The sequence below is a fragment of the Hyaena hyaena genome, unplaced genomic scaffold, assembly GCF_003009895.1.
Source record: "Hyaena hyaena isolate Hyena2069 unplaced genomic scaffold, ASM300989v1 scaffold_1301, whole genome shotgun sequence".
Classification (NCBI taxonomy): Eukaryota; Metazoa; Chordata; class Mammalia; order Carnivora; family Hyaenidae; genus Hyaena; species Hyaena hyaena.
Window position 1 is genome coordinate 284,081 of NW_024081936.1, and position 72,089 is coordinate 356,169.

General features: G+C 39.5%; 2 protein-coding genes and 1 non-coding gene across 4 annotated transcripts; all 3 read left to right on the forward strand.

The window, feature by feature from the left end:
- The first annotated feature begins 22,254 nt into the window (after positions 1-22,254).
- On the forward strand, positions 22,255-43,570 carry NT5C1B (5'-nucleotidase, cytosolic IB). 2 transcript variants are annotated; one of them, XM_039223230.1, is made up of 10 exons: positions 22,255-22,351; positions 24,135-24,224; positions 24,568-24,750; positions 25,348-25,485; positions 27,040-27,486; positions 27,789-27,956; positions 29,048-29,177; positions 32,487-32,609; positions 33,022-33,206; positions 41,858-43,570. In XM_039223230.1, the coding sequence occupies exons 1-10, from the start codon at positions 22,319-22,321 to the stop codon at positions 42,188-42,190; spliced, it is 1,830 nt and encodes a 609-aa protein (XP_039079161.1). In that variant the 5' UTR covers positions 22,255-22,318; the 3' UTR covers positions 42,191-43,570. The 2 variants fall into 2 exon arrangements, with proteins under 2 accessions (XP_039079161.1, XP_039079162.1); XM_039223231.1 differs by lacking the exon at positions 24,568-24,750.
- On the forward strand, positions 28,577-28,679 carry LOC120225004. Its single transcript, XR_005526719.1, has one exon. It is a non-coding gene; the product is annotated as a U6 spliceosomal RNA (small nuclear RNA).
- Positions 43,571-45,419: 1,849 nt separating the features above from the next.
- On the forward strand, positions 45,420-50,203 carry RDH14 (retinol dehydrogenase 14). The gene is made up of 2 exons (XM_039223232.1): positions 45,420-45,918; positions 49,140-50,203. The coding sequence occupies exons 1-2, from the start codon at positions 45,529-45,531 to the stop codon at positions 49,755-49,757; spliced, it is 1,008 nt and encodes a 335-aa protein (XP_039079163.1). The 5' UTR covers positions 45,420-45,528; the 3' UTR covers positions 49,758-50,203.
- Positions 50,204-72,089: the final 21,886 nt, after the last annotated feature.

Sequence of the window (72,089 nt, forward strand, 5' to 3'; positions counted from 1 at the left end):
TGTCAGATAAAATACAGTGTGCTCAATCATATCTGAATTCCAGATACATAACGTTTTTATTATGTTTTCTGCAATATTTGAGAGAGCCTGTGCAGTATTTGGAACATACTAAGAAATTATTCATTATTTATCTGAAATATCAATTCAATTGGCCACCCTGAATTTCTATTTGCTCAATCTGGCAATGTTGTTCATGAAGTCATTTCAAAAAGCCACATTCTCTCCCCTAAATATCCATTACTTGAGTTCCAGCAGGGGCCAGAACAATTGAATTAACCAGAAAGCAGTCATCAAATGAAAACTAGAGCTTTCTAATTCAGAGGGAAACACTCCTAGGAAGGACACTTGAATAGATTTCATGCTTGTAAAACTTGCTGTGTACACACTACAATTGCTTTTGCAGACCTCTCCCCGTCCCCATTCCTGTTGCATAGTCCCAGATAAAACAAGAGCAGCAGGGAATTGAAGTGCCCTCATTTCCCAACTAGTCCTAAATGGAATATATAGGAGCCAGCAATCTTTCCCCCACTCTGAGAGCCACCCAGCTGCACCACTGCACCGTGTGACAGCTGCAGGAAGGTGACCTGCACTAACAGTGGTTCCTCCATAAAGCACAGAAGGCAGAGAAGCCAGGATGGCCAGAGCAATACCTGTCACTGGAAGAAGAACAGAAGAAGTTGTCTGGCTTCCTTCTTATTCCAGAAATGGTTCTTATATATTGTGATCACAGCAAAATAGAGGCTGAACAAGGGCAGGAAGGGCACTTGGACAACTGATATTTTATTATCCTGTGGCTGTTATTCCAGCGTATGAAAAATAAACAGATATGTAGCAAAAGATGCAGTCTTTCAAACCCTCTCTATCTCACATATAGATAAGAATTCAATCTCCAAGAAGACTTTGGTAGCCAGGGGGATCTCTGTGTCCTTTTTAAAGTGATGATCCCAAACCTGAAAGATATCTACCCATTGTTTGGTGCATTACTTCCAGGAGAGTTGTTTTAGAGGAAGGTCAGCAACAAAACTGAACTCTGAGAACCACGTCCGCAGGAGTAGGAAGGAATCCAGCAGAGAGCCTCCAAAGAGGGCATGTTCCGCTGTCTGAGCTTTGAACCAGGTGACCCACCATGCCAAAAGAGACTCACAAGTGCAGCTGCAGTTTCCTCCCTGGGTGATCTGCCTTCTCCTCAATCCTCGGAGGCCTGTCCCATCCCAACGAGGAGGTTTTGTAGCCTAGTGGTGAAAGTGGCAGGCAGACAGGTGGACAGCAACAGGGTTATCTCCTGCTGTTCAATGACAAAATGGCCCTCAGACTCAAGCTGATAAATTACATGTTTATCACCTTGCAATTATACATTTATTCATCCTGCAACTGTCCTGTTCACATACAATTGTCCAGCACACACAAAGTGAGGATAAACACCGATGTCCAACAGTTTGAAATCTATATTAGCCCGATGTTGATCGGATGCAAACTAAGATATAAAAATCATGCTTTCTGTATTCTAATTTTTGTAACTTAAATATCGTTTGCTTTCAAAACTAATTGTGAATGTGAATTTCACATTTTGTTGCAAACAATGTTATGCTCATGTGTGCCTAGCAAATTTTCTTTTAGCTCCAACCTCAGCAATACTATATACTTTAGTTATATGTCATTTGCTTTAAGACCCTGTGAATGCCCTGTCTCCAGTCGTTTTCATCAAGTCTGGATTCTCAGCTGAATTTTTCTTACCTATCTAGGCTGATTGCCTCCAAATGTCCTATGGCTAGAAGCTTGCATTCAGCCAGGAGGTTGAATTCTTATCTATATGTGAGATAGAGAGGGTTTGAAAGACCACATCTTTTGCTCTAAGGAAGTAGAGAGCTGAAAGAAATCGCTCCTAGCCATTAAGAATAAGTTCTATTCCCATCTTTCCAATCTTTCTTCACTGATACTAGAAAAAGGAGGCATTTTCACATAAAGGACAACAACCAGCTGGATTTGAGAATCCTTAAGACCTTGAAAGGTACTGTCTACATCAATAGAACCCTTGTAATAACCATTTGTAAATCAAGCCTGCTCTTGGAGAACCTAAATGCCTGGGCTCTCCATTGACACAGGCACCCACCAGTTTGCTTCTTCTGCCCTGAATTTATGTGAGTGTGAGGTGGGAAAAATATTTGATTGATTTTGGCAATCACTCTGCAATGTGAATGGAGAGCATCTACAATAAGATGAATCTATTAGGCTGCTTTCCCTTCACAGAAATGAAAGTGGGGTTAATCTACAATGTATCTTTATCAGGAGGGTAAATATCAATGTATATCATGAAAGGACTACCTCCATTCTCAGTACTGTGTCAGGGCGGGAACCAGTCAAGAGACAGAAAGCCTGGTCAAATCCTGGGCTTCTACTTGGTAGAAGGACTGAAAGGGACTTTACATGAGGTTTAGTGTGAGTTAAGTTTCCTCATCTGTAACACAAAAGTGAAACCTTGCCTACCTTCTAGGTTATTCTAGGATATGAGTGGGATAATGTGAGCAAAAATATTCTACAAACTGTAATGACCCCAATAAAAAGCAAGTTAATAGCATTTGAGTTCTAGCTACAAAAAAGAGTCAGTCTCTAAGGAATCCCCTCAAATGAGGGCAGAAATGGTGAGTTAAAAATAATGCTTTTATTTTAATCTGTTTTAAACACTGTATATCTGCACCAAACAGATATGTTACTCTGGGGAAAAAAGAATAGCATGCTGGTATTTTCAATTTGTTTATTTTATGCTACTCCTACAGAATGACACAACCCTCTCTCCATAAAAGCCTTTCCTGATCAATAATGTGTTTAACCTCAACGTTAAAGAGGTATTTAAATTAGCACATGATTCTCAAGTTCCTTCTCCCAGAGAAGTTCCACTGAGTGACTTTCTAAATATTGCTTTTGTCTGGGCCAAATCAACTTGAGATGCCAGACATACATTACTACAAAACTGTATTATAAGACAGTGCCATCATAACAAAATGGTGAAAACCAGAGCTGTTTTTATTAATAACAGCAGAACCTAATTTCATGGGTTTTAATTTACCATTTTTACATTTTGCTATGACATTATCCAGATATAAACTGTTATGATGAGAAGCTATTCACTAGGGACAAAAAAAAATTACAACTCTGCTTTTAAAAAAAGACTCTGCATATATCAGTGAAGGACACACTAATAAAGATTGGTCTGGAACATTTCTCTTTATGACGATTGACTTATCAGCAATAGTTACTGCAGCAGAGTTGGAAATTACATAATTGCCAGAAACTGTAGATATTTGACTTGGCAAGGACCCTGGGTTTATCTGATTTATTTTTGTAAGAATTGGGCCCCGTGGATATTTAGAAATGTTTAATGAAAGAACAGTAGAATATAAATGAAACAAGCAAAAATCCTCTTTTCAAAGGCTTCATTTAACTCCATCGTCACTGTTGTGATAACACAAATAAACCAAAGACAAACCTTTGGTGATGGCATTGGGCAAATTAAAACATTATGAGCTACTAACATCTGGACAGTTTCTCCCTCTTCATAATCATTCTCGACTATTCTCTGCCTACTATTTACCAGGAGGTACTGCATTTCGCGACACTGAGCATTGGAACACATGCATGGTAATGAGCACAGCACACGAAGGGCCATATTCATGTGCAGGCATCCTCTGCCCTCTGCACTCAGGAAAGAGGCCATCCATTGGATAGAGAGACAGATACACAGAGAGACAGAGGCAAGTGTTTTTGTGAACCTCAGACTGTTCTCCTGCCTTTCGGTCTCCAGTGCCTGGTCAATGCTTGTTACAAAGCTAATTCTCACCAAGAGCTTTGTCGTACAATTGAAGCTAATGGGAAAGATGGATGGACTAGCTGGTCATGGTAAGAAGAGACAGAATACAAGGACCTGAGTTTTGGCTCTTTGATTGCATCATCACCACTCTGTGACTATAGACAAGCACTTTCTTCCTTCTAGGCATTGGTTTCCTCATCTGTAAAAGGAGTTCATTTGGATTGATGGTATCTGAAATATCTCAAATATCACCTGCTCTATTAACACCCGAATTTTTAAGGCCTAATGTCCCACCAGAAATGTCACACTTCCTCCCCCTTACAACAAGCTGTTTGTATTCACTGTATTTGCTCAGTAAGCTTACTTATGTTGGCAGTATCCCCCAACAGAACTCCATCATCAATAGCTAAATTTTCTGTTCAGTTCCTCTTGATTTTCCCACCTAGCATAGTTCTGACAGTATCCAAGCCATGGTGAGCAGAGTCACATAGCAAAAAGTATTCAAGTTTTGGAGTCAGACAACCAGAGTTTAGATTCTGGTTCCTTCATTTTCTAAGAAAGTTACTTAGCTCCCATGAGACTTCAACTACGAACAAAGTAAGATTCCTATTTCCTTCATCACAGAGCTGTTGGAAGGATAAATTAAGATAAATGCCTTAAGCAGTCATTTGACACCTAACCAGTTTCTGAATATTATGTTTTTGCTTATAATCCACCTGCTACCTGGTAGATTCACTTAAGAAACATAATGTATTACCTTCTTTCTCAACCTATAGCTTCACATTCTGAGACCAGGACTGGGAGTGAATGGGCTAAAAGACCTCAAAGGAAGGGAAAGATACCTATTTCAGAAGTTAGCCACTCATCCTTCATTCCTTTGGAAACATTTATTGAGGACTGTGATGAAACAAGATAATATCATCATGCATTAGAGTACAAAATATAATCAACGTGTTACAGGAGAGACGACATATAAATGACAGAGTGTCATGTAATATGTTTGATATTAGAGGGATGTACGCGTTGTCATAGGAGGATCAAGAAGCATCCGAATCTAAGACTTGCCACTGGCTTGGCAGTTTCAAAACTCTCATCTCCAGTAGTGACAGAGGAATATAGTGCTAGGGAAATATCCTCTCCCTTGAGGCTATTTTTTTAAAGCAGGGGAAAAATTTATAAAGAATTGACTTCCTCCATAGAAATATAAGTAATGGGATTTTAGTTGTTTATTTCACAGATACCTATGTGTTTAAAGGGATCGTTGTAATATCTATGCATTAAAACATATCAAGCTTGTAGTCTTCTCACCACTATAAAAGTGTTCATGCATACAAATACTTCAAACATCCACAAGATCTTTATATACTCAAAGTCATAAGGGTAGAAAGGTTTCTCACATTAGAAAATTATTCAGATTTAATAATGAATAACTATCATATAAAACAAGTCTTTTCAATGATCCAGTTGCTAACTGGGAAAATGAGCAGAATTCTAATCTAATACTTCTATTAACATAGTTAAGTGTTGACTCTGTTTTAAAATATTTTTTCTCAATAAAATGACCTGAGTTCTTTTTAGATACTTTGTAGTTTATCTTTTGTTAACTCTTGAGTAGTAAAATAATGGTTGTAGTATTGAGTATTATAGTATTATAGTATTGGAGTCAGACTAACCAAAGTTTAGATTTTGGTTCCCTTGTCTTCTAAGAAAGTTACTTAGCTCCCATGAGACTTGAACCTACAAAGTAAGATTCCTATTTCAAAATTTGGTCTGGAAGCTATGTGGAGGTGAGAGATTTCAGCAAGAAACACTAGAGGCAGGGAGACAAGGAAGAAAGCTCTTGATTTATTTAACAAAACTATATTTGCACAGTATTATGAGTTAGCAATTCTAAAACTATTTTCTGTATACTCTGAAGTTGAGGAATGAATATGCTAGGGGAAGCCAGAAGAAGGAAGTTATACATATAGAATGGAAGATTGGAATAAACCCTGTAGACCTAGAATGTGATTGGAGATATCAGTATCAATTCATGGCTTTTAATATCATAGACAAGTATGTAGTTAAATAGATATGTAAATAAACCTAGGTGTGTGCATGTGCATGTATGTGTGTGTGTGAGTGTATCCCATCTCCATCTGTTGGAAAGGCCTAGCAGCAATTACATACTAGAAGCAACAAACCGCTTAATGCCTACATATTCATTTTTTTAAGTTTATTTATTCATTTTTGAGAGAGTCAGAGACAGTGTGAGTAGGGGAGGGTCAAAGAGAGAGGGAAAGAGGGAATCCCAAGCAGGCTCTACATTGTCAGCACAGATGCCAATGCAGGGCTCTATCTCACGAACCTGTGAGATCATGCCCTGAGCTGAAACCATGAGTTGGACTGAGTCACCCTGGTGCCCCCATATTGGTTTCTATATACTATTGTCCACTAAAAGGAAATATACTTCTAGAGAAATATCTGATTCCAAGGAGGGAAGAGAAAAAGTACAAGATGAATCTAGAGAACTTTGTTATTTCCAAAAATAAGAAAGTACTGAAGAATCATGGGAATGTTTCAAAGGTATACAGGAAGCCACTTGAAAGAGTTCCAATGGCCATATCTGGAACAATATGAGCATATAAAAAATATGATAACAATTACTACATTCAATGAATAAAATAAAAATCTATGAGTCCATATGTATAGAAATGAGTAAATGTGTGGGAAGAGAATGTATTCATTAAAGTAGAATGGCATCTAATAAGTACAGAAGGAATGGAGCTAGAAAATCATCAATGATGCTAAAACTAGAGGTGAAACTTTGATGAAGAATGGGGTACCTGCACAGGCTCTCAATGCATCTCCTCACAATTACACATTACATGCAAAGGCAATTTGGAGATTCACTATGTAGAAACCTGGAAGACATAGATACAACCAAATCTTCAAACTAAAATCACCAATACTGGGAAAAACTGACATTGTGATCCTCCTAATGAGATGCACTGAGAAGGACACATTATTGTTTCAGCAACACTATTCCAAAAATAAGTAATCTGAATCTAAATTTTTTAAATGTTTTATTTATTTCCGAGAGAGAGAGAGAGAGAGAGAGAGAGAGAGAGACAGCGTGAGCAGGGAAGGGTCAGAGAAACAGGGAGACACAGAATCTGAAACAGGCTCCAGGCCCTGAGCTAGCTGTCAGCACAGAGCCCAATGCAGGGCAAGAACCCACGAACTGTGAGATCATGACCTGAGCCGAAGTCGGACGCTCAACCGACTGAGCCATCCAGGTGCCCCAAGTACTCTGAATCTAAAGATAGGGAACTGTCAGAAAAACGCATATTGAGGGGCATTTTAGAGATTATTTTACTAATAATTTTGAAAAAGGTCAAAGTCAAAACAAACAAAGCAAAATGAAAACAAAAGAGGACTGAAGAATTACCCCAGACATAGAAGATTAAAGAGAAATAAAAACTAATGTAATGTGTGGTCCTGGTTTAGATCCTGAGCAAGAAAAACAATAACTATAAGAAACATTATATTGCAAAAGCTGCCAAGTGTGAATAGAGGCCCAGGGTTAAATAATACTAGTATATCAATGTTAACTTTCCTGATTTTAATAAATCCATTGTACTTATGCAAGAGAACATCCTATTTTAGCAAATGCACACTGAAATACCTAAGGAGTATAAGGGGCACAATGTCACCAACTCTCAAATTGTCAAAAAAAAATATCTATCTATCTCTATCTATCTATCTATCCATCATCCATCCATCCATCCATCCATCCATCCATCCATCCATCCAACCTGGAAGAGTGAGGAAGAAAGGAAGAGAGACTTAAATGGGCTAAAATATAAACAATCAGTGAATCGGAATAAGGGAAATCCAAGAGTTCCTTTTACTCTTTATTTTTCTCTAAGTTTTAAGTTACATTGAAATCAACTAAAACATGCATTTTTTTAATGAACATAATTCTTGCTCTTCATCAGTTCACAGTAGAGTGGGGAGAATTTAAATAATTCCATGAAACACCTTGTTCTGAAAACCAGATTTACTGGCATAGTGGTGACCCAAAATAAGAAGCAGTCACTTCTGCTCAGTGAACCTAGTTCAGCAGTTCCTATCAGAAGTGATGAGGGCTGGAACCAGACATTGACAGAGGAGGAGACAGATTCAATAGATGTTATGGAAGTTGAATCGTTAGAACTCAAAGATCAAATGAGTGGCAGGATGGTGGAACTAGAAGCTTGGCATGACTCTTGTGTTCCTGCTCAGGTAACAGAGCTCACTGGGATAAGAAACACAGGATGAAGACAAGATATTAGAGGGAGAGAATAAATCCAAATTTAAACATGACAAGTTGTAGATATCCATGAATCTTCAGGCAGCAATGATACCTGTGTTTACTTAGACTAGTCTCCGTCAAGGTATCAAGTAGACTAATTAATCACTGAGGACATTTGGCGGAAAGTTGGAAAACCATAAATGGGTAAAATGTCATTCAAGCCTAGGGTTGGTGGAAATAGGAGTGGAGTGTGATTTTACAGTCATAGAAAGCACCTCCTCAAACCCTTGCCTGATTTCTGACACAGAAAGTCTTTCCGGGGACCCACTGTCTTTATACTCATCTTTTTATTCATCTGGGAAACATTTACTTCAAACACTGTATAAGGCACTGGAGATACAGAGATGATTAATTCATTGGCCCTGTCCCCAAGGTTTTCATGGATTGGTGGAAAAGAAAAACAATTATAAATCAGTGTGCTTTGGGTAGAGGCTGCACAGGATGGTGTAGAAGAGACCAGAGCATGACAATGAACACACAATTAGGGGTGTGCTGGCTTTGAAAGATATTAAGGAAATCAAGCTAAGAAGCGCCTGAATGTAATAGGGAAGAGGATACAGGGGTCTAGGATAAATTCAGGATCGATTTTACCTGAGCTACCTGTAGAGATGTTGGTGCCATCCACAGAAATAAGAACACAAGAGTCGAAGGCAAGCTTTCTTGTTTTATTGGGGAGGAGGAAGAGGCTGGCAGTAGGGACTAACTGGAAAAGAAAGGAGAGGCCATCAGTCTCAAAGCCAAACTCCAAAACAACCTGCAAAATATCATGAACGCCAATTTCATCCACAAAAATACCGAATGCATGCTGGACTGGACTTGGAACTCTGTGCCGCGGCAAGGGACGTGCATCACTGACCTATATTTTGCAACAGTACTGAGGGGGAGCATCTCCAGAAACAAGCTGCTTGCTCCTTAAATAGCAAACACACATATGTTCTCACCACCAACGGGGCTATTGACAGGAAATCACACAGACCCCAAATAAAAAACAGGCCAAAGGAAAACAAAGAGACAAGCCTCCTAGTCTCCCGTTCATGGGGCACTGAAGTTCAGGGCAAGGCCCTCTCTTGGTGGTCACGGGGTCCAGATAAAATCCTTCCCAGAGCCTCTGAAATTTGTTTGTGCAGGTGAATCAGGAGGCAGGGGACCTGGGAAGAGGATGGTTACCGCGTGCCTGTTCTGTGCCAGGCATTGTGCTTCGTCCCTCACGTTCCTTGTTTCCTGTCTCTCTCTGAGGTCAGTGTTATTATCATTCCTGTTTCACAAATGAGGAAGCAGGGCGTGAGGCTAAGCAGCTCGCAGACGCTGCTGGCCAGTGGCGGCACTAACCTTCAGAGCCAAGCCTCCAGATGACAAAGCTGTTTGTTTTCTCCGCAATGTGTCACCTGTCTCAAGGAAGTAAGCATGCTTTCTGGGAGCTCCTGGGGGCTGGAGGTGAAGCACCTACCAGTGCCGCGTCCACACAGGAAACAACCTGGTAACAACGCAGGCCCAGTGTGTTGAACATATGTACGTGTAGATATCTCAACACTCCTTTTTTAATTGTTATTCTTCTTCTTTCTTTCTTTCTTTTTTTTTTAAAGCAACCTAATATGGAGAAAGCCCCTTAGTCTCTACAGTTCCGCTCAGATTATGGGTTCTCCGAGCAAGCTGATCAAGTCCTGAAGGTCTCAGGCCAGGAGGTATTTCCCTGCTTTGTTCTATTCAAGACTTGACTCTGGAATTCAGAAGCATCGGAACGTCATACAGAACCAGACAGCTTAGACGGCCACAGTGAAATCCAGGACACGCCTCCTTAACACACTGTAGTTCCAGGTGCAGAAGCTTATATGCCATGAACATGAGGAGGGCACATATTTAAGTCCTATTTAGCACTTGGTTCATCTGACCGGCATGCGGCAGGAAACTGGATAATTTTTTTTTCCCTCCTTGGATGAGGCATAGCAAGCTGATTAATGATGTGAGGGAGAGTGGGCTAAGGAGGGGAGTTCTACAAACGTTTCCTTTCGGAGAGCAATAGCAGGCACGGGGAAAGAAAGGTGTGCTTTGTAAGGGGGTAGCAGGCAGTATTTGGCTAATGAGGGTTTGGTTAATGCTGGTGAGTGTCGAACATTCTTGCTAATGGCTGTTACTAATGGGAGAAATGGGATCATTTGTTAACTTTACTTAGGAAAGTGAGTGTTGAAGGCAGAATGGAGGAAAAAAAGGGTGAGCATGGCCCATTTTGGCTAAGCCAAATGAAAAGTGGAAAAAACTCCTCATGAGTTTCTTTAAAACAGCAAGACCCCAATTTCACACATGCACCAAGCTCCCTTGCCTCAAGAAGACAGTGGTCACCCGTTTCTACTTAGCCTGCTGGCTTTTCAGGCCCTTTGGCCATCTTCCAATTGACCTTTCCTCCCATTCAACATGCAGAAGTTTTTAAATGGAAGTTGTCTTGGAGGCATGTGTTATAAAGAGCTTACCATGAACTGTGCTCTGTACTTTGACGTGTATGATTTCATTCAAGTTTGACGACACAATTGTGAGATATGCAGATGCATCTAATTCCCATTTTACAGATGAAAAGATCGAAGCTTAAAGCCCTAAACTACACAACTAAGTGGCACTTTTATTTTCCAAGGTCTCATGTTTTATAGAGCATCTTTACCTTTAAGACTCCTCCAGGATAACCTTTAAACTTACTTTCTAAAGTACAAATGTTTTCCTTTTCTTTTAATTTTTTTTCCCAATCCATCAGACACATTCCATTCCAGGGTCCCACAGAAAGAGTTCTCTGGCCGTTTGACTTCTTGGTAACCCCTGAGTCATGTGGGTAATCAACATGGACTGACCCAAGAAATATGAACTGCCAAAACAGCTTATTCTTCACTAGTGAGTTCTGAATGGCATACTCTCCTCTCTGGACAGCCTTCCCAGAACTTGTACACTGCAGTTATGACTTATGTAAGTGGAAGGCTGACATAAAAGTCATCTGGGCAGAGCCTAGTACATATGTACACTGGCCTCCAGTCACTATTTTGAACAAGGAATTTCCACTTATCAACTTTCAGCAAGAGTACTCTGCATATGCACCATGAACGGGGTTGATATGAGAAGCTGTTCCCTAATCATGCTCTCTGGTTGGTAAAAACAGAGTCTCATCCAGTAGAGTTTACATTTAGAAATATGAAAACTTGTTCTTTGGACTGTTCAATTGCCTGCATAGAATTTCAGATTGGCCCGTTGTTCATCTGGATATAGAAGAATGGGCCATTGGAGAAGCTTCCTCAAGAGGAGGTGTAATTGAGTAGTCACTGAAGCTTTAGAGGCAGGTAGGACTGAGAATCTTTATTTTACTAATTGTCAATTTTTTGACTTTGGACAGGTTGCTTCACTCCACTTGGTAGTTGAAAAGTAGTAAATAATATACAACGTCTAAAGTTTTTTTTTTTTTTTTTTTTTTTAATTCATAAAGATTTCAAACCACCCCTATGGAAGCAGTATCCCAAAAGAGAAAAAAAAAAAAAAAAGTCATCACTGCAAACCTTTGAAGACCTGCCGGGTTTTGGCATTTACACAATGTTATTTCCCCAGCATTACATTAGCTAAAGCAAGTCATAGGCCAGCCGAGATTCAAGGGGTGGAAAACAGACTTCACTTCCTAATGGGAATGGCTGCAAAATATTGTGCATGATTCAGTTGGCCACCGAGGCATGTACTCTGAGCTAAACATACAAGATGCATTACTCATGTATTTCTCCCTTAAAAAAAACAAAAACAAAACCAAAAACCTCAAACTAGTTGTTATACACCCATTTTATGGACACGGAAAGCAAGGCTCAGAAACATTAAGAACTTATCTGAGATTAACGAAGTAGTTAATAAATAGAAGGTCTGGTCTTTTAACGCAGGTTTTTATTCCAAAACAAACATTGATAACTCAAATATATACTTTAAAGGCCAAGCATGAGCAATGCTTACATTTCTATAGAAAGGAGCTAAGAAAAATATACCACTTTATCCTCACATTTATTTTTTAGGACTATTCCAAAGAAAACTTTTTTTTACTGTTTTTAATGTTTATTTATTTTTAAGAGAGAGACAGAGCATGAGTGGGGGAGGGGTAGAGGGAGGGGGTACACAGAATCTGAAGCAGGCTCCAGGCTCTGAGCTGTCAGCACAAAGCCCAACACAGTGCTTGAACTCGTGAACCATGTGATTATCACCTGAACTGAAGTCGGATGTTTAACCAGTTTAGCCACCCAGGTGCCCCAAGAAAACTTAAGTACGTAAACTCTCCTTTTAGATGTCAAGTTTCTTCCAAGTCCGTTCCATGCCAGCATCAACAATCTATAGGGAAGGGTTCACTACTTCTCCAAAAATGTCCAGGGGCACCTGGGTGGCTCAGTCGGTTAAGTGTCTGACTTCGGCTCAGGTCATAATCTCAGGGTTTGTGGGTTAGAGCCCCATGTTGGGCTCTGGGCTGACAGCTCAGAGCCTAAAGCCTGCTTCAAATTCTGTGTCTCCCTCTCTCTCTGCCCCTCCCTCGTGCATGCTCTGTCTCTGTATCAAAAAGAAATAAACATTTAAAAAAACATATCCAAAGACATGAATCCAAGGGATTGAGAACAGGATCAAACAACTCTTCATATATTACTTTTCCTATCCCATACTCTCAAAAAATAGGAAATGTCTTTAAACCAAGTGCCAAGAGCAGCCCTAGTTAGCCCATATTCCCAGAGATAGATGATGATGGCCATCAGTTTGCAAGCCTAGGTTTTATTCATTTAACTCCCTGGGTTTTTCTGTTTGTTTGTTTGTTTGTTTAATATTTTTTTTTTATTTCTGAGAGAGAGATTGAGAGAGAGAGAGAGAGAGAGAGAATGGCAGTGTGAGCAGGGGAGGGTCAGAGAGAGAGGGAGACACAGAATCTGAAACAGGCTCCAGGCTCTGAGCTAGCTGTCAGCACAGAGCCCAATGTGGGGCTCGAACCCAAGAACAGTGAGATCATGACCTGAGCTGAAGTCGGACGTTTAACTGACTAAGCCACCCAGGCGCCCCTTAACTCCCTGTTTTGAAAGCTCGCTAACATTAAGTCAGTTAAATGAATGTCGTAGGCAATATTCTAAGATGACCCCTCCATAAAAAATCTCTCACCCTTGAATAATTTCCTCCCCTGTGAATACAACGAAGCATCACTCCCATGATTATGTTACTCTGCCTGGCAAAAGGGATTTTGTAACTATAATTAAGGTTACTCATCAGTTGACTCTGAGTTCATCCAAAAGGAGAATATCCAGGTAGGGGTAACCTAATCTTGTGAGTTCTTTAAAAACAAAGAGTTTTCTCTGTCTGATAACAGAAGAGAAAGACAGGGAGATCTAAAAGGAGAGGAATTTGGGGTGCCTGGGTGGCTTATTCGGTTAAGCATCCAACTCTTGAGTTCGGCTCAGGTCATGATCACAAGGTTTGTTAGATTGAACCCTGCATAAGGCTTTGTCTACACTGACAGTGATGAACCTGCCTGGGATTCTCTTTTTCCCCCCGCTCTCTCTCTCTCTGCCCCTCTCCTGCTCATTCTCTCTCTCTCTCTCTCTCTCTCGCTCTCGCTCTCGCTCTCGCTCTTGCTCTCAAAATAAATAAATAAACATTAAAAACAAACAAACAAACAACAAACAATGAGAGAAATTCAATCAAGGCAGTTTCTCCATTAGTGAAATGGAAAATGTGGGGCAAGGATCTAAGAATGGCCCCTAGGAGCTGAAAATAACCCTCGGCCAAAATCCAACAATTTGGGTTTGAGGCCTATAATCACAGGATACTGGATTTTGGCAACAACATGAATGAGCTTAGAAGGAGATTTTCCCCCCAAGCTTCAAGATAAGAGCCTAGACTGCCTGACACCTTGATTCCAGCTTTAGGAGACCTTGATCAGAGAACCCAAATGAGCCTATCTAGATTTCTGCTTTGCACAGCTGTGAGATAATAAACAGATACTGTTTTAAGTGAATGGTAATTCATCATAAAGCAGTAGAAAATGTAAAAAGCAAACTAATCCAAGTGGCAGATGGAGGCAAAAAGAAAACCTGAGTCTTTCCCCTTCTCCAGTCATCCCAGGCAAGGCTGGGATTCATCTTACACCTGATATTCCCCAAACTATTTACTTTGTGATATGAACAATGTCCATGGCTCATTATATTAAATTTTCTAATTGTCCTGATTTGAAATATAGATCATTAAACCACATATTTTCATTTTCAATAACCCATCTTATTTAGTTGGCAAGGCATTGTTGGCCATAGTATCATAACAATGCTTTATGCAAAATTCTGTTCATAAGGCACCAAAACAAAATGATAATTAACATTTACCCATCATGGCTAGGCACTTTATTATGCTATCGGTAATCTTCACAGTCTCTCTGACAGGTAGATACTATTCCAGTTTTGAGGTAAATAGGATTGAAATCTGAACAGATTAAGTGGTCCAAAGATATTGACTAACAGAGGTAGGATTTGAACCCAGCTCAATCTTACACCTAAATTCAGAATTCTGCTGGAGAGTGTGCATAAGGATGTAGAATGGTTTGTGAAGAAAGCAGATTAGTGATTACTTAATACTGGAAATGGGCAGATGGGGTATGATATCTCAAGAGTGCTAGGTTTATTTTTGAAATGAAAATATTCTAAAATTGACTATAGTAAGTTGTATAACTCTGTGAATACACTAGAAACAATTGAATTATACACTTTAAATGGATGAATGGTGTGGTATGTTAATTATACCTCAATAAAAGACTTTTTTTAAGATTTATTTTTAAACATCTTATTTTTCAGAGAGAGAGAGCACAAGTGGGGAAGGGGCAGAGAGAGAAGGGGACAGAATATCTGAAGCAGGTTCTGCACTTACAGGAGTGAGCCCAATGCAGGGCTTGAACTCATCAGACACTCAACTGACTGAGTCACCCAGGTGCCCCTCAATAAAGCAGTTTTCCAAAAGGGAAAGTGAGAAGAGTTTTGTAGAAGTTGAGGTATATAAGGCTAGGGAAGCAGGTGAGGAATGAGGGCGAGGCTAAGTCACCGAAAGTCTTGCATATGAAGCTAATCTGACTGAAATCTGTTTCTTCAAAACTAATGTTCCTCACAACGGGTTTTAAATAAGGGAGCGAAAAGTCCTATTATTGTTTTAGAAAGACACCTCTAGTGGCTATCTAAGGATAAATTTGAGAAGAGAGACAATACTGTAGACTAGGAGGTTGGTAAAGGGACTCTAACTCACTGAAAAGATAGACTTGGCCTAAGGCTAAAGGACTGGCAGAGGGCCCAGTGTTTGAGAAACAATGCAGAGAGAAAAGAATACTAAAATGCAGAGAGAAAAGAACACGAGACAAGGAAGAAGTGCAAGACCATTGGGGTTTCTAGTGTGAAAGTCGAGCTTTATAAGTAAGGATGATGGTGCCTGGCCTTTTGTACAGCCTAGGGAACTGGACCCATGGCAATTGTGGGAGGTGTGTGTGTGGGCGGGGGCGGCGGGGGGGGGGGGGGGGGGGGGGGGGGGGGGGGGGGGGGGGGGGGGGGATTAGGCACCTAGAAATTCTACTTAGATTCTAGGGCTCAGCCCTCTAAACAAACACAAATGATATTCATTCAGCCTATCATAATCATAATACTATGATATGGTCTGGGCAGTGAAAGTTTTAAGAGCTCCTAAGTCATTCGAACACACAGCCAAGCCTGTGAACCTCTGGCTTGGCTAGCTCCTTTCCAGTTGAGGCTGGCAGAAGAGGGCCCAGCTGTTGCTCACCAATGCTTACAGCCCAGGCTACAAGACTCAGCCCTACTGAACAGAGATGAAGCTCCATCATGAGTAACTTGGGGTCTCATGGTCCCATCCAAGAAGCAGTTTCACTGATGGTGGGTTTTACTACAACAGATAAAATTTACGGTGAGGAGAAGACTATTTAAACTGGATAATAGTGGGCTAGCTAGAGATCTACTCTGAGTAGTAAGAATTCCCAACTACTCTTGTGTTGGGCCAGCTGAGAGGTGGGGCAGAGACACCACAGAATGGCAGACCTTCTTAGGATGGCTGACCTTCCCACCACTTCTTAGGATGGCTGACCTTTTTAAGATGGCTGACCTTCCCACCACTACATCAGTGGCCGTTATTACATCGGCAGGAAACAGAAATTTAAACCTTCCAACCCTGGACTTTCCAGTCAAGAGACTGCCCCTGTTATCTGAACCCCCACTAACAGGCTATAAACACCCCCCCTCCCGGCCCCACCACCCAACCAGGCCGCGACTTCCCCGACTCCTCTCTCTGGAGTCGCAGAACCTCACCCTGGGACGCAGACAATAAAACTGTCCCCGTAAATTCTCTTGTCTTGGCCGAGGGTGCAGGCAATAAAACTCCTTCTGCGGAACCTTTTGCCTTGGAGTCTTTCTTTCCACTCAAAACCCTTACATCTTGTTCAGTGATTATTAAAGTGTAGTTCTCAGACCAGCAACAGAAACTTCACCTGGGTACGCAGAGAAATTCAGATTCTTGGGCTTCCATGCCAACCTAATGACCACAAACCCTGGAAATGAGGCCCAACACTCAGGGTGTGTGTGTGTGTGTGTGCACACACACACATATATATATATTAAATATTTATTTATTTATTTTTGAGAGAGACAGAGAGTGAGCAGCCGAGGGGCAGAGAGAGAGGGAGACACAGAATCCCAAGCAGGTACCCAGGCTCTGAGCTGTCAGCACAGAGCCTGATGTGGGGCTTGAACCCACAGACTGTGGGATCATGACCTGAGCCGAAGTCGGACGCCCAACCGACTGAGCCACCCAGGCGCCCCACTCAGTGTATATTTTTTAATAATGTAAACTTTTTACAAATTATGAAATAATAATAGATTCATAGTCAATGGTAAGAAATAATACAGAACAATCTCATTGATGAGAGAGAATGGGCTAGCTGAGGGCAAAGTTCAGGCTACCAGCACCACTACCTGCCCCTCTTCCCCCCACCAGGTGGGACATGTATGATATTCTTTGGACACTCCCTCTACCCAAAAAAAAAAACAAATAAGAGTCTCCACCAGTCTCCAAGAAAAATGCAATCCTATCAATGGCCTAAAGTCCAGGAACTCCCTACTGTCTTATTGTTAATATTTTGCTAGAGGGAAAAGCAACCTTAGCTTTGACAATAGCTAGGCTTCCAGAAGTCTTTAGCATGTGAAAGTCTCTTTGAAAACTTTCCTGTTGACTTTACCTCCTCCAAGTCTGTGCTATATAAGCCATTCTACACAACTGGAGTCCAGCTCTTCCTGCTCATGGTCCTGTCCCTGTGCTTTAATAAAGCCATCTTTTTACACCAAAGACATCTTTAAGAATTCTATCTTAGCTGTCAGCTCCAAACCCCACAAACCCCACCATTACCCCAAAACTTCATCACCATTACCTTTTTCCCAACATGCCCCAATGGCAACATCTTGCAAAACTAGAGTACAATATCACAGCCAGAATATCAAGACTGATACAATCAAGTTAAAAATACAGAATATTTCCACCATCATAAGGATCTCTCATGCTGCCTTTTAAAAAAAATTTTTTAATGCTTATGTGAGAGAGAGAGACAGACAGACCACGAGCAGGGGAAGGGCAGAGAGAGACACACACACGATCTGAAACTGGCTCCAGGCTCCAAGCTGTCAGTGCAGAGCCCGACACAGGGCTTGAACCCACAAATCCCGAGATCATCACAGGAGTCAAAGTCAGACACTTAATCAGTTGAGCCATCCAGGCACCCCTCATGTTGCCCTTTCATAGCCACATCCACTTCCATCTTAGCCTCATCTACTTCTTAAACCCTGGCTACTATCGTCCCCATTTCTATAATTCTGTCATTCAGTAATGTTATATAAGTAGAATCAAACAAAATATAGCTTTGAGGGATTGGCTTTTTTCACTCAGTATAGTTTTCCAGAGAGTCACTAGGTTGTGCAAATCAACTGTTTCTTTGTACTGCTGAGTAGTGTTCCATGGTATGGATGTTTGTGTAACCATTCACCTACTACAGTCTTATTTCGATAAGCCATCCAGGTAATTCTGATGCATGTTTGTTTTTGAGAACCACTGATATCCTTAAAAAGACAGGGAAAAAAATAAGGTGTTTTTCTCCTTGTACTTCCTACTTACTCACTGACCTTATGGGTCTTCTTGGAGGGATGGGAAACTGCATCTCATCTTCACCACTACTGTTATCACAGTACTCTGTATTCTGCTTATAATTGCTATGCATTTCTTAAGGGATTGATGTATTTATTTAAGAAGTATTTATTGTGGTACCTCCTAACAGCTGTACTAGGAACCAGGAAAACAGCAGTGGACAAGGTATACACGTTTCTGCTCATGAACGTTTTCAGGACAGTGAGACCAGAGGAGACAATAAACAAAGTCAGGTCAAAATAAATGCCATCTGCTTAAATCCCACCCAACCCAACGTGGCCGTCTTGAACACAGGTAACATGCCATCAGGAGCACTTGGCTTCTGATGGGCCCATTACATGTTTGAATCTACTAGCCACTATGGAAAGAAAGATTTTGTACGAAGAGCTTTACTTTAGCTGAGAAAAAAGATACTCAGGAAAATATTGTTATTAATAGAAAATATATTATTAATAGCAAAATATTATTCATCATAGCAAAATACTAGAGATACTCCAAATATTCAATAATAGGGAAATACTGAACGCAGATTGTAGCAGACCCACTCTAGAGCATATGGAGTCATTAAATTAATGATTACTCAGATCAAGTAATATCATGAAAATAGCTGTGTTTAATATATTTAATATTATATAGAAAAATCAAAAAATCAAAATTGTATAGTATATATAATTCTAATAACATTTTACAAAGAAAGAAAAATTAAATGTTAGACAAATAGATGAAAAAATTGGAAGAATATAGCTGTAATTATGACTATCTTAGGGTACTGAGTTCATAGATGTCTCTTTTCTTGAACTCTCCAATTTTCACTAAATTTCATTATTTTGAACCTATTTATCTACATACAATCATTTTATAATATTAATAAATGTTATTGATATTCTCACTTTTGCATTTTTAGACTTTGAGAAGAAAAGCTATGAAAGCAATAGAGCCACTTTCCACAATATTTCAATAGACCAGGGTGGATATAGTGGGAAAAAAAGATTCTTTAGAGTCTTCCTAGTATGCTAGTGCTTAGTTGTATTATGCAATATACATCCTACATTATGAAAATCTCCTGGCTGAAGCAGTCTCTTAGTGTCCCCAGAAATTTTGCATTATATCCCAACTTCACAAGAAAATAAGAAATAGCAGAATGATGACCAAGTAATGTCCAATAATGTCCCACAAGTGACTCTGCAATGTCCTCTTAGCTCTGTCAAAGAAATGGGTATATTCCTCTCAATAACCATGGCAAGAATCAAAAGGCACTGGCCAAAAATAAATGGAAAAGACCGAGTTACACATGTTTGTGATATTCTGAAATGTCTTTTTGAGTCCTTTTATGGAGCTCTTTTAAATAACAAAATTTCGTCCACAACTAGAATGAAATTTTTACTATAGAAACCTATTTGGGTTGATCTGAAAAGGGTACCTGACAGTGTCGTAACTCTGTAGTGTCTTGGCTTTATTACCAAGGTTGAATTCATGGGGAAATGAACCTAAGACAAAAGATATGCTGCTGTGATGGTTAATTTTATGTAAGAACTGGACTGGGCTAAGGGATGCCCAGAGACCAAGTTAAACATTATTTTGGGTATATATACATAGTGTGTGTATAGATACATATATATATATGAGGATGTTTCTGGAAGAGATTAGCATATGTATCAGTAGACTGAGCAAAGAAGATCCACTCTCATCAACGTGGGCAAGCATCATCCAACCCACTGAGGGTTCGAAGAGAACAAAAAAGGTGGAGGGAGGGTGAATTCTCTCTCTTCTTGAGCTGCAACACCTACCTTCTCCTCCTGCCCTTGGACATCAGAGCTTCTGACACTCAGACCTCCAGACCCTGGAGCTTAAGCCAGGGGTCCTTCAGGTTCTCTGGCCTTTGATCTTGGACCGGGAGTTCACCATTGGCTCCCCTAGTTTTCAGGCCTTCGGGTTGGCTTTCCTCATTCTCCAGCTTGCAGGTGGCAATCAGATGAACCTTCACGATCGCATGAATCAGCTCCCACAATAAATGTCTTCCTATTTATCAATATATCTCCTATTGGTTCTGTTTCGCTGCCTACATGTGTGTGTAGTTTTCAGTGCTCAGTAACAAAGTTAATAGTCAGCAGATAATAATGAAAGACAAATGAGGAACTCTTAAAAACACACAAAAATAATTCTTTAATATCGTCCTCGACTTCTCAAAGCAAAATGATATATTTAAATCTTGGCACGTCAAAAAATTCAAAATATTCATGAAGCTCATAGTCTATCCAAGGCTGTGTGCTATAGGAAATGAGCAATGATCAAGGAACTTATTGAAAATATTGATGCTGATTTACATGGAAGATTCATGGAAAGGACAAGAAACAGATGCTGACCCTTGCTAGAAGGACCAGTCAGAAACCAAAGGCTCTTTCAATCCTTCATCTCTACAAAATCTTCCTCCTGTGTGTTATAGAAAGCAAGTGTCAGAGCTCTCCAGCTTTTGCCCTTAACTGCTACCCTAACAACTGCTCCCTCCCAGCCTGCCCTCCTTGCTCTGTCTACACCAGTGGGGCTAGAGGGTCTAGGATATGGGAAAAATCACCAAACTGATATCTGATTAATTATACATGTAGATGAACAATAGGTATTTTTAAACTTCTGTTCTTACAACCAGATTGCATTGGAGATTAGAGATTTCTATTTGAACTCTCTAGTATAGCTATAGCATAGTTCTGAATAAAACAGTAATAGCTAACATTTATTAATCACTTATAAATGCTAAGCGCTGTCTTAAGTACTTCACCACTATTTCAACTATCACGACTACCATCATTTTCTCCATTTTGATGTTGATACCGTCATTTTCTCCATTTTATAAATAAGGAAAGTGAGACTTAGGAATATTAAACCACTTGTTCAGGATCAGAGAGAGATACTGGTGTGTGTGTGTGTGTGTGTGTGTGTGTGTGTGTGCGCGCGCGCGCGCACATGCGCGCAGGGGCAGGGGGAGAGTGAGGTGCCAGGCGACAGTGGAGAAAGAATTCAAACTGAGGTCCTCTAAACTTGAGCCAGCATGTTTTACTATCTAGAGGACTCCTTGGAGAACTTTGATTAAAGCTTTTAAAATTTCCTCTGATATTCAAATTAAGTTATCAGCTTCAATTATGAGAGGTAGAAATCTGCCTTAGTCCCTGCTGGTTTGACCACCTCAGGCCGGTGTGTGAATCTCTTACCCAGAGCTTGGCTGAAGATAAAATCAGAACCATTAAATGCATTACATTAGTAGACCCTGTAAACCAGGGTTGAGGGCTGGGATTTTACATATTTTTTTTGTATGTACACAAGAGGGACAAATGTGTGTTCAAACGTTCAAGGATGAGGCAAATAGCAGGAAAGACAGCACAGGTGTCATTCTCCTGCACTGTCTGGCCTAGGGAAAGTGCTTCGACTTTGTGAAATGGAAATGACCTTGACATTATGAAAGAAACACCCCACACTGAAGCTGAAAACAAGTCTAAACTTCATGTTCTCCCAGAGAACAAAATCTCAGCTGTCATAAGTCATCTCCCAATTGCGCAAAGTTCTCCCAAATCTGTTGGGATGAACAATAATAAGTGATCGGGTCCACAAATGAGTTTGCCATTCATTTTGACGGTACCAGAAAACGTACAGCCACAGTGGGGTTTACCTGATAAGTAATACAGTCATGTTTAAAAAGAAGGAAGTAGTAATATTGATATTGCTACTTAGCAAACATCTTAACATTGTTCAGACATCACTTTCTCAAAGCTCTAAGAATGGTTATGAGTAGATGTATTCAAATATGAAGAAATACTACTGCTTTTTTTTTTATAGTCACGTATTAGAGTCAGTTTGTTACTATGGAATCACATATGATGTCATAAATTTGACATTCTAAATGCAAACCTAGGAAACAACAGGAAATGGAGCTGGGGAGAGGAAAACCTGCATAACAACAAAAGGAATTCCAGTTGAAAGAAATGAGTCAAACATCTCTGAAACAGAAAAAGAAGGTGAGCTGAATGTCCTAGAATCTTGCCAAAGAGCTAAGGAAAGGCAGATATCAACAAATGTAGACAGCATCACCTCTGGGAATGTTCCACAACAATTAAATCGTCTCAGATAATGAGTGCACATGGAGAAAGGGGAAGGAAAATAAAAGATATAAAGAAGGGAGAAAAATGAGATTAGAGCACACAGGATCAATCAAATGATTTAGCCTTTATTGAACCAACACTCCAGGGTCAGTGGCAAGAGGTGGAAACCCTGTTGCTATCCGTGACGAATGCACAGCCTAGTAGGAAAGAGAATATATAAACAAAATACAATTCAGTGCTCAGTGAAAGTATGTACAAAAGACACAGGCAACATGAAAGCATGTTTAACTCTGGGAATGTCTCCCAGGTCATGCTGAGCTGGGTTTTGAAGAACATTAAAGAGATGAGGAGGTTACAAGGAAATAGGGTGATATGGAGGCAAATACAAGTCTCTTAGCACAAGCAAACATAGAGATAAAAGTGTACAGTGGAGGGTGAGTTGGAGGTGGACAGGATGCACCATGAGGCTCCTCATCTGTAAAACCACGCAAATGAAGAGCGTACCCAGAAATGAAGCATAATTAGATTTATGTTTGATAAATATCACTTTAAATCAACGGAGTAAGTGGATCTAGAAGTTGGGAGGATTTGAAGTTCTGAAACTTAAAAAGATCAAAAGGTTAAAAATTATAGATCAAAAGTCCATAATTCTCAGAATGCAGTACCGTAATGACTTGAGGTCTGGAACAAGGCACTGATACTAGGGACTGAGAAGAGGGATTGGGCTTAAAATATCTCTTGCAGTTATAACTGACAGGATTTTAGGGTGATGGTTTTGGGAGTGGCAAGGAGGACTTTAGGATCAGTTCTAGGACCACACAGCTCTGCCATTCTCTGCAGTCACAGACTCTATCATTCAGCTAACACAGATGCACAAAGAGCATTATGCCCAGACTGCTCCTGAGCACCAGGGTCTAAGAAGATGAGCTCTTAAAACAGAAAAAACACTAATTTTGACCGCATTACAGCTGTCAAATTAGCATGAAACAATACAAACATATACAATGGTATGTCCTGCAATTAAAAATGAAAATATTTGATTAGATGTCTATGACATGAATTATCTCCCTGTGCTCTCCTACACAGTCTTCCCTATCAGTTTGTTAATAAGAAATGTCCTTTCACTGTGGCTGGTATGAGTAATTAGAAAATATGTACCAAAGACAGGACTATCAATAGATCTGCATGGCATTAAGAATCTTGATTTTTAAAAATCAAACTAATATGGTGAGGCTTACATGCACAGAAAGATTGGAGTTCTGGTTTGTTAAGAAAACACACAAGAGAAGTTTTAATTCTACATGGCAAAAGGAAAAAAGTAGCAATCTTCAGAGAAGTGGACAGGGAAAAAAAGTTATTCTGTGTGAGCAACTTCACATTAAATGGAAATCCAGCTGAGCCCTAGAAAATTCTCCCATAGCATATTCTTTGTTATCATTTCTTAAATGATAAATGCCTCATGCTTCAATATATAAGCCAACAAATTTCTAAATTAAAAAATTGTTTATATAGTTCTCTGATAGGTGTTATTTTTATCCATGCCTGTTAGAACAAGGGGAAAATGTCTAAAATTTATATATGCTTTTAAACTGGGAAAGAGACAAATTCTAATTTTTATTTATCCTTTCATTCCTAAACCCAAGGTTTCTAATGCCCCTGAGATTAAAACTTAATAAAAATACTTTGTTTTCATATTAAGAATGATACTGGATCCAAGAACTCAAAAGACAGCATAGACACAGAGAAAAGAAGGGATTCTGAGAAATCAGGAATTCGTCTGAGCACGCAGGTGAGCTGACCTCTTTAGAGTTGGTGAGTGAATTAAAGAGCAGAAAGCATAACAGAAAATGTAAGGGAGCAGGGGAGTTGAGTTCTGGGAGAGAAGACTGAGCTGCCGAGATTTCTACTAAGGGAAATCTAATGTCCTCATGGAGAGGTTAAGTACAGACTAGGAGAAGCTTGTCCCTGCCTTCCCCACCAGTACACACCCCCATGTTCACGTAGAATATATGGTGTAGAAACCACAGCCATCTTCTCTGCTCAGCCTATGGGAGGAGACTGGTCATTGTTCAAATCAGGGAGGGAAGGGGAGTCTGGCCATCACATTGACCATTTTCTGCACAATCTTTCAGATGAGGCGTGCAGTCAATCCGAATCACTTGCTGAGATGTTGCCCCATGCGAGGTCACTCGTCGTGTAGACGCTGCCTTTGTGCAGCGGAGGGAACAGTACTTCTTGGCCCCTGCCGCACAATACGTGTTTATATTCACATGTGCCTGTTGTGGGCACAGGGCCGGCAGATCACCATGATCGGGGTGAGCAGAGATCAAACGACTGATTTTGGAGGGGAGCCACAGGCAGTCTGGGTGAGGGGCAGGATATGGGGAATAAAAACTCTTCCGCTTGCCTCGCACAGTCTCCTCCATTCATACTCCTCCCAAAGGAAATTCTAGAGTGCTCTATTCCCGCTTAGGTAGCTGCTTTGGAGCCCTGTTGCAGCCTCATTTAGGGGCCAGCTGCCATCTTTGTAATATGGTAAAAAATGGTAAATAATGTCTTCTTAGTTTCAGCTAAAAGGCTTACCTTTAAGGGAACAAGTGGGGAAAAGGGAGGAAAAAATGGTCAACTCTCCTATGCTCCTTATAAGAGGAGTCACAGGTGAAAAAACAATAAGAGACATCACATTTGTTTCTTAGTTTTAGATTCTCCTCCAGGTGGATCCCCACTTTTTGCCCCTCACAGAGTTTAGGATTGGGCCAGAGCTAGAATAGTACTTGAATTAATCATATAGGCCAGGGACCTTCTCTTTGGGCTCTGCTATATTTAGCTTGACATGACTGTTCTGTAGGCACATGCGTGGCGGGAGTGGGTGGTAAGGCATCACACCCCGGGGTCTCTTCTCTCTTCCAAAGGGATCACAAGAATTACCATTGTCGAAGACTGATTCTCGGGGGCATCTTGTGCGAAACCAGTGGTCCCGAACATCACGGAGCCCATCCACCAGAGCTCCATCAATAGATGAACCCAGAAGCAAGAGTGGCAGTCTTAAGGTAGAGATGGAGATTAAATGAAGGGAACATGATATAATAATAATGGTAATGATAGTAATAATAATAATAATAATAATATTTTTGATGCTTTCTATATGCCAGGCCCTATTCTATTCACTTTACATGTTTTAGCTAATTCAGTCATCATTAAAAAAAAAAACACCTGTAAGCCCTATTTTACAGTTGAGAACATTGAAACACAGAGTAACTTGCCTAAGATCTCACCTTAATAACACTAATAAAGGTAGATTAAAACCAGGGTCACTAGGTCTATAAACTGTACACTTAATGACTGAGCTCTTTGACTTGTCCTTTCAACTTTCCTTCATTCAATAAGTGAGTACCCAAGCCTTAGAAAATGGGATAGAAAAATCAACAAAGGAGATAAATTGTTGAAAAGGGTAGATTGTGTGGTGCTTTGGGCCTATATGGAGGCCTGGCCCCATGAGAAGAAAACATTAGTTTTGTAATAAGTTTTTGGATACAGAGAGAGTGACACAGACCTAGATGGAGAACATGTATCCTTACTGATCCATCTATCCCTGTGAAAAGTGGCTCAATAATCTAACCAAGGATGTCTCTTGAAACACGTGAAACAATCATCAAGACTGAAATAAAATATAGATGCTTCATAATTTCTTGCAAACCTAGCTATACTTCCTTTCTATTTAGGAAGATGATTCTCTCCAAATGTGCTCCACTGGCACAAAGTTCTGAAGGCAGTAGGGAGACACTTGGTTCCCTAGACTACCAACCCTCCCAACAATTGCTGCATTAATCAGAGGGGCCAATATACAGAGAGATGCCTCCGGATGTTTTGTAGGGTCTGCTGGTGGGGACATCTGGTCTAGTCACTTAGAGAATTACCTGGAGGTCACAAATGAAGGCAGTGGTGAGCAAAGTCCCTTACGCAAGCCCTCCGTCCCACCTGGAGGTCTCTGAATTAGTAATTAAAAGGAAAGCAAGCAACAGAACTTTGCAAACTATGTGCCAGCTGCCTAAGGGCAAGAAGACCATTAATATCTGCTCCAAAACAAAACAAAACAAAAAAGCAGTGTGAGGTGCTGATGGGGTGAGAGGGTTGGGAGGGGAAAATAAAAACAACCTGTTTCTGTGTCCATTTAACAGAAATACCTAATAACTGGGTTCTTGAAACATCTGAGCCCCTTCAAGCCCTATTTAAAGGAACTGGGATGACCAGGATACAACTAAGGGCTAAGAATGAAACAAAGGGAAGGGCAAGGGTCCTTGACTCTTTTTTTTTTTTTAAGGTTTTTTATTTATTTTTGAGAGAAAGATAGAGACAGCATGAGCAGGGGAGGGTCAGAGAGAGAGGGAGACAGAGAAACCGAAGCAGGCTCCAGGCTCTGAGGTAGCTGTCAGCACAGATCCCGACGCGGGGCTCGAACCCAGGAACCTAGAGACCATGACCTGAGCTGAAGTCAGACACTCAACCGAATGAGCCACCCAGGCGCCCCAACGGTCCTTGATTCTTGCTAAGCAGAGATGGGGAAAGGTGAGCATCTAACTCAGACCCCCACTTTCTTGCTCCAGCTCCCCACCAGCTCCACAACCTCCCAGGCTTCATCCTCCTCCCCCAGCCAGGAAGAGTCCCAGAAAGAGCTGCCAGCAGAGCCCGCGGCGCCCACGCCACCCATGCCTCTCGACTCGCGCCCTCCCACTCCCCCGGAGTCCTATTCCCAGTCCCGGCGCAACTCCAAGATGCATGAGAATCCAGAAGCCTGGGCTCAAGGCATGGTGCGCGACATCAGGGACTCCCGGGACTCCACACCGCTGCGGGAATACCCTCGCACCCCCCCCACCGAATGGAAGTCCTATGCTCAGCGCAGGACCCCCTACTCTGCCCAGCTGGACCTCGACTGTCTGTCAGAACTGCCCCGGCAACAGCAGCAGGAGGAAGAGGAGGACGACGATGAAGCCTACTGGGCCTCCGTGAGAACTCTGTATGAGAAGATCCCCAGCTGCTCTCGCCCCCGACCAGTGAGTAGGGCCCACTGACCTGGTGCCTGGGACTCCCCTCTCTGCAACCCTACAGCCTCCCTCCTCTCCAATGTGTAGGGAAGTCCTGCCCAGCACCCTGCTTCTCCCCCCGCCCAACTTCTCACCCCTGTAGTTTCAGGATTTGGGGGGGGGGTGGCATCTCAGCCCTTGGCTGTCTCCAGCATCCCCGTGCCCCAGGCAGGGGCCTAGGTGTTTTCTTTCTGCCTTGCCCTGGCACGAGCCCTTTTCCTGATCTTTTCCATCTGTATGACTATCCTCACATTGGCACCCCTCTCATGCAGCCCAAACCCAAGCATGCCATCACCATCGCTGTGTCATCCCGTGCACTTTTCAACATGGTGGACGCCAGGAAAATCTACGAGGAAGAGGGTCTAGAAAAGTACATGGAATATCAGCTCACCAACGAGAATGTCATCCTGACCCCAGGGCCTGCATTCCGCTTCGTCAAGGTACTCCCCAAATCTGTGTTCAGCCTGTCAGGACCTTGGATGGAGAGGGAAGGACCCAGACAGGTCCTTGGGAACTCATCGAGGTTTCCTTGTTATTACTGGTCCACCTTTGTAATTCTTGCCCTTTTCAAGTTGACCCCAGGTCAATTTATGCTTTCACAGAGGCTCCCAGACTGGTGAGGAAGGGTCTTAAGTTCTAGATTTGGGATTTTGAGATGGCCCTCAGCAGAGTTCTAATGATGACACATGTTAGAGACATCTCTGTTCCCTTCGTAGAAGGAGAGGTAACCAGAAACAGTAATTAGTTTACAATCCCAGCATTAGAAACAAAATGAAATTCACTTTAGCTGCCCCAAACATAATACCGAGATGATCTTGGTTTGTGCTTAGGGTCATGATTTTTTAACAGAGAAAGTAAGGTTCTCTGAACTTACACTGAAATGTACAGCACATGTGATCCCCTATATAACTTATACAATATTATGCAATATCATTATAACCAGACAGAAATAAATGACATCTCCACAAGTTGTGAGTAGAAGGTATTTATGGGGCATGGTAGACTCATCAGAGGAAACCACTAACCTATTTTAAAGACTCATGTTTAAGAAATAGACAAAGTGCTTTGGTGGCATACATCCTAAAATTGGAACAATACAAAAGCCATTAGCATGGCTCTTGTGCAAGGGTAACCTTCAAATTCATGAAGCATTCTATATTTTCACAATAAAAAATAATCACCAGATGATCAAGAAAAGATTTTATGAATCAAAAAAAAAAAAAAAGACAAACATAAAAGGGTTAACCTGATCTTTCCCTCTACCTACCCCACAGAGACAATTCTAGGAAACCAAATATAACAGTTTTCAACAAACTTTCCCTATCTATTCAGCAAACATTAACTGATGCCCTGTGTATAAGAGGCAGGAAATACAGGAATGAATGGTATAAACCTGCCTTAAAGGAGCCATAATTTCTTAGTGAAGAGTCTTCAGAGTCTGAACTTGACACTGATGCTATCCTTTCTCTCCAGACTCCAATGCCCACCTTCCCTGGCCCTCTTTACATGCATTCATGTTTGTAACCTGCAGGCACTGCAGCATGTCAACGCTAGACTCCGTGAGCTGTATCCTAATGAACAGGACTTATTTGATATTGTACTGATGACTAATAACCATGCCCAAGTGGGAGTGCGGCTTATAAACAGCGTCAATCACTATGGTAAGTAAAATAAACAACATGTGGAAGAACAGCTAGCTGCTCTGGAAGGGAGAAGCCATGTTATTTTGCTAACTGTGGCCTAACTAATGCAGAGTCTTTGATACTGACACCCCCTTCTGAGTGAGGAATGTTTATTTGCCTATGTCAGAAAAAGAGAGGCCATGTTCATTTTTAACTTCAGCAGAGTTGGGCCCAAAGCTCCGGACTTAACTTGTCAAGTGTGAATTTCAAAGTCTTAATCCCAGCTCCTGCAATATATTTCTCTGTTTTATGTTTTTCATTTCTGAACCTGACTTCAAGGAGCCGTCAACCCAGAGGCTTTCTCTGTGTGATCACACTTCTTGCTCACCACAGATCCATGTCTAAGATTTACAGGCTTTTCCCCCTTCCCTTTCAACTCTGACAATTTGATGCTTCCATACTGCTTTCCCCACACATCAGATCCATACCCATGCCAGCAAAAATGTCTTTATTCCTTTACATGGACATTTGGATTGACTCTAGTCTCCTCATAGCATTTCCATCATGTGTTGGATACTTTAAGAGAGAAATCCTCATTTTCCTGTTGTGGAATTACCTGACTTGTTACTTGAGGACCTTTAGCCTATCTTTAAGTGACATATCCAATCTTATGGGTATGCCAAGTCAAAGTAAGGTTGGACTTTGGCATATTCAAGGTTTAAAGTGGGTTTAAAGTGGGAATACTTATAAATAAACAAGATGTATTATAAATTATGAGTTTTACATTATCCTAATTATAAGGCTGATGTCTGAGACATACTTTTAAAAATGTTTGCCTTTCAAAAAAGCACCATGAAAGTGTTGTGACATGAAAAGAGAATGTATACAAAAAGGTTTAGTATAGATGAGTAAGCTAATCACTTGATAATGGCGGCTATTAATTTTACAACAATCTTTATTTGATTTAGTAGGTGATTTAGGTCTATTGATCCCTTGCCAAACTGAGTCCATCATGGCTAGTAGCATAAGGAATCATAGTTATTTGCCTATCAATTCTGCTAATGAACTGATAGAGCTCCATCTTCTCACATAAGCTTGCTTATGCATGAAATAACAACATTTCGCCTGGAAGCGTTAGTCATTTCTCTTCTCTGGGTATTTAAGGCAATCTGAATCTCCTTCTGCTATGGCCTGTTAAGTTATAATTATCTGTTTTACATGCCTGGCTACTCAGTGAACTATGATCTCCTTGAGAACTGGGATGATGTTTCAATAATTTCTGAAGTCCCCAATGACATCAAATAATTTCTGATCTGTAAATTCATATTATTTAAGGGATTGTAGAGTACACTTTGGTGTCACTTATGCCCAATGTTGGCTTAAATGAAAAACAAGAGTTGTTTTGTTCATACCATAGCAAACACTTCCACCTCAACTGTTGATGGACTCTATCTACTCTGTTGGTCCATACAGATGAAACACAACTGAGGAGACTCAAACTTCTGCTTTATATCATGTGCAGCTATCCATTTATCATGTATCTAAAAACATTTTGAATGTATACTATCTCATATGCATAATGTTATACTTTATTCAACTATTCTCATATCATTAAACAGTGTTCTGGTTTTATAAATAATCCTGAGCTGAGACCTTTCCACATAAATCTTTATCAGAGTTTCAGATTATTCCCTTAGAATAAACTATGAAAAGGTCAAAAGCTATAAACTAATAAAAGCTCTGTGGTTTATATATACAATGGAATACTACTTGACAATGAGAAAGAATGAAATCATACCATTTGCAGCAATGTGGATGGAACTGGAAGGTATTATGCTGAGTGAAACTAGTCAGTCAGAGGGCAGATATCATATGTTTTCACTCATATGTGGATCTTGAGAAACTTAACAGAAGACCATGAGGGAGGGGAAAGGGAAAAAATAGTTACAAACAGAGAGGGAGTGAGGCAAACCATAAGAGACTCTTAAATACAGAGAACAAAATAAGGGTGAATGGGGGAGTGGGGGAGAGGGGAAAATGGGTAATGGGCATTGAGGAAGGCATTTGTTGTGATGAGCACTGAGTGTTGTATGTAAGCGATGAACCACGGGAATCTACCCCCAAAACAAAGAGCATACCTGACACACAGTATGTTAGCCATCTGACAGTAAATTACATTAAAAAAAAAAACAAAACGCTTCAGGTGATCCTAATTTGCACCCACAGTTGAGAACCACTGATTTGGGTGCTCACTTAAGGTCTTACTGACTTGAACTCTAAGGTAGCAATCAGAAAGACAAATAACATGATTTCATTCATGTGGAATTTAAGAAATAAAACAGATGAACATAGGGGAAAGGAAGGAAAGATAAAACAGAAAATAAAAAATAAAATAAAAACAGAGGGCAGCAAACTACAGAGAACAAACTAAGGGTAGTTGGAGGAGAGGTAGGTGGAGGCATGAGCTAAAATGGGTGGTGGGTATTAAGGAGGGCACTTGGGATGAGCACTGGGTGCTATTTGTAAGTGATGAATACTAAATTCTATTCTTGAAACCAATACTACATGTATGTCAACTAACATCAATTTCAATAAAAGGAAAACACTTAAGATTTTAAAAAAAAGCCTTTGAGACATATTGTCAAGACTTTCTAGTATCTTGTACCAATTTATACTTGCATCTAAATGAATATGGGTGCCTATTTTAGAAACCTTTTGCCGACATCTAGCGTTTGCTTTTTAATTGTTTATTTGAAAGATATTTAATGGTATTTTAATATTTAGTCTGCTAAATAACTGCATTTAAAATTCCGAGTCAAGAAGGAGACACTTTCAGGCATTTTGTTGTTGTTTTTAGAAAACAGGTTAAATCCTGGCACTGCTTGTCATTACTATTGTACTGTTACTGAAGAAATACAGAAATGGCACTTAAAATAGAGACACACATCAACTATCTCTTTCAACAAGTGAGGAGCTGGTGGTTGAAGGAAAAGAACTATGTTCTAGTCTAGACAAGAGTCCTTATGAACCAATGGGCTTAGACAAGTCTTTATGTCTCCGTTTCCTTTGTGTCACAGTGAGAATAATACCTGTCATACAGTTGTTGTGAGGGTAAATTGGCATGGTCTGTGTGGACTACTTAATGAATTTATGCACCAAACATATCCACTATTATATAAAATAGCTTTTTAAATGTAATATGGCAGTTTTTCAATATTAGTGCTATGAGGGTAATTCTAAAATTTCAATAGATACTTAATTATTCCTATGATAACTTTGATTTACATTTACAGTAGGTATATTGTCTTTAGTCTCTGACATAACAAAGTCTTTCTTGCCCAATAATAGGCTTACTAATTGACCGCTTCTGTCTGACTGGTGGAAAAAGCCCCATTGGCTATTTGAAGGCATATCTTACCAACTTGTATCTTTCTGCAGATTCTGAAAAAGTACAAGAAGCCATACAAGAAGGTATTCATTGGTTTTATCCCTTAAGTTAATAAAAAGGCTTGCACTAGTGTTGACTTTTATTGGGCTTCATATATGACTATGTGACTTGTTAAATTTTCTGGTAAGGCGTTTCCACAAGTGGCAGACCCTAAGCCTGTCTTTGAGAGCTCTCACCTTCCTGGAGGTGAACACCCTCAGTGATTGTCCTACAACCCCTTTTACACTTTCCCATCCCTTACAGAAATTGAGGCAGTGTGTAAACATTTAGAAATATGTGGTTATAAAGAGCAGTTGAGTCATCAGGTGATGGCCAGAAAAAAAAAATACTGCAAGGTCTGGGAGGACTTCTTGTTTTCCTTTTTTAAATCATTAAAATGGTAGAAGAAACTGACACCTCTGGGAAGAGTATTAATAAATCTCCATGGTCTGCCAGGGATTGCCTCTGCAACAATGTTTGATGGAGCCAAAGACATGGCCTACTGTGACACACAACTCCGTGTGGCCTTTGATGGGGACGCTGTCCTCTTCTCTGATGAATCTGAACATATTGCCAAGGAGCATGGGCTGGACAAGTTCTTTCAACATGAAGCACTATTTGAGAATAAGCCTCTTGCTCAGGTAGGTTCAGTGATTTCTAATTAATTTTCATCTACTTATTTTCCAACATATAAATATTTTAAATTATTTTAGGCAGGCTATTCCTCACTTCTTATCCTTTATACTTTGCTCCCTTTCTTTCATGAACTCTTCATTTTGAAACATCTGCTGCCAAGTTCGTTTTCGAAAACTTTTGGTTTTCGCTCTGTTTTGCTTTTAGTTTTGTTTTTAGTGTTCTTTTTATCTATCCTTTTCTGGAAATGTTTCCATGATCTTATTGTGATAATGAGTTCACCTCCAAATTATAAGTAATAGAGGTAATATGGCTTACCAGTTAACCATTTCTACATAATAAGTTCTTAGAATAGTAAAGTGATTTCCAATAGGTTCAGTAAACATTTATGGACCTCTTTGACCATAAACCTCAAACTCAATAAACACATTACTTAATTGAGAAAATCTGCACAACTGAGAGCTCAGATTGAATCAAACAATGAGCCTCAAACAAGTGAAAGTTATGAACACTTAATCAAAATGAAACAATATTTAAGTTTTTTGAATCAATTCATGAACTGAAATGTTAAAGTTACAGTCTGAAATGAACAAAACTTACAACTCCCGAATCAAGGAAATCTGAAACATCAAGCTATTCTCTAAACTGAATCTGAACTGATGGATTATTTAGTTTTAACCTAAGAATTTTACCAAAGAATTATTTAATTGGTCTTTTTTCTCACTTCTTGAACTTAGGATAAAATATTTTTATTTTTATTATACTCATAAAAGTTTAAATAGACTAACAGAAAGCTGAAAAAAATCAGTAAATTGCCTGTGACAGCAACCTATATTTAAACTCTGTGTGTGTGTGTGTGTGTGTGTGTGTATGTGTGTATACGTGTGCGCACATGTGCACATAACTTCATGGTCCTTGCCTTAATAGCTTCTTTGGAAGCCTTGATCTTATGTTATGAAGTTGTTCAGTGTTAACGAATTGAGAGGAAAATCCTTTGTAATATTTTAGTAAGTCTGCTTTGCTGAAATTTAGAGCCCATTGTATAGTAATCTAACTATTACTGAAATTTAGAGGATTTCCAAAAACAGAGAACACTTATAAAATATTCAAACTCATAATTATTTCAAGATAATCTTAAAATGCCATTTTCTCATCTCAGGTAAATAATTCAAATTTCTTTTAAATTTTGCATTAATCACTTTCCTTTTCCATGTTAAAGAACTTGTTCTTCCCGTTAAACAACAGAAATTGTGAAGCCCAACACTAGGTTATTGCTGGAATACCCAACAAATTTCAATGAAACATACTTGTTTTCATTATGCAGTTCTTCTGGCAGTGGATAAAGATGCTATTTCTTAAATTAAAAAAAAAATTATGTTTATTTTTGAGAGAGAGATAGAGCACAAGCAAGGGAGGGGCAAGGAGAGAGAGAATCAGAAACAGGCTCCAGGCTCCGAGCTCTCAGCAAAGAGCTCAATGTGGGGCTGGAACCCACAAACCATGAGATCATGACCTGAGCCAAAGTCAGACACTAAACTGACTGAACCATCCAGATGCCCCATAAAGATGCTATTTTTACATAGAAAAGGTAGCTTTTCTATAAATATCAGGCTTTGTCAGTGCATTCCACTGATGAAAAATAAGTACAACCTAGGTACGATTCCTCCACAAGCCTTTCAAGTATGTTGGTCATGGGACTTGCAGGTTGGTCATGACAATGTCCCAGTTGTCTCAAATGGAGGAGAGCTGGGAGTCACCAGCAAATGAAACAACTAGAGAGGATTAACTTGGCCACTCCCAGGTGGCTTATAAGCTTCCAGTGTGGCAGCATAACTAGTAACAGACATTTCCTGATTTGATCCCTACCTCATCTCACCATTCTCAAACAGTGGTCTCTAACTGTGTGTGTATGTATGTGTCTGTGTGTGTTTTAATCATAACATTTAATGTATAACTTATATATGGTAAATTAATAATTTTATTAGATGTTTCTGAGCTTTGACAAATGTATACAGTAGTGAAACCATGACCAAATTCAAAATACTCAATATACTCACAAGATCCCCTCATGCCTCTGTGTAGTCATCCTACGCTGCTAACTCCAGGGTCTGCAACTACTAATCTGATATCTTTCCTCATAGTTTTGCCATTTCCAGATGTCACATAAATGGAACCACACAGTATACAATCTTTTGAATCTAATGCATTTGAGATACATCCATGTCATTCCATGTATCAGTAGCATCTGTTCCTTTTTATTGCTGAGTTGTATTCTCTTCTATGGACGTATCACATTTTCTTTATCCATTTACCTGTTGGAGGATATTTAGGCTATTTCCACTTTTTGGCATTTATAAATAAAGCCACTTTAAGCATTTGAATACAGGGTTCTGTGTGAACATAAGATCGCATTTCTCTTGGGTAAATACCTACAAGTAGGATTACTAGGTCACATGTTAAGTATGTGCAATTTTATAAGATACTGTGAAACTATTTTCTTAAGTGACCATACCACTTTGCATTCCCAATAGCACCATATGGGAGATTTTGTTGCAATACATACTTACCAGTATTTTCTACTGATAAGTTTTTTGTTTGCTTCTTTTAAGCTGTTCTGTATCTCACTGTAGCTTTAATTTGCATTTCTCTAACAATAAATTATATTGAACATATTATCAGGTGTTTATAAGTCATCATATGTACTCTTTGGCAAAAATATCTATTCAAATCTCTTGCTCATTTGTATTGGGTTTATTATTTAAGTTTGAGAGTTCTTAACATATTATGGATACAAGTCCTCTGTCAGATGTTTTGCAAATATTTTCTCAGTCTCAAGACATGCTTTTTATTCTCTTTATGTCTTTCATTGTCTTTCGATGATCAGAAATTTACAATTTTGATGAAGTTCAACTTATCAGTTAGTTCTTTTAGGAATCATGCTTGTAATGTCATATGTAAAAAGTGTTTGCCAAAATCACATAGATTCCCTATGTTTGTTCACAAAATTTTATAATTTTAGGGTTTTTGTTTTTAGGATTATGACCTATGTTGAATTAACTTTTGTATTTATGCAAAGTATTGGTTAAGTTCACTTTTACTGCTTATGGATATCCTAATTGTTCAGCACTGTTTATGAAAAAGACTGGCTTTCTGTTCCTTTAATGTAGGTGTCCATGCTTTTACCAATATCACACTGTCTTGATACATGCAGTTTTGTAGTAAGTCTTGAGATCGGATAGTGTGAGTTCTTCAAATTTGTTATTTTTCAAAATTCTTTTGGATATTCTGATCTTTATTTTGGGTTGTTGTTGGTTTTTTTTTTTTTTTTTTTGCATTTTTATACAGATTTAACAACTAGTTTGTCCATTCCTGGGGGAAAAAAAATCTGCTGGAGTTTTTATTATGATTGTGTTGAATTTATAGCTTAAACTCGGGGGTAGGGTGGATGTCTTAATAGTAAGTCTCTCAGTCCATGGATAATGGTATATCTTTCCATTTATTTAGATCATCTTTGATTTCTTTCAGTGCTTCAAATGTTCTTGTATATAGATATCACATATGCTTTGTTAGATTTATACTTAAGTATTTCATAATGTTGGTGCTATTGTAAATGGTACTTTAAAATTTTGATTTCCAATCTGTTTATCATAAACAGATTAGAAAATACAACTAGATTTTTGAAAATTGACTTTGTATGTTGCAACTTTGTTCAATTCACTAGTTAGTATAGTAAAATTTTCATAGATTATTTGAGATTTTCAACATAGACAATGTTGACTGAATAAAAACACTTTTTTTCTATGTTTCCATTTTGTATGTCTTTTAATTGTCTTTCTTACCTTATTACCCTTGCTTGTGCATTCAGTGGAATATTCAATAAGAGTGATAAGAGGGGACATCCTTGCCTAGTCCCTGATCTGAGGAATAGACCATTCAATCTTTGACTTCTAAGTATATTATCTATTATTTTTTTTCAAGGTGCCCTTTGCCAACTAAGGGAGTTACTTTCTATTCCTATTTTTTGAGACTTTTTATAATAAATGTATGTTGAATTTTGTCAAATTTCTCTTCTGCATCTATTGAGAAAAGTATGTGGCTTCTCTAGCTTGTTAATATGTAAATTATATTGATGTATTTAAAAATGCTGAAGCAGCTTTGCATTGCTGGTGTATAAATTCAACTTGGTCATGTTGTATTATACTTTTTATATCTTGCTAAATTCAATTTGTAAAAATATAGTTTAGAATTTTTTTTTTTTTTTGCCTTTGTGTTCCTGAAGGATATATAACTCCATAGAGCTCTTTTCTGGTAATATCTTACGGAATAGAATAATGCTAAATTCACAAAATCACATGGGAAGTATTTTCTCCCTGTTAAACTTCTGAAAGACTTTGTGTATAGTTAATATTATTTCTTCTTCAACTATTAGGTAGACTTTGACAGAGAAACCATTTGGGCTTGAGCTTTTCTGTGTATGAAGGCTTTTAACTAAGAATTCAATTGTTTTTAATAGAGAGAAACTATTACTCAGATTTTCTCTTTATTGTCCTACTTTCTGGCAGTTTATGAGTTTATGTCTTTAAAGGAATTTGCCCATTCCATTTAAGTCATTGATGTCATCAGCATAAAGTTTTCATATGTTCTTATTTTGCCTTTACTATTTTTGGGATTGTTAGTGATATTACCTTTTCATTCCTGCTATTAGTAATATTTGTCTTCTCTTTTCTTCTCCCTTGTTCTTAGTCTAGCTAGACAACAGCTTTATTTATCTTCTCAATAGCCAGCTCTAAGTTTCTAAAGATGGAAGTTGAGGACACTGCTTTAAGACTTATTTTCTAAAATAAGCATTTAATATATTAAAATTCCCTCTGAATGAAGCTCTGATGGCAGCCCACAAAGTTTGATATGTTGTTTGTAATATTCATTCAGTTCTTGAGTATTTTTAAATTTTCCTCTGACTTCCTCTTTGACTTACAGGTTATTTAGAAATTATTTGTCAAGTATTTAGAATTTTACTAGATATCACATTCTTATAGATGCCACATAGAATGTTATAATTGAAAAATATATTTTATATGATTTCAGTTCTTTAAACTTACTGAGGAGTGTTTTATGCCCAGAATATGGCCTATGTTGGTTAATGTTTCATGTGTACTTGACAAGAATGTTGATTCTATATTGTTGAGTTAAGTAGTCAAAAATGTCAATTAGATTAAACTGACAGTGTATTAGTTAGGTAATATTGCCCAGGTTTTCCATATTTCAATAGTTTTCTAACCTAATTTCAAATGGTTTTCTACCTACTTCTTCTCTCCACTATTGAGGAAGCAATGTTGAAGTCTTCAAGTATATTTGAGGATTAATCTATTTCTTTTTTCAGTTATATGTGTTTTCTTTATGTATTTTTAATCTCTTCTGTTTACTGCCTAAATATTTAGGATTAGGATTATTATATCTTCTTGGTGAAATAATCCCTTTTAATTATGTAATGTCTCTCTGTCTGATAGTTATAGAACCATTCCAGCTTTCTTGATTTGTTTTGATTTGGATTTTTTGACTGGTGTTTGTATTATATATCTTTTCTATAATTTTTACTTTTAACCTATTTATGTTTTTACATTTATTTATTTAAATATTTTTAAATGTATATTTACTTTTGAGAGAATGTAGACAGAATGTGAGTGGGGCAGGGGTAGAGAGAGGGAGACATAGAATCTGAAGTAAGGTCCAGGCCCTGAGATGTCAGCACAGAGTCCAACGCGGATTCATGACCTGAGCCGAAGTCAGACACTCAACTGATGAAGCCACCCAGGAATCCCTATGTTTTTACATTTAAATTGTCTCTAGAAAGGATGATATGGATACCTGTTTTGAATATGGTGACATAAATTGGTTCCTATTTATTCCCTTTGGAAACTACTCAAAAGCAGTAGGAAAACTGTATTCCTCCATGTTTCAAAGCCAAACTAGTTGTGAGTAGGGTGGATCCTGCCAACAGTCACCATACCCACTTTGCTGCTGTTGCCAATTTTAAAAATAGTTAATAGTTTTAGAATACCTTTGGAAAGTAAATTTTACTTGTGTTTTTTTTTTCCTGATATATGCAGCTTCAGAGAAACAGTGATCTAAATAATGTTTAGATCTAAATAGACAAAAGATCATCTATTAAGTCATGTTTATAACAGTTTGTTTCCAGGACAGAATAGATGAAGGGGTCTTTTGAATTGAAAACAAGTCAGTCTTACAATACTATACTTGACCTTCCCCATAAACCCCTTAATTGTTCCCAGAAAAACCAGTCTGCTTCAGTGATGAGTAATAAAAACAGAACGGGCACGGAGTATAAACAAAGATACTGAGAAAAAGACAAAGAAGGGCAAAATCTAAAAACAGATTAGATCTCTCACTAGAAATAGTAGCCAAAGTATAGATAAAAATTGTGACTAAATAATTACTATGACTTTTAAAAACTTAATAAAGCAGAGTCAGGGTCATAACATGGAAATGCAAGAATGAGGGGATAAATAATAAAATGTTGAGTGGAAGAACTCTGGAAATGAGTAAAATTGAAAAATAAGATTTTACAGAGAAAAATGAAAGAAATGTATCACAGGTACAGAAAATCCAACATATGCATAATTGGAATCCCTGAAGAAAGACAATGAAATTACGTTTTGAAAGGAGGAAGAGGACTGTGTGTGGTAAATACAAAGATGCAAAATTATATCAAAATATACATCAATAAAATATTTGAAACTGTCAGGATTTTAATGCATACATTAAACTATTAAAATATTAGGGGCAGCTGGGTGGCTCAGTCAGTTAATTGTCCAACTTCGGCTCAGGTCATGATCTCACAGTCGTGAGTTCGAGCACCATGTCACGTTCTGTGCTGACAGCTCAGAGCTGGAGCCTGCTTGGATTCTGTGTCTCTTTCTCTCTCTCTGCCTCTCCCCTTCTCATGCTGTCTGTCTGTCTGTCTGTCTGTCTCTCTCTCTCTCAAAAAAATGAATAAAAACATTAAGAAAATAAACTACTAAAAGATGAAAGATTAAAGGGCACATTATGTATTGGAAATAGAACAAAATATCATCACCAATACATGCCATAGTAAAAAATTTTTGACATCAAAGATGAAAAAGTAATTCTTTGGGCAGTCTGCACACATGAGTGAGGAGAAAAATCAAGCTGTCCTCAGTTTTCTCCACAGCAGCATTCAAAAGCAAAAGATAGTGGCGCATTATGTATAAACTCATATGGAGAGAAAATATGTATCACAGATTCTATATCTATCCAAAAGTTTATTCAAGTAAAGAAAACAGATCAACAGTTGAAAACATACTATATTCTCAGAGATTGTAATTTCCATAAGATTTTCTTGGGAAAACCAGTCTAGAAGATACACTTTGGCCCATGTGTAGATGAATAAAAACATAGAGGCACAAATGGACAGAGAATATATTTAAGCATAGAACTAAAACTAAAACAATTGTAGGGATTAGATAGGGTGACAGAAAAGAAAGTTTACATTATATGCCCTGACAGTGTAGAAATATATCACTAATGAAAACTAGAAAAATGTGGAGGAAAAAAATCCAAGGAAGAGTAAGTATGTTGATATCTTCAGTTACAATAATGATCAAAGGATAAGCTGTAAAGCTGATAAATAGAAATACAGGAATATTTAATAATAAAAATGTAAACAATGAGGAAGAGGAAACAAGTTAAACTGGATGGTTGCAAAAGAAGTAGAAGATAAAAAACAGGTAAAGAAGTACTGTAATTTCATTGAGTCTCATTGTAAAAGAAACAATAGGTCCTGGATTGAAAAATAAATAAACAAAAGACTAAAAGTACTATAAAAATTATAGTTACAAAGATAACCAATATAAGGGAATATTACAAACCTTCCTAAATGTTAGAAGAAATACACATACACAAATTCACAAAGAAAACATAGGTCAATGAACAAGGAAAATACAATAAAAATCATAAGACAGAACCATTATCACATATATTAGTAATGCCAATAAATATAAATGGCCTAAAACTCAGCTTTGTTTTAAAAAATTAAGACTTCCAGATTGGATCATACACCAGAATCCAATTCTTGCTCTATTCCAGAGAAACAGCTAGAACTAAGTGTTCAGAAAGGTGAAGATAGAAGTAAGTGTGAAGATATACAAAGGTAACTGTAAATATAAGACAAGGTTAGATTCAAGCCAAGAAGGCACTGAACTAGATATAGGAGCATACATTATAATAATGAAATGTGCAATTCACAAACAGCAAACCAAAATAGTGCTTTTGGTGATTAACCAAACTTTATTTAGAATATCCCATTTTGCCATGGATGATTTATGTCTGTTGCCCTGGTTTAACTTCTTATAGAAACTTCTTTCACTCTTAAAACATCTATGTTTAGATAATAAATTATATGGTCTTCCTATATTTATTCCAGGAATGCAAGGATAGTTCCATAAAAGGAAATATATTCACATATACGCAAGGAGTTTCAGGACTTTGCCATCGGGCTTAGAATACTGCAGTTCTAATGCAGTATTGTATCTTTTTATAAGCTCTTATAAGCTTCTGCTTTTTCAGCATTCACTTCCTTCAGTTCACTGGATCACAGCTGTGACATATGTTCCTTTTACAGGGTCCCTTAAAAGGCTTTCTGGAAGATTTAGGCAGACTGCAAAAGAAGTTTTATGCCAAAGACGAACGGTTACTTTGCCCTATCAGGACCTACCTGGTTACAGCCAGGAGTGCAGCCAGTTCAGGCGCTCGAGTGCTGAAAACCCTTCGCCGCTGGGGTCTAGAGATAGACGAAGCTCTTTTCCTTGCTGGAGCCCCCAAAGGTCCCATCTTGGTAAAGATAAGGCCCCACATTTTCTTTGATGATCACATGTTCCACATTGAAGGGGCACAGAAATTGGGCACCATCACAGCTCATGTACCTTATGGCTTTAATCAAAAAATGAACAATTAGGGATGGGGAGGAAAAATAAAGCAGTGAGCCTGGTATTACAGAAGCCACTTCTTCTGGATCTCTAGGGTAGTTAGACAGGTATTTCAGAAGATTGGACCTCATAACTTAGTTCATTTGGAAAATGTCCTCTTGACATTTTGAAAATATTTTGAACCCTCAGGTTATCTTCAAGGCACTTCTCTCTGAGCTATCAATGCTGTTGAATACCACTGCACTTACCTTTATGTGTAAGGCACACTGATGACTCCTCAGGATAAGTTTAGAACCTGAATGCTTGAATACTTAAAGGGCTATCTCAGAAGTCTAGTTTTACAAAGCACTGCTCATTTTTGGATGTTAGTTGATAGAATGAACTGTTACCCATCATCAGTGTAGAATACTGGTCTTCAGAGAAAGAATGAGTAGGGTTAAATACACTCTTGAAAATTGGAGCTTTTTATTCTGTTGCCTCTGTGATCAGCCTTTTAATCAATGCAAAATGAAAGGTCACTCCACATGCAATTTTGACTCCTGTACCAATTTTGACACTGCCCATTCAGAAATAAATCAGCAGGTTATTCATAGAGGGCATTTTCCATCTAAGATGAGCTCCAGACAGAATGTCCTGGGAAAGGTTCTCTGAAGCTTACCTGGTGGGTGTATTACCTCTGGACTCCAAGGCTTCATATTTGAAGTCTCTGGCTCTGGGCCTGGCAGGTAGGTCCAATGTTTACGTGGAAAAAAAGCTTTGGCTACCACTTCAAAATGTGACACGAAGTGTAATATCCTAGCCTTTCCTTGTTATTATCATTTTGTTATTTTTGTTTCGATTTCAAGAAACATTGATTGGTTATTAGCTATAATCTATTGCATAATAGGCACAGTGAGCTGCTTATTTTCACGTTACCTCATTTTCTCTTCAAACCAAGTGTTTGTAACAGAATATTATTATTACCCTCATTTTTACCAATGGAGAACTTATGACTCACAAAGAAAAAGTAGCTTGTTCAATAATGTGCAGCTAATAAATGGTAGGACTAAGATTGAAAAACAGGTCTTATTTCAAAAGCTACATTCTGTCTATTTTCTCTGTGAATACACAGACTTCCACGTCAAGTTGTTATTAATTCCATGGCCACAGGACACATCCTGAACAGATTAGTCGTTCCATTAAGTTCTATGGTTCAACTACATAGCAGTTACACAGCAGGTCTGGGGATTTCCCTTCTCCTCTCCTCTCGATGCCCTTTCTTCCTCCTTCTCCCCCACTTCTATCTCTACTGTACCCATATATACATATTCCGTCCCGACTCTAGGTAAAGAAGACTGCTGACATACAGCTTTTGCTCTCTTTCTTAATTTGATGTAAGCCAGTCCCAAATATATCAGTCATGACACTTACTGAGTATCTACTGTTTTCTATGCATTCTCCACTGTGAAGACGACAAGATAGACTCAGACATAATCCTGTCCTTTGGGAAATTTAAAACCTTGACAATCCCTTAGAGTAAGGCAAGCATGTGAACTGATAGTCAACACCAGAAAGCTGTTTGTCCTCAGTGCCAAGAGAGGGGCACACATGGAAGTTGAGGCAGAGATCTGTGTGGGCTGGGAGTGGTCAGACACTAGGGAGACCTGAGGTGAGCTTTGAAGGATGAAAAAGACATGGATAGATAGAAAAAGAAAGAGGAAACAGATGTGCTCTGGGATCAGTGAGTTTGAGAGGCAACTTTAAATTACCAAAAGTGTGGGGGCACCTGAGTGGCTTAGTCGGTTAAGCGTCCGACTTTCGCTTAGGTCATGATCTCGCAGTTCGTGGGTTCGAGCCCCGCGTCGGGCTCTGTGCTGACTGCCGGCTCAGAGCCTGGAGCCTGTTTCAGTCTGTGACTCCCTCTCTCTCTGACCCTTCCCTGCTCACACTGTCTGTCTCTCTCTCCTAGAAATAAATAAAACATAAAAAAATTTTTTTTTTAATTAATTACCAAAAGTGTGAAATAAAGGCCCATCCCTAGTGACTTCTGCTCTGGTGCTTTGTCGAATCCTCAGAGACAGTGCTCCTTCCCATCTGTGAGCTCACATCCTCAGCACTCACTTCTTCTGGCATTCTAACCCTCTTCTGTTGGTAGTGTGCCTGTTCAGTGCATGCTATGTCCTTCCCAAATGTACAGGAGTGGAGGAGAGTTCTATCAACACAATCTAGAGAGTTTATTTCAAACTGTACAGGTTGTGTGTCTCTTGTTCTAAAGATTCTAGAATGAGGCCTGAGGCAGGGGAGGTCTCTGTACCAGACAATAAGCACACTGAGGGAAGAAATGGCGTCCTATTTCTCTGTGACTCTCACAGGGCAGGAACCTGGCACATATTGGATGGGTGAGGAGATGAATGAATGACGACTTGAGAAAAGCTTGGCCTAAAACTATGAAGGCTGCAGCTTGAAGATGGGTCCCTGTGGCAATAAGCCCTGCCGTTTCTGTATCATTTTTACAGTGTACAAAGCACTTTCCCTTCCATTATCACGTCGAATAGTTTCCTGGAGGGAAGGATGAAGGCAGTAGTGAATGGGCTTTTCCCACTGTATCTTTGCCAGTATCAAATAAGACCATTGGAGGATGCCTTTTGCCATAGAGACCAGGGCCATAATGGTTTCCAGTTCTCAGACTGGGGTCCACAAAGCAGCAGCATTAGAATCACCTGAAAACTTGTTAGAATTGCAAAGTCTCAGGTCCCATCTGGAACCTATTGAATTCTAAAGTCTGGTACTGGGGCCCTACAATTTCTGGGGGTTTTGTGTTGTTTTTTACGAGCCCTGCAGGGGATTCTGATACAACGCTAACCCAGCCAGAACCAGTGGTCGGTCCATTCTGTTTCCGACTGGTTCACGTTGCTGAGTCCTTCGCCTCATCATAATAAAAAAGAGCCCTTCCTCAGACTCAAGATGGGCAGGGACAATTCTCCCGAGGGTGAAAGTAAGTTGCACTGAGGGTTAACAAGTCCCATGGGCCCTTACCTGAAAACACACTAAGCAAGCCCGGATGTCTGGTATTTGTAAATTCAAAATATTCATTAGGCATTCCCACGGGGTCGAACACCACCACTCTGGGGCCTGCGCTCACCCTGCACGCTCAGGGTGGAGACCTCTCCGTGGAGTCCCAACGACCCAGGGTGCTGTGTTCCCGCAACCAATCAGATGCCGTCGGAAGGAAAACTACAAGTCCCGGCATGCCCCACGCCGTCCCGTCAGGCACGAAAGGCCGCGCCCCAGAGTTCTTCGCGGGCAGGTGGCACCCTAAAGTCCCTGGCGCGCGCGGCTACCCCGGAAGTCCCGCGCAGGGGCCAGTGGGCCCTCGGCCCCTGCGGCTATGGCCGTGGTGGCTACGGTAGCGGCACTCCTGGCTGCACTGGGTGGGACCCTGTGGCTGGCGGCCCGGCGGTTCGTGGGGCCCAGTGTCCGGCACGGAGGAGGGGACTCCGGCCTCATGCATGGGAAGACTGTGCTGATCACGGGGGCGAACAGCGGCCTGGGCCGCGCCACGGCCGCCGCGCTGCTGCGCCTCGGGGCGCGGGTGATCATGGGCTGCCGCGACCGCGCGCGCGCCGAGGAGGCAGCGGGTCAGCTCCGCCGCGAGCTCCGCCAGGCGGGGGGCCCCGGGCCGGGCTCCGACGCCGGTGGGGCCGGCGAGCTCGTCGTCAAGGAGTTGGACCTCGCCTCGCTGCGCTCGGTGCGCGCCTTCTGTCAGGAGATGCTCCAGGTGTGGGGCTCCGGGAGCCAGCTGGAGATGGGGACGGGCGCAGGCCTCGGCGAGCGAGCGGGCGGGGCGTGGGCCGAGCGGCGGGTGGCCGCCCAGAGTCCAGGGGGTGTGACCTTGGGAAAGACCGAGCCTAAGAGGCACAACAATCCAAGGGTTTCGAGAAGGCTAGGGAGTGTAGGCTGGGAAAATTGGTAGGACCGGCCTCTGCCTTCCAAAGATACTGAGAAAATAATGGCCCCGAGAGGAAAATAAGCCAGTTTCTGAACATTTCTTTGGTTATGCGAGGACTGCCCGGGAAGATATCCGCGAGGTCGCGGACTGTTTTTTTCTGTGTCCCAAGTGAGTCTGCCCCAAGCCAGCTTTCAGAGAACCTTAGAGCCAGGGACCTTGAAACAATTTTTCCCCCCTGCTGGGGTAGGAAGTTTAGTTTTCTGCCACCAGTGGACTCATTAGCACCACATCCTTAAACAGTCTCTGGCCTGATTTCTAAATAGCCTGGAGCTCAGAATCGCAGGGGCCAAGTGCTCTAAACGGAGACAGAAATAAATATAATGCTTAGCATTTATTGAAGGTTTCCTGTGTGCCAGGAGGTGTTCCACGCATTTCACATAGTTCAAACTTCTTATAATGAAATTAAAGTGCCCTTGGCTATTACTGTCATCGAATCCTCACCGCAACCCTGTGGGCATTTTTATCCCCATTTTACAACACTAGGCAATGAAGGCATAGGTGGGCCAAGTAATTTGTCCAGGATCTGTCTCCAAATATTCCACTGCAGGGGATGGCCTCTGTTGAAATTGAGGTAGAAGAGTTTCCTGCAGAGGTGACTTGCAAAAGAGCGTATAGAAAAAGTGAAATTCAAAATTAGCTGGTGTGGGAAAGGTGCCTGTATAAAATGGAGACTCTTGAATCTACAGCAGAGGGTCCCAAACTGTCTGATTTTTTTCATGTTGCTGGTAGGCGAAAGGAAAGATCTATCAGTTTAGTAAGTGATTAGGTACAAACAACCCAGTATTTACATCCTAACGACCTAGTAGCTGTTTGAAAGAATAATACACATAATTCAAAGAAATTTTATTTCATTGCTCAATAACCGTAATTAGTAATGGGAAATGTGCACCTGTTGTTCACTGCACCAACTTCTCGGTCTTTGGAACCACCCTGGAAATGTCCAACCTTTTTTCTTGTTCTACATTGCTTTTTAACATTTTACTTGCATTTGGCTAAACACTCAGCTTTGCAGAGGTAGGACACCATTGACGGGAATTGAGCACAATTTAATGTTGAAGCTGTGGACCCTCTGCAGCTGGTAGTTTGGGATGCTGTGCAGATTATCACTTGGTTTCCCTGGAAAATATACAATTATCCATAGCACCCTGTGGAGTTCCTTGTGAGGCTGTAGGGCACCTTGATGCATAGTTTGGGAACTGCTGCAGATCTAGAAAGTTATCTGGTTTTTGTTTTTTGTTTTGTTTTGTCTTTTGTCTGAATGACTAGTGTTTCATTATCAGGTAAAACAGGCTAGGAAATAATACTAATGTATAAAACATGTTGAAGCATTAAAACTGGGTCTTCCTAGTCATTAAAATGTGATGAGTCTGGGAATGGTCTCATTTCCGATACTTAAAGCATTTAACTACTTTGGCCATTTGAGACAGAACTAATTAAAAGTTAAGGAGATAAACTTTATTAAGTTTTCTCCTGGCTCTGAAGCTCAGTGACCATATATAAATATATATACGTGTATATATATATATTTTTTTAAATGAAAGTGTAAATTTCCCACAGGTTGGTATTCATGGTATTTATGTCACTTATCTCCTCGAATTAAAAAAAAAAGGGTGAATGATAAAGTCTTAAAATAATACAAGCCCAGCAAAGAATGATGGCTCAGAAATGATTAATACAGGAAACTCTTCCAAAGGATTAGTGAAAAAAGAACACTCCTTTCTTTCCCCCACGGGTGAACTTTTGCCTTCTTTTTGAAGTTGACTGTTGGAAAAGCCAAAGGTGCTTAGACAGACAGAATGATAAATAGTTGATCCTCTGACAGGTAGGCTGTGATAACAGTTGTGAAATTTAACACATTTTTCTTTTTACTTACACTTGGCAAAAGGGCCAGTGAAATTTGAAGTTTGACCTCAAATTAATTTAATCGGAGGTCATCACTGTGTCTTTACACCTGGAACATGTTGTACATTTTTTCCTCTGCCCATCAAAAGAGACAGAGGAGCCAGGAAAGGGCTGGGGAAAACCAACTTACATGAATTAAGAAATGAAGAAGACTTCCTTTTGAGGACAGTCTAAATTTTAGCATTTTATTCTGGAGAGATGCAGGAGGGTACAGTCAAGGTGTGGAATTCTGACTATATAAGTCTCTTAAGCTGGGAGCCCCTTGTAGCTTGAAAGAGGTGGATTTCATATAGGGAAAAAAGAACTGAATTCTAGAATCTTAATACAGATTAAAGGTGTTTGGTGGTGCTAACTCCTCTCTAAATGTCCTTTGCTATCATTGTGAGACTTAGAATTATGTTTCATTGCATTGTTTTTTTTTCTATTGTGTTGTTTCTGATATTTTGATATTAACCTACTTGCTTTTTTCTTAATACTTCTTTGATTTATTCTTGGTTTCTCCTCCAGTCTTACTTGGATCCTTGACCCTCTCTATTGCTTGTCCCAATTTTGAGGAAACCACTTGAAGTTGCTCTATCCCCATGGTACCGTTTGCCCTTAGAAAACTACAGAATGGAGAAATCCTAATTTGGCCCTGGTGTTCATAATAGCAGTTCTGGGAATAAACACTGCTGACCTGCCTTCTGCTGTATTTCCACTTTCCAGCTCACATCGAGTCTCTAGCTATGGTTTGAATCTCCCAATTAGAAAAGCAAGCTAGCTTACTAATTAAAAATAGGGGCATCCTGGTCAGAAGATTTCATCTTCCAATTTTTGTCTGCCCCTTAGGAGTCCTGTCTGCACAAATCCCCTAACGTTGGTGCTTAAGTTTGCTCTTAGAGTGGCTGAGAGTAGTAGATGAGATAACATGTGAGAGGCACAGGCCAGGCCCCTGTTAAGCATGCAAGTCTCCCCCCACCCACCCACAGCTGTTGAAAACCCGTAAATGCGTTTTATAGAATTTTGGTAGTTCGCAAGATTTTTTTTTTTTTTAATTTCATTTTAGGCCCGTGTTCATAATTGTCTCATTCTCTTTTTGACATTTAAAGGAAGAGCCTAGACTGGATGTCTTAATCAACAATGCAGGGATCTTCCAGTGTCCTTATATGAAGACTGAAGATGGTTTTGAGATGCAGTTTGGAGTGAACCATCTGGGGCACTTCCTACTCACCAGTCTTCTCCTTGGGCTCCTCAAAAGTTCAGCTCCCAGCAGGATTGTGGTAGTTTCTTCCAAACTTTATAAGTATGGAGACATCAACTTTGAAGACTTGAACAGTGAGCAAAGCTATAATAAGAGCTTTTGTTATAGTCGGAGCAAACTGGCTAACATTCTTTTCACCAGAGAGCTAGCCCGCCGCTTAGAAGGCACAAACGTTACTGTCAACGTATTACACCCTGGTATCGTGCGGACGAATCTTGGCAGACACATACACATTCCACTGTTGGTCAAACCACTTTTCAATTTGGTGTCATGGGCTTTTTTCAAAACCCCAGAAGAAGGTGCCCAGACTTCAGTTTATTTAGCCTCTTCACCTGAGGTGGAAGGTGTGTCGGGAAAGTACTTTGGGGATTGTAAAGAGGAAGAACTGTTGCCCAAAGCTATGGATGAGTCTGTTGCAAGAAAACTCTGGGATATCAGTGAAGTAATGGTTGGCATATTAAAATAGGAACAAGGAGTGAGAGAGAGCTATTTATAAAACTGGATGCCTTATATCTGTAATCAGAAATGGTGTGGCTTGAGCACTTGCTACTTGAAAACACAGGTTTGGTTTTCCAATAAGTTACATAAGGATATTGAAGGTACTGAAAAAGCTATTTTTGGGAGAATGTAAAATTTCAGAAAAGTTTTAAATAATAAGCATAATGAATAGTGTAATGAGCAATAGTATAATGAATATATAATGAACAACTTTAGAAATTATAATTGAGCAAGCATGGATTATAAATATTAAAGAATCCAGTGACTTAAACACCTTGAGAAGTTTTTCAGTATCTTTGAGTCTCATGGCCAAAGTGTTAAATACTTGTATTGCAGTGCCTGTTTTTGTGTGAAAATAATATGCCTGTTGTGTGCACAATTCTTACTTCGAATAAATTTAGTGATGCAAATTCTTAATTGTGTATTTTTTTTACAAGTCTTCACTGAAATGTGTCTTTATCATCTTATTAGCCTTCACTGATCTTGATATGTCCAGTGTCTTCCCTTCCCACACATCTTGCATGCTGCATTAAGAAGTAGTATTTCTAGGGACACCTGGGTGACTTGGTTGGGCGTCCAACTTCGGCTCAGGTCATGATCTCACAGTCCATGGGTTCGAGCCCCGTGCCGGGCTCTGTACTGACAGCTCAGAGCCTGGAGCCTGCTTCAGATTCTGTGTCTCCCTCTCTCTCTGCCCCTCCCCCGCTTGCTCTCTGTCTCTGTCTCTCAAAATAAAATAAAGACCTAAGAAAAAATTTCTTAAAAAAAGTAATATTTCTAAAACCCAAATCCATGTCACACTGTCATATCCCTGCTTAAAAATATGTGGTGGTTTCCAGTTGCTCATTGCAGGGCATTTTCAGCCTTTTGTTGTGAAGCTGCAGAATTCTTTCTTCAAAAGAAGTCTTAAGGGGTGCTTGGGTGGCTCAGTTGGTTGAATATGCAATTCTTGATTTCAGCTCAGGTCGTGACCCTGGGGTCATGAGATCGATCCTGTGTCCGGCTCTGTGCTGAGCATGGAACCTGCGTGTGATTCTCTCTCTGGGGCCCTTCCTCCCGCTCTGGTTCTATCTCTAAAAAAATACAAAACGAAACAAGTCTTAAGTAGAGAAACTGAATGGATGAAACAAGTCATTATGATACTTGTTAGTATTGTTTTCCCCTAATATGTTCCTTTTGCCAGTTCCTGAAAGGACTTAGCAGAACTAATATACATTTGAGGCTACTATGCAGGAGCTGGCACAGGCTTCCCTTGTTCTCTTAGTGCTGTCCAACAGAACTTTCTGCAATGATGGGAATTATTATGTCTGCACTGTCCTATGAGATCTACTCGAGATACGTGTGGTTACTGAGTACTTGAAATAGAACAGACCTGCATTTCTAATCTTGTTTAATGTGAATTTAGATTTAAATAGGCACTGGTGCCTAGTGACTAATGTCTCAGACAGGAATCTCTCTTCATTCCATTGTATAACCCAGTCATCAGTATAAACCAGTCATATGCCTGCTTCCTTCTTGGCCGTTCCTTATATCGCCCTTTCAATCCCTGCAGGCAGAACCAACCAGTCCTTTATTTTAATTGATCTTGGAGCTTTGCTAATTATTTGTTCAAAAGTCCAGTTAGATAATTAGAATAAGAATTCTTCAAGGAAATTTTTTTTATTTTATGAAATTCTTATTCGTGTTCCTTTCTCAAATATCGAGTAGAGTACCTGACACACAGTAAAAACTGCATAATGGTGTCTGAATGAATAATAAGTAACGGGTCAGTGGTGTGCCTAAAAATAAGTCTGAATAGAGATATTGTAGGTTTCCGTATTGTAGCATCACAAATAATTGGTATATCTTTGCCTTAACCATCTCATTGGAAAAAGGAATTAGGACAGAAAATTATTGTTCAGGAATAATCCTCGATTGGTTATTATTTTTGAGACTATTTATATTATCTGGTTACCAGTATCCGTTCTTTTTGAGAATGGCAGGTCCTTGGCAGATCACACAGAAGATCTGTTTCCTGTTAGAGCACTGGGTTTTGATATGAGGAACAGTGTGTTTGTATCATCACAGGTGTAGCAGGTGTAGCGGGTATAGCCGCATCATGTTCTTTGAAATGTATTTTTAAAAAATAATCCACAAAGAGACTTGCTGACCTTAGAAATATGGGCAGGAAATACACCAGAATGCAACTTGGAAAAATGGAAGCTAATAAATCTGTCCTACACCTCGACTTCATTAAAAAGAGCACCTTTTTTTTTTCTTTCTTTCTTTCTTTCTTTTTTTTTTCCAGCTAATACCATCTTTTCTGACTGCATTTTGATACCTGATGCTTTTCAGGGGAGTTGGGCCTTTTGTAAGAGTTGAGCCTTTCAGAGTTCTTGTTTGCGGCACCATAATAAAATAGGATATATTAATTTATCATGATGGAAAACTAGAAACTCATCTGGAAACACCAAGTACTTAGGTAAAATGAGCTGCCATTTGGAAGATGTCCTTCCCACCCCGTGCTGGATGGAATCGAGGACTAATAGCTATAGTATGACTAGTTAGATTTTGAAGATTCTTATTAAACCCTACTCTTCTCTTTCGCTGACTTACTTCTATTTCACTGGGTAAAGAAATAAGCAAAAGGCAATTCTATACCATTGATACTTATTCTCACACTTAGGAAAATATTGTGAGAAGTGTGCAGTGTGCCAGATAATGTAATAATTGAGTTAGAAATCCATTTTCATGTTGGTTTCTGACTTCATCTTTTGAAATGTTGCCTTCTACTTCAAGCACTTGTTCTGAGAAGAAGTGGGCTTGCTAGCTCTTCTGCCTCAATTCTACTCAGAGTAACAATTTTGTATAGGGGGTTCCCAGTAGCACTTAACTGGGAAAGGGATCTCATGGCGTAAACACACCACCACATCAGATTTGGTTAACAGCTCCACTCTTCCGTTCTCCCTGAGACACTGGCAAGATACTTAACCTCCCTGAGCTTCTGTTTTCTTGGCTCTACACTGAAATAATCCTTCAAAGTACTGCTCAGTGAATACGTTAGAGTGTGTAAATAAAGCATTTAGCAAAGTGCCTGGCACATAATGGGCACTCATCCATTCCCCTTCCCCAATGCACCTGATCATCACTACTAACGGTAATAGTAATTAATATTAGTAATGTTTATATGAGTTCATATGATGGAAACAAACTAAATCAAGGGTCAGCAAACATTTTATAAAAGGCCAGACTGTAAATATTTAACATTACTAGGCCATATACAATCTGTGGTACGTGTTCTTTTTCTTTCATAATCCTTTAAAAATGTAAAAACCATTCTTAGCTCATGCAGGCCATACCATTATATTTACGCAACAGCTCAAAGGACTAACTCTTTTTGTCTTTAAGACACTCTGGGGCGCCTGGGTGGCTCAGTTAAGTGTCCGACTTTGGCTCAGGTCATGATCTCACCGTCTGCTGGTTCGGGCCCCGCAGTGGGCTCTGTTCCGACAGCTCAGAGCCTGGAGCCTGCTTCAGATTCTGTGTCTCCCTCTTTCTCTTTCTGCCCCTCCCCTGTTCACGCTCTTTCTCTCAAAAATAAAAATAAAACATAAAAATTTTTTTTAAAAAGACACTGTGCGTGACAGCAGATCTTGGGTGTGCTGTAACCCCCGTTTCTTAATATGGCTCCTGTTGTTTCTCCATATCATTTCTAATCGTGTGTGACTATTTGTTTGCAGACCCAGGAAATCTAAAGAGTGTATTTTTAAAAATCTCTCCCCACCTATCGATTCTGGTGGGTGGAATCATAGTCATCTGCCTTCAACTCTCTCCCCTCACAAACCTGCTGAGCCTGGCCAGAGATCTGAGGGAACCTCTATTTGAATATTTAATTGATTCCAAATGTCCTAAGGAACACTGAAGAGAGAACATATTACTAATCACCCTTCAGGAGCCTAGCCCCCACAGACAGCTTCAGCTGTTTCACAAAGCTTATCTGGACAATAGGGAGTTAAATTAGTTACAGGTTAACACAGAGGAAGGTCTTTTTTCCTAAGGGCAAGTTAGGTGGAGCACTCCATTTTGCAGACAGTGAGGAAGAGTGTTTGCTAAATTAGATGTATCACCAAAGTACAGAGAAGAACTTTTAACCAAACATTGACTTACTGTAATAACTCCACTCTTCTTGTGAAACATACTGATACCCATAGCGTGCAAATGCTCTAGGCTGGCCAGGGCACCTCTGGCTCTTCTGTTCCCACCTGTTCTATCATGTATTTAGGAAGAGTGAGTTGTAGAGCATTCATGTATTCACTTAACAGGTATTTATTGAATGCCTATTATGTGCCAGGCATTACTCTAGGCTTTGGGGGGCCAGGGGCAACAAAGAAACCCCAACCAAATCTGTGTGTGTTAGTTGTACGAATCACAGTAGAAGTTATTCATCATAATACAAAGAGAAAGAACTTCTATGAAAGGTAAGCTGAGTGCTTTCTTAAAATTAAGTGAGGGCAGATCGCTAGAAACTTACTGTCGAATAAAGTTTCAAAGCACCTTTCAAATACTAAAAATATATTTATAAAAATCTAAAAGGTAGTCTATATTTAGTGCTTTGCAAGTGACTTTCAACTTAGACTCCATTTTAAAGACACCAAAGCTAGAACTCATAGACTATGCTATTTAAGTGAGTATAATGCAAGAAGATGGAATTCTAAGTGAACTCATACTCAGAAAAACAACAAAGAAAGGCCCTTAGCCTTGTATCAGAAGACAGGCAAATAAATATGCTGTATGTTTCAAGTTCAAATAATAAATCTCGGGTGCATATGATTCATCTTTATGACTTCCTCCTTTAATCAACTTGTCCAAAGAAGAGGGCTAGTACCGTATGAAATAGAGCTATCACTGACATCAGAAAAGTTTCAATTTGGAGGAACTGGCAATAAGTGTGTTCTTCAGAGTGAGTCATTTTTTCCCTAAGACTTCTAATCTAAATTGATATATATATATATATATTTTAATATCCCAATATACTTAATTGATTATTGGGTTTATTTGGTCCTAAGTGTTTTTGTAGCCTAAGATTTGTTTTCATCATCAACCTTGTTTGTTTCTCTTCTTCATTTAAAACTCCTACTAACTGTGTTAAGTAGGTAAGTTCCTTAATATTTAATAGTTATTTTTTCAGTATGTCCTTCTGTCTTTAGAATTTGCCACGCTACATGTGATGTATGACAGCCTGGTCTGTTCCAAGTCGCAAGTTTTAAAATCTATTCAAAAACAACAAAAAAAGAAGATGCTAACTTCTTTTATAAATTCTGACTTAAGAAAATACTTTTTTGGGGGGAGGGGGAGGGAATATACCCTGTAGTCTACACATAGTAACCCAGTTATTAGCAGAATGGTTTTAAATCCTAATGGCACATTTCCTGCTACTATGAGAGCAGTAAGATGAATGAGTCAATAGAAGTTTAAGTCATAAATATATTTAAGAGATTTTTATCTGTACAGACCTACATACAATGTTAACATTTTAGGAATATCTTGAAGTTGTACACATGGTTTGAGGAAATGCTGAGCACGGAGAAATACATAATCATTAGTTTGTGAAAAAAGCAAAGCAAGTTTCTGCCACCAACCCATGAAAGCACAGGAAATGGCTTCATGTAGTAGGTGTTGGAGTCTGAGCATTCTGTTGACAGAAGCGGGTCCTACCCAGGGGTTTTGTGTTAATGTAATCAAACACTTCAGAGCTGCAGCCTAGCTAGCTCAAGTCCACCCACCTCAGAGTTTATCTTTAGCTCATCTGGAAGAGTTTATTTTAAACATTGAACATTGTTTGCTGCTGTTGAAATGAAAGTGAGGGAGTTACAAGCTTTCTTCCACTGCCATCTGGCAGATTTACTGATGGATCGGGTTCTTTAATCCATGTAGCCCCGTGTGTGGGAGCTATTGTCTTTGTGTTGATCATGCAGCTGGCTTGGCTGAACTTTAAAAAGCTCACACAAAGCTATCAAGAGCCATCCTATAGATAAATGAACTTGGGGGTGTTGCAAAAGCCCATGGAGCCTTCTGCAGGAGGGTGGAGAAGGCTTGGATATAGATTTTTCATTCTTCTCTGAAGAACACAGTTTAATCTATGGCTCTCTTTGTGACCTGTGAAATAGGAAGATAACCATATTGGAATATTTCAAAAGAAATAATCATAGCCACAAAGAAGGACAATAGCTAAATTGGAAAGGTATGCATTAGGGTAGAAAGGGAAGAAGCAGCAGACTTGAGGGTCCCTAGCTCATTAAGATAAATGTGGGATGTAAGAAATCAAATGAAAGTGCTCTTATTTTCAGTGGGGATTTGTCTTGTTACTATTATTTTTTTGCACTGTATGCAATATGGAGACATTCAAAGATACCACATACTTGGCCAGAGCCTTTTGGGGTATGGGACAATGTAGTATTGAAGTCAGTACATTTCACTGAGTATAATTTTAGACTAGCTCCAGTGCGTAATTCTTATCATACCCACTAACGCATGCACATGCATTAAGAGATTCCATGTGAACCATGGGCTATGCGCAGGATAGGATGCCTTCTGTATAACTTGCATTCAGTTTATAGAAAAAGAAGAGAAATAGAACCAGAACTATCTTGGATATGTTACACTGGCATTCGGTTTTCTTTCCTTTTACTAAAACAATTGCATTGCACACAACTGCAGACAAAAAACAGTTTCTGACAAACAGGTGCCTCTACAGTGAAGTTTTGAACGGATGATTAAAAGAAGGCCTTCTTCATACTGTTTTTGGCTATTTTCTGGTAGTTGTGGAAACAGAGTTGCTTCTTTTTATTCAGTTTTGTTTTTGTTGGTTTGTGGTTTTTGTTTATTTTGTTTTTGTTTTTGTTTTGATAACAAGAGGCAATTGAGGCAGATCTTGTAATTATGTTCCTCTCACTTCTCAGTGGGTAGTAAGTGGGGAATGCAGCGGTAGCAGCATCTTGATTCTAGTTTCCTGATCCCAGAATCAGAGCTGTGTCTTGTAAGTAAGTATTTGTGCCAGCATCCCCCAGACTCCAACCTTCCTGACCATGCATGACAGAAGTAGTAGCTTCCTCCTGCAGGTCAGTTCCGTAGTAGTTCTGGATTCATTCCTGTTAGTATAAGCTACCCCAGTATTTCAGCCCTCCCCATTAATTTGTAGGCACCTACTTCCCTACTTTACTCTACTCAATCCCCTTTTCCTTAAAATATCTGGGAGGATTCTGTTTCCTATTTAAAGAAAAAGAGATGAAAGAAAGAAAGAAAGAAAGAAAGAAAGAAAGAAAGAAAGAAAGAAAGAAAGAAAGAAAGAAAGAAAGGGAAAGAAAGAGAGAGAGAGAGAGAGAGAAAGAAAGAAAGAAAGAAAGAAAGAAAGAAAGAAAGAAAGAAAGAAAGAAAGAGAGGGAGAAAGAAAGAAAAGGAGAGAGGGAAGGAGGAAGGAAGAAAGGAAGAAAGCAGATTAACAGGGTTACTTACCAGGGAGAAGAAACATAAAGTTTCAAATAAAAACCACCTTGCAAATAAGCAGGCAATGGCCTAGATAGAAGGATTACAGCTGGTAAGGAAGGGAGCTGATGAAGGAGAGGCAGTCAACAGGGCATTTCTTTGGTGAAATCACAGAAGTACAATGCCTGGGCCCTCGCTTAGCGGCCTCACGTACTTGAACTTGTCAAGATGTCAGTAGACAATGAGAAACTACCAAAGGACTTGGAAACCTCTTTCTTTGGGTAATACGTAGTATCCCAGTGAGGAAATCCATTTGGGGAACCAAATTATAACTGGAAATTTGTTTGGTTATAGAATCAGAAGAGAGGAAATTAATTCTGTCAGAAGCTGAAAGTCCAGTGATATTAGCAGCGATACATGTTTTACGTGAATTCATAAGCAGATTTATGCTCTAGATGGCCATGGCTCTTGAAGGGGGCTTGTAAGGATGTGTTCTCTTGTTCTTGACTATACCACTTTTTGAGTGACATTTTCTTTTTTCTTTTTTTAAATCTGTGTTTATCACCTAAATGTGGCTAGTCTGCCTCAGGAAACATTTCACCTCTACGATACCTCACAGAGAATAAGAGGGGCCAAGTGAATTAACCACACTCAAAGACACAGGTAGGGGTAGAGGAATATATTATTCATCATTGGAAAGGCTGACATAGAAGAGAGTATCTGCGAATCTTTCCTAATATAAGATTTCTGGGGAACAGATTAATTTATCACAGCTGTTTTCCATCTAGGAAAACTGTAATAAATACTAGGCTTCCTTCAGCAGGCAATTTGATTAAGATCGTAGAATGACGTGTGATGGATAATCCTGCATAAGTGTTTTGGTCAGTGTGAATGGATTAGAAAGACATTCATAACAGAAACCCTGGCTACCCTAGGAATATTTATTTCTATTTATCTGCTGCAAATCAAATCAGAGAAGTAAAGGTAAGGGGGATGTAGAGGTTACATGTGAGTGTTTAAGAACCAGACTATAGTGCATGGAAGGCAAGGACATGTTTGAACATTTTCTTCTTCCTGCTAACATCTAGCACTGGGCTATAATATATCAATTACTCACAAGATATTAGGTTGATTATTTAATTAATTATTTAATGATGAAAAACTAAGGTGTCTACCACCTTACTGATGGTCAGGGTAGATGGAGCTGATTTAACTGGCCTGGCAGTTGGTCTCTTCCTATACCCTGGAAAATAAGCTCAACCTTCAAAGGGAGTAGAGGGCTCTTTGGACTTGTGACAGTGATGCTGGATTGTCCTACACACTCTTACTCAAAACACGAAGTTGTACGTATGAAAGAGCCTTGAGTAAGCGTGTCATCATTTTTGACAGCTATAGTCAACAATAATTAGGAATTTGTAGGAGGGGAAACTAGAATGTCAACAAAGAAAGCTCACAGGCTAAAAAAAAATGAATATTGCCACAGATTCTGCTGGAAACATCTATAGCTCGTTCAAAGTATTGACTAGTACCTTCCAGTTCTTTCTGCAGATTCCTGTGGATTCTAGTAAGCAGTCTGCCTTCAGTTGAGAGAGGATTTGCCAAAGCCAACACAATTAATTCTGCCACAACCACTATGTATTTACTCTGGCTCATAATTAATTTTCAAATAAGTATATATGCATGAAAAGAAATAAAGAGGGCTTATGTTCTTTTCAAAATAATGCCACCATTCTTGAAAATCCCTAAGACCACAGATCATCAATTTAATTAGGACAATTGAGATGTGATTAAACTCACCAAAGAAAGTTCTTTCTTTCTTTCTCATTATTATTTATGAGAGATATTTCACATATATTATATCTAATCCTTGTAGCAACACTGCAAGGTATTCTAATTCCTAATTTGCAGATAAGGGAAGGGAGTTTCAGAAAGCCTAAGTGACTTGCCTAGAGAGTGATAGGCCCAGGATTTGAACCAAAATTTTTCAGATTTTAGAAACTTTGGCTCCTTCATACCAGTGTGCACTTCTTTTAGTGAACTAAAATAATGTACATGGAAAATGTTAAAGTTCCCTCTAAACCAACACAATAGTAGATATTTCATTTTCATATTTATGATCATTATTATTCCCAATCTGCCCCTTTAGTATATTCATTTTCTAGAGTAGATAATATTTTAAGTATGGTTATTTCTGCCCAATAGGTCAAGAATGTGTTAAACTTTTTTTTCATTGACTACTATATTTAGTTTCTCTGTCAACACAAGTTAATTGAAAAGGTTTCTGCATAATATCCCTAAGTGTAAATTATTTATCGGGGCGGTTAAAAAACCCAGTGCCCCAACCAGAATGTTGGTTCCCTGCCAAAGGGATATATATCATCTTTCATGGGTTTGCAGAAATTGCACAAACAATGAAATGTCTGAGTTAAATCATAATACAATGATCAAAAGAATTGTATTACTGTACTTTATAGTAAATGCATCCATTTCTTTTGAAATAAAACAGTTTTAACTCTCCAGCATCTGCTGAAAATTCAGAGATTATACATATCCTATTAGCAAAAACCCTCTAAAGATTCCAAATACTTAGAATAGTTTTCCCACTCTGCAACTGATAACACACTTGACATATCAATATTATTTCATGTAAAATTTTCTGAATAAAGTGAGAAACGACAAGAAAAATACATTTTGTGTTTTGCTTTCCAAAAAAATTATTTGAGGGAACTTTGGCTGCTGTAAATGACAGGCAAGGTTACTTAGACCAATACTTTAATTTAAAGACAACTGACAATTCTGGATAAAAATAGACAAAATATGCAGACAACGTGGTAAGAATTTTTAGATCAAAATCAGGCAAACATGAAGTAAGAATCCCAGAAGTTAAGAGAGAAGGCAAGATTACTCTTGCCCGGAGGACATTTGTCTCCTTAGCAGAAACAATGATGAATGTGAAATTTTGTTTTGACTGCCCAGAGCCTGAAGGAGGATAGAAGTGAAAGCCTGCACAAAATCTGGGATTTGATACACACTCACACAAATTCACATTAAGCTGAGATTCTGAAAGACTCCATGCTCATGGCTAAGTGTGAGAAAGAATTAACACTGAATTATACTCCCAACTGTCCCATGGAACAGGGGAGTTGTCCTAACACTGAGCAGAGGAAAGAACTATAGAAGAAGAGAAAACCCATCCGTGGAAGGAAGACTAATCCTGGCCCCCAGGGGAGAAGTGCACACTCACCTCACCAGAGCAATCCAAAAAAAAGCTCAAACCATCAATTTGGCCCAAAGTCCTTTAGAGACGTAGTGCCCTGGATGATCAGCAGGAAAAAACCCAAATCTTCTTCAGAGGAAGGGACCTTTATAAAAGGGCTTGGGCAATCTCCATAAATATATATTTTTTTCAAAGTCAGTAAGTAGCTAAGGTATAAACACAGGTACCATGAGTAAGAATTAGCAGCACTGACCCAAGGGTTTCAGATACAGAATTATCAGACATTGATGATATAATAACTATGTTTACTATGCTTAAAATAATAAACACAAACTTGAAAATTTCATCAGAGAGAAGCTACAAGTGACAACTTTTAGAACTATATAGCATTTCCAGAAATGAATTTATTTATAGAATTCATAGCAAATTATAACAGATATAACAACATTGTAACAAATGAAAAGTGAGAGGGTGGATTTGGCTGCTGACTGAACACAGCAGAAGAGAGAAGTAATAAGCTAAAGAGACAGATTAGAAGAAATAATGCAGAATGGTGCAAAGAGAGACATAGAGATGGAAGTTTTAGGGGAGAGATCAAGAAACATGGTAGATAGAAGATTATATATATTATATATATAATTTTTTAATGTTTATTTTTGAGAGAGAAAGAGAGACAGAGTGTGAGCTAGGGAGGGGCAGAGAGAGAGGGAGACACAGCATCCAAAGCAGGCTCCAGGCTCTGAGCTATCAGCACAGAGCCTCATGCTCACACCATGAGATCATGACCTGAATCAAAGTCAGACACTTAAACTGACTGAGTCACCCAGGTGTCCCAGAACATAATATATTTTTAGTGGAGTTATAGAAAGAAAAAAAAGGGAGGGAGGAATAGAGACAGAGGCAGTATTTGAAAACCTAATGACAGAGAATTTTCCAGAACTGATGAAAAACAATAATCCACAAACTTCAACAAGCCTAATTCTAAAAGGAATGTTAAAAAGGCACATGCTGAAAACTTACATCCACTCAAAAGAGCTGCACATAGCTCTTTATAGCCTTATTCGAAGTGTCCAAACTCTGAAGCAGCAAAGATGTACTTCAGCAGGTAAATGGTTAAGTAAACTGTGGTACATCCAAACAATGGAATGTTATTCAGGACTAAAAAAAAAAAAAAAAATGAGATATCAAGACAAGAGAAGACATGGAGGAAACTTCAATGAATATTGTTTAGTGAGAGAACTCAGTCTGAAAAGTTTGCATACAAAATACATACACATGTGAAAGATAGTAATGGACTGAATGACAATAACTGCCAACCTAGAATTCCATACTCAATCAAAGTATATCTCCAGAATGGAAGTAAAATAAAAATGTTAACAAACATAAACATACCAACATGGAGAGAATCAGCCACAGCTGAACCCCATCAAAGAACATTCTAAACAATTCACTTCAGGCATAAGGAAAGTAATTCCAGATGGAAGTCCTGAGGAGATAAGACCAAAGAAAATATTAAGTAAAACTGATAATTATATCAGAAAATAAGAATCATATGAACATTTATTGTATGAAAATAATAATGTATATAAAATAATAATGTGAAAGAATAGACTTAATACAGCTGATAAGATTTAGATTGAAATCATGAAGTAGTAAGTAGAGTTAAAGTGTTCTGATAGTTTTCCATTATCCAGGAGTAAGATTAAAAAGTCAAGATTGGTATTCAAATTTGTAAAGTCAAGGATGCATGGTGTACTATAGAGTAATTACTGAAATAATTTTTAAAAGGTATAATCTCCAAACTAATACATCAGGGAAAAAAAAAAACCAGAATAAAAATAATCTTTCTTTCTAGGGGCACCTGGCTGGCTCAGTCAAAAGAGCATATGACTCTTGATCTCAGGGTTGTGAGTTTGAACCCCACCTTGGATGTAGACATTATTTAAATAAATAAAAAGTTTTAAAAAAATATTTCTAAAAGAATATAAAAAATAAGAAAAAGTGGAAAATGTGAGACAAACATTGGACACAATATGATATAGTAGATTTAAACCAAAATGTATAGTTATAATAAATGTAGATGATTAAATACTCCTATAACAAAGACAAAGATTTTTAGAGCGGTTTTTAAAAACCCAATTGTAGGGGCACCTGGGTGGCTTAGTTGATTAAATGTCTGACTTCAGCTCAGGTCATGATATCATGGTTAATAAGTTTAAGCCCCGCATCAGGTTCTGTGCTGACAGCTTGAAGCCTGGAGCCTGCTTCAGATTCTTCAGATTCAGATTCTCCCTCTCTCTCTGTCCCTCCCCTGCTCGTGTTCTGTCTCTGTCTCTAAAAAATGAATAAATGTTAAAAATATTTTAAATCCAATTGTATATTGCTTCAAGAGATACACTTTAAACGTAAGTATGAAGATATTGAAAGCAAAAGAAAGGAAAAGGTTGCATCAGGACAAGTCACCAAATGAAAACTGACAGAACTCTATTAGCACAAAGTAAAAGTTAAGCCCCCCAAAATTGTTGTGGATAAAGAAGGTCACTTCACAATGATAAAACTTTTAATTCACCAGGAAGATATGACAGGTTTTTTTTCAAACATGCCATGAGCCTAACTGTGTAAAAATTAAAAATTATAGAGCCTCAAAGCATACAAAGCTAAAAGCAAAAATGCAGATCTACCATCATAGTATTGTTTTTAACGCACATTTGTCAGTGGTTGCTACACAAAGCTGACCAAATGTCAGTAAGACTATAGGAGATTTGAACCATAATTTGATTAACAAAGTTAATTTAATGGGCAGATACAGAACACCACACTCAACAGCTTAATAATATATAAACTTTCAAGTTTATGCTGAAGAATATCAAAGTGATTTCATTTTATTTATTCTTTAAATGTGTATTTATTTATTTTTGAGGTAGGGGAGGGGCAGAGAAAGAAGGAGACAGAGAATCCCAAGCAGGCTTTGCCCTGTCAGCTCAGAGTCCAACACTGGGCTTGAACTCACAAACTGTGAGATCGTGACCTGAACTAACCTGGAGGCAGATTTGGATGGAGTCATCCATGCGCCCCTCAAAGAGATTTTATATTGGGCTATAAAGCAAGTTTCAATATACCTCATGAATTTGATTTCATAGAGAATGTATTTTCTACTCACAATGCAGTAAAGATAAACATCAGGAACAAAATAATAATCAGAAATTCTCTTGTTTCAAAATTAAGACACAAACTTCTAAATTATCAATGGGCCAAGTGAGAAAGCAAAATAGAAATGTTTAAATATTTTGGGGTGCCTGGGTGGCTCAGTCAGTTAAGCCTCCAACTTTGGCTCACTTCATGATCTCACGGTCCGTAAATTCAGGCCCAGCATCGGTCTCCATGCTGACAGCTTGAAGCCTGGAGCCTGCTTTGGATTCTGTCTCCCTCTCTGTCTAACACTCCCTTGCTTGTACTCTGTCTCATTCTCTCAGAAATAAATAAACATTAAAAAATTTTTAGAAGAAGAAATGTTTAAATATTTTGAAAGAAGTGATTAATGAAATAATAGCCTTGAGTGAATATATTAGAAATAGAGGATAATTGGGAATGAATCAGGTATGCACTCATTTCTAGAGGTGAAAGAAAGTGCAGCAAATATTAGCTCAAGAAAAGTGAAAATTAATTTTCAAGATAAGAGCAGATATTAATGAAATAGAAATCAGCTTACAATTGAGAAAATCAACAATGTTCATTCTTTGAAAAGATTTATAAAATGGGCCTACCTTTTGTAGAGAAGGCACAAATAAAAAGATAAACAATGTGACTCAGTGCCCTTCAAGTCCTCACTGGCAGAATATTCTTTAAGATCTTACCTACTTGCATTAATTTACCTAATGCATTAATGATCTCTGCGAGGCTCTTCTAAGTTCTGCCTGCTACCTAGTCCCAAAACCATTGATTGACTTAATGCTATTCTACTTCTAGGTATCAAAACTTGTTCTGCTTCAGGGTGCTTGGGTAGTTCAGTCGGTTAAGCGTCCGACTTCGGCTCAGGTCATGATCATGGTTCATGGGTTCAAGCCTTGCATTGGTCTCTGTGCTGACAGCGATCTCAGAACCTGGAGCTTGTCTTCGGATTCTGTGTCTCCCTCTCTCTGACCATCCCCTGCTCTCTCTCTCTCAAAAATAAATAAAACATTAAAATTTTTTAAATAAAAAAACAAAATTCGTTCTGCTTCTCCACTGCTGTGAAATAAATGTGAAATAAAGCATTCTAGAATGCTGTTAAAGTAACAGCAACCATGTACCTTGCTCATGAGTTAGCAGTTTGGGACTAGGCTCTGCATGAGGGGCTCATCACTTTTTCTCTTGGCATTAGCTAGGACCCAAGCTGGTTTGGGGTACACAATATGTGCAGGTGTAGAGGGCCTCATGTTCATGAGAGGGCCCATAGTCTCTTCGACCTTTTAATTATTTTATCTTTGAATCTGTGTTTTGTAAATGAAATCTGATGGGTCAATGGAACATGCAGTAAAAATGTGGAGGCCAAGGTTACATGTAGTTTAGCTTCTGACTAAATCCCAGGGAGGACTCCTAGCTGCGTGGCTCCCACCTTCATCAGACCCCTGCCTCAACCATCTCTATTCCTACAGGGTTATGAGAAACCTTTGAGGGTCGGCACTCACTTGGCATCTTTCCCTGTCCCAAAGGGTCCATGTTATGAAATAGCAAACAACAACAAAAACCTATGACAGATCAACCAAGAGGCCATAAATAAAAGAAAAAAGCTTTTCTCGTACATTAAGAACAAAGGTATCTGGGTTTTCAGTTACACTGAGCCCCACACATTATGTAGCCAGCCCCAAGTGGGCAACTGGTCTGAAATGGAAGATTCAGTTCTAAGATGGCTCCTAGGGCTGGATAGTAGGTGCTGGCTGTCAGCTGGTTTTTCAGACAGGAAGGTCGGGTGGGGTGCATGGTTTCTTTCTTTGTGGACCTCTCCATGTGATGGCTTGGACTTCTTATGGCATGGCATCTGAATTTCAAGTGGCAGCTGCTGCGCCCTATGACTTGGGCCTGGGTATCTGCATAGTGTAGCATTAGTTTGGTCAGATCCTATTAGTTACACTAATTGGAGGTCCTATTCCGATTCCAGGGGAGGGAGCATAAGCCCTACCTTTCAGTGGGAGGAATTTCAAATCATTTGTAATCATCTATTATCTGTGATACGCATATGTGGGTGATCAAACAATACAGAAAACTAAGGAAATAACCTCACAGAAGGCAGGATAGTGACTAACTAGAAACGGGAGGGAGACAATTGTGATCCAGGTGTCTGGGGTGCTAGGAATGTTCTATCTCCTGGATGATTGGGTACAGGCATTTAAAACTATTTGCATATGTGCTACTCTTTCTTTCTTTCTTTCTTTCTTTCTTTCTTTCTTTCTTTCTTGGTATTTGTTATTTTTTAAAACAAAATGTAAAAAAGAAAAGTGATTGGATTTAGAGCTAAGGCTAATTTTCAGATGCTTAACAGGATAGCTTTAATATTACTAACAATATTGCTAAATCATATTTGTGATTTTGTATCCTAGAAATGCATCTTTTCCTAAAGTAATTGTAAATGAAATGAAACCTCATTATTTTGCCTTAATTAATTGAGATTTCGTAATAGCATGTTTGAAGATGAAATGAGTTGCCTTCACACTCTCTTAAGACAAAGCGTATCTATCAAGCAAATGAGCATAGAATGCAATGTGCCACCTGGTCAAGAGAAGTTGTTGTTAAGCATATTGTTAATTGACATATCTAAAGATCATCACATTTAATTTAAAGTTTGTCTTTGAAGGACATATATATATTTGAAACAGAATTTCTTTTTTTGTTTGTTTGTTTGCTTATTTATTTATTTTTGAGAGAGAGAGAGAGAGAGAGAGGAGGAGGAGCAGAGAGAGGGGAAAGAAAGAATCCCAAGCAGGCTCCACACTGTCAGTGCAGAGCCCACTGCAAGGCTCAATTTCATGAACCCTGAGATCATGACCTGAGCCATCAAATCAAGAGTCAGGTGCCTAACCAACTAAGCCACCAGGTGCCCCAAAACAGAATTTCCAGTTTATAAATAATTATCCATATTAGCCCTTCTGACTAATCTGAATACTTTTTATGATAATCTATTAGCCTTCCTAGGTTAGTCTAAATTATAGTATTCTGAAAATTAAAACTCTGTTTTCATTTAGAGATATATCAGAATGATCACAAGTATTACAGACTTTGTCTCTAAAACTTATAATCCATCTATGTTAACATTCCCCAATTTCTGACAAATGCCATTTTATATGTCTTTTGCACATCACAAGAAAGTTTCCCTGAAGAGCAGATTCTGAAATAAAGATATATATGCAAGTGGCTTATTGGAGAGGGCTTATTTCATATAAAGAGATAAGAAAAACAAGATTGAGTATTAGAAGTTTAAGAACTTACTTGATACGGACTGCATTTTATCAACATATTTTTAAAAATTGCTTGAGCTTTTTTTTTAAAGACAAGTGATAAATCAACATAAACCTCAGATTCCTAACACATTTGAGAATAAATTGCCCAGGACTGGATACTCATTTGTTTGTGTTTGTTAAATGAATGAATGAAAAAAGTGTGTTAAAGGCAAACAACTTATAACATCAGTTGTACGTTCATTGGGCTTAAGCTCATCTGTGTGTTCAGTTATAAATCAAAATATCTCAAAGAATATAAACAAAATATTAGAAATATTACATTATTAAATATGGCACAGCAAAACAGGACCAATTAGAGATTTTATCATTTATAACTATCTGGAATCAACCACACCTTATATCTATATTGGTCGTTCAGCCTGACTATACCTGTCCTTCATATACCTCTAAGAAGCATATCATGTATGGAAATAGCCTTATGACTTTACCTTTGCCTTCTGATCTTCACAATACTTTGTGAGGCCAGTATCCTCAGCCCCTTCTAAAAAAAAATTTTTAATGTTTATTTTTGAGAGAGAGAAACAGACAGAATGTGAGCAGAGGAGGGGCAGAGAGAGAGGTAGACACAGAAACCGAAGCAGACTCAGGCTCTGAGCTGTCAGCACAGAGCCCGATGCAGGGCTCGAACCCCGAATCGTGAGATCATGACCTGAGCCAAAGTCTGATGCTTAACTGACTGAGCCAGCCAGGCACGCCCCTCAACCCCTTCTAGAGATGAGGAAATCGAGGCTTGGAGGTGTGAAGTGGCAGTGACTAAATGGTACATCAGGCAGTCTCGGGTTTCTACTACCTGCCATCCTTTCACCTCACAAGCATTTAGGCCTTTCCTTTCCCTCAGAAGATCCATGAACTTCTGTCAATGTGATCCAATAAATCTTAAGGTGAGACTCACCTCTTTCTCAGTTATTTTTATTTTTTTAAAGGCTCTGAAATACCCAGTTGAATGGTTATCTACTGGTAGAACTTCAAAAAACATCAATTAAATAGAAAGGTGGGTGGCTACCCCTAAATCTCATCCTTCTGTGCATTAATCCCAGTTACCAGGGGGAAAAAAATCTTGTCTGGGAGAAAAAGGCCCTGGCCTCTTCTGAATAGTGGGAAACCTTTTTCAGCTGATCGCCATCATCTTAAAGGGCTTCCAGAACTGCATAATACCCCCAGAATTAAATAAATTACACGTGCGGTTATGAGAAAGTTAAGCGCTTATTTATCCACATCATTAGTCATCGAAATTCTTGTAGGGAGTAACAGCCAGCCCCACAGGTCAGCCACTTCACGTTCCCTTAACACTTCCACTGTTTCTTAAACACCCGCTTCTTGATTTATGACTGTACTGTGGCCTCAGCCTGGGCCTAATAACACAGCACGTACCACCCCTGAGCAGAGTGACATACACATTCCCTCGCACCAGTGTAAGTCATCCCATATGTGGGCCCTCGCCTTTTATTCTGCTATCTGGAAGTTCACGAAAACAGGTGACCTGCGTTGCAAGCCAAGGACCTTCACTTCAACATGAAGACTTTCAGCAAACGATAACTTACTTCTCAGCTAACTTTAGCCACTCCGTATTCTTGAAGCTTTTTTGGCTGCTGCTTATTTTCCTCCAACTGGGCCACTTACTTCTTCTGGGAATGCTTCCCCTTATTTTCACCCTCCACAGGCAAGGGATTGTTTTTCACTTCCTTTGTAAAATCACTAGCCTGGTGATGAACCCCAGAGCATACGCCACCTCTACAGGAAGCCTTTCCCACATCCTCGTCCTTTCCAGCCCTGAACACACTACTGTAAGTCATGTCTGTCTCTAGGTCAGACTCATGGGCATCTCTATGCCTGGCACATATTAGGCATCCAGAAAAATTCTACTGGCTTTGACTGTCTATCATATTCCAGGCATTGTGCTGGGTGCTGGAAATAATACATTGATGCATAAGACCAGTTTTTTTTTTTTTTTACAAATAGTTTATTGTCAAATTAGTTTCCACATAACACTCAGTGCTCATCCCCACAAGTGCCCCTCTCCGTGCCCACCCCCCCATCCATCAGTCCTCAGTTTTTGTCAGCATTCAAGAGTCTCTCATGGTTTGCCTCTCTCCCTTTCCCCCACCATTTCCCGCCTTCTTCTCCCCCTTGTTCCTTAGTTAGGTTCCTCCTAATCCTCCTATACGTGCAAACGTATGATATTTGTCCTTCTCTGCCTGACTTATTTCGCTCAGCATAAGACCAGTTTTTACCCATCAAGATACTCCCAGTCTGGCAGGTGCAGATAAATACATGCATACAAAGTAGCCAAATACTAAAAGATTGGACCTCTGATAATGGACTCATAGGACAACTAACAATATTAAGTGGGGAAGCCTTTGGTAAGCATGTGGTTTGGGGCTGGGCTTGGAATCCTGGGTTCCTTGGGGAAGAAGGGACAGAAGAGGACCATAGGGAGCAGGCGATGCATAGGCTGAGGTAAAGGGACTTGGCCATGGTGTGGCAGGAGGGTGGACGTTAGGGAAGACATGGGAAAGATAGATGAGGCACGGGTCATAGCCGGCATGCAGGGCATGTGAAAGACAGAAAGGTGACCCAGGCTTTTACCATGGGATGTCATTGGAGTATTTTAGCAGATGACTGTCATAGCTAGCTCTGTATTTCGGATAGATTGTGATCACAAGGGCAAGGACATTGAAATGGAGGAAGTGGGGTTGACAAAACAGTTTGGAAATTGAAGCTCTTAGTCCTGGAAAGAGCTAGTCAGAACTTAGAGCTACTTTGGAAGGAGAATTGACAGTTCAGGGATACTTACTGGATGTGGGAAGAGAGTAAGAGAGTGGAGGTGAGGAAGACCTTCAATGGATTAAAATAATTCATTTGATTCTTGACCATTTGAATACAAGCATCCCCTTGGCACTGTCCTCACCTGAAATGAGACCAAAGGAACCTGATAACCTTGGGTAGAATCTTCTCTCTGGTAGACTGAGGTCATGAGAATCTTCCCGGACCAACTAGAGGAGCAGAGACTAAGGAGGCGACCATTGCCAATGAATGAAGGCCCTGTTTGTTCTGGGGAAGTACAGTGTTTTCCATTCAGTCATTTATTCTTTCATTTCTTTGTTTATCAAATGTTTACATTTACACAGCAGCCTCCATGTGACTTCAATGAACTTGGAGAAAACAAGCAGGTAAATGGATGTTATGGACTGAATTGGGTTCCCCCCCCCAAATTCATATGTTGAGGGCCTAACACCCAGGCCCTTAGAATGTGAGTGTATTTGGAGAGAGGACCCTTCACGAAGTCACTAAAGTGAAATGAGATTATATTGGTGTTTGTGTTTCCTAATCCAATAGGATTTTGTCCCCACAAAAAGAGGGGTTTGGCACACAGACACAGAAAAAGGCAAGTGAGGACACAGGGAGAAGATGACCCTTTATCTGCAAGCCAAGGAGAGAAGCCTCAGAAGAAACCAAACCTGCCGACACCTTGACCTTGGACTTTCAGTCTCCAGAACTGTGAGAACATAAGTTTCTGTTAGTCAAGCCACTCCATCTTGGTATTTTGATGTGGCAACCCTAGCAGACTAATAAACTGGATAACTGTAATTTTTGATGATAAGAGTGAGATAAAGTATAAACCTGGTACCATGGGGCACAAGGGAATCACGATCAATTCAGCCTGGGAGATCTAGGGGAGGAATAAATTCTTTAATGAGGCTTTCAGTTTGCCAAGCTGAAATTGAAGGATGACATCATGGACAGAAGAATTCCTTCTTTCTGGCTCAGCCTCTCTCTCCATGTTAGTCTTCTGGTCCATCGCAAAGGTTTTGTTTGCCTCAAAGGACCCTCAGCCAGTCATTACCAACAGAGTGAACACCAAGCCTGATCTTCCCACAGGACCCGGGCTCTGCTCTGCCTGCCTCTGTTGGTTTCATCTTCAGGCAAGCTGCCTACACATGAATGCAAGGTGGCCGCTGACGGCCTCCAGCCCACATGGCCCTTCAGGTCTGGGCTCCTCCAAACGGATCTAGTCTCACAGACTAGCTCTGCTTCAAACACATGCCCACCTCTGTGTGCCACCATAGCCATTGAAGTGGTGTTCCCCGAAGAACCAGGCTAGCCCAGTGATAGGATGAACCCTGTGGTCAGTACTATCTAAACCTTGGGGAGTGGCTTTAACACAGAAAGAAGGAGCTGGGATGTTGCACGTAGAAGGAATACCATGTAGGTGAAAGCAGTAGCTGCTCCTTGCAGCACTAATGTTACTCCTATTTGGAGAAGAGAACAGATTCAAAGAGGTTAGGTGGATTACATGCATTATTTATTCATTTATTACTGTCTTCAACCATAATTTTTTTTTAATTTTTAAATGTTTTTATTTATTTCGGAGAGAGAGAGAGAGAGACAGAGAGAGAGATAGCGTGAGCAGGAGAGGTTCAGAGAGAGAGGGAGATACAGAATCTGAAGTAGGCTTCAGGCTCTAAGCTAGCTGTTAGCACAGAGCCCGACACAGGGCTCAAACCCACAAACCGTGAGATCATGACCTGAGCTGAAGTCGGATGCTTAACTGACTGAACCACCCAGGTGCCCTTTCAACCATAATTTCTGACTATATGCTAAGCACTGTGCTAGGAGGTTGGACTCAATTAATGAGCAAAACAAAGACTCTACCCTAATGGAGCTTGAATTCTAGTGACAAGGACATCGATGAAGAATAAACTTATGTACATAATATAAACCAGCCAATTGTATACCGTGAATGTGGTAGGAAAAACCTGAGGAAGATGAAGGGGTGACTGCCAAAATAGTGGTAATTATAAATGAAGTTCACAGGGCACATCTCGTTAAGAGGGTGACATTTAGGTAAAAACATGGAAGAAGGTGAAGCAGCTGGTCAGGCTGAGGAAAGGATATTCAAAGGTTATAAAGTGGGCACTATGTGCAGCATCGTTTAGGGAATAGCATCCAAGAAGTCAGTGAGCAAGGGGCAGGGATGAGCAAAGTGGTCACATTAGGTAGGGCCTTGGGGACACTTTTAAGGATGTAGATTTCAGTTAAGGGAAGTGGGGAGCTATTGCAGGCTTTTGAGCAGGCTCGGGAGCTCTGAGTAGATGTGACTCTGTTTCCTCTGACACTGGAGTCAGAA

Excerpts from the sequence above, each read along its gene's own strand:
- NT5C1B (XM_039223230.1), top strand. The coding sequence starts at position 22,319 with ATGAGTCAAACATCTCTGAAACAGAAAAAGAAG. Across the intron at positions 24,225-24,567 it reads GAATTCGTCTGAGCACGCAG|ATGAGGCGTGCAGTCAATCC; the intron begins GTGAGCTGACCT and ends ACAATCTTTCAG. Across the intron at positions 25,486-27,039 it reads GCAAGAGTGGCAGTCTTAAG|CTCCCCACCAGCTCCACAAC; the intron begins GTAGAGATGGAG and ends TTCTTGCTCCAG.
- RDH14 (XM_039223232.1), top strand. The coding sequence starts at position 45,529 with ATGGCCGTGGTGGCTACGGTAGCGGCACTCCTGGCTGCACTGGGTGGG. Across the intron at positions 45,919-49,139 it reads TCTGTCAGGAGATGCTCCAG|GAAGAGCCTAGACTGGATGT; the intron begins GTGTGGGGCTCC and ends TGACATTTAAAG.